Below are 72,089 nucleotides of genomic sequence, written 5' to 3'. Positions count from 1 at the left end.
ATATGAACTCATATTTATTAAAAATTGTGTATTTATTTTTACATACTTAAATTTCAGTTACCTTCAAAGTACTCTCCATTTAATGTGATACACCTATTGAAATGTTTATTGCTCAAAACAGTTTTTGAACTTGTCGATTTTGATGCCTTTTCATGCTTCTGACATTTTTTATTTCATCTCTTCCACATCAGCAAAATGTTTCCAATAGATGATAGATATATAGATAGATAGAAAGATAGGTAGCTGATAGACAGATGTAGGGAAGTGTGTGTGCATGTGTATGCATGCGTGCTTCCTACCTTTTTCTCTTGTGAAAAAGCCCTGCTCTGTTTTTTTAAGATTTATTTATTTATTTATTTATTTATTTAAGAGAGAGCAGGAAAGGGAGGCAGAAAGAGGAGAGAAACAGCAATGTGAGAGAGAACATCAATTGGTTACCTCTCTTACACATCCTTACTGGGGACCAAACCCAAAACGCAGGCATGTGCCTTGACCAGAAATCAAACACTCAACCTTTTGCTTTGAGGAACAACACCCAGCCAACTGAGCCACACCAGTCAGGGCCAAATCCCTGTTCTTTCAAGGCTTATAACAGCTGCTGTACCACATTCATACAACTCAGGGTCATAAATACATCTTTTGGTTATTTCTCATCATCTAATGGAAATATTAGCACCTCATCCATAATATTGTCCTAGTGTCCATGTGCATGATTTATTCAACACCAAGGTCTCAGATCTTGTTCCCCATTTCTTTAGGGGCCTTTTTCATCATTCCACCTCATTGCCCACTCATCATAGTCATTTTTGAGGTATAAATAATGAGTAAATAGTATCACCTCTCAAATTTAGGAATCTTGATCATTCCCCAAATACTCATCTTTTAATTACATTAAAATGTTTTAATCAAAGGAACATAATAAATAGCAGATATTTTAAAATATATAATAATTAAAATTAACATACACTGAGTGCTTATTACATGTCAGGAACAGTTTGGGTCATGTTATTTGTATTCACTTATTTATTATGTCAGATAACCGACCCTGTGAGGACAGTGCTATTTTCCCCAACTTACTGATAAATTAGAGTAAAAATTAAGAAATTTACTCTGGATGACCTAAATTGTAGAATGTGGGTCCAAGCTAGTCATTTTCTTTGTCTGAAACTCATGACCCTAACTACCAATACATGTGTCTTCATGCATTCTACAAGTATTTATTGAGTACTTACCATATGCCCAAAATATAACATTAGACTGTATTAGACAATGAGGTTTACAGTGATGAATACATGTTATTATTATTCATGTTTTTTAAAGTCTAATAGAAGCAACAGTTATTCTAAAAAACTATGCTGACCACAAAATCACAGTTTATGAGAAGTTATCTTGAGATCTTCTGAGTAAAGCAATCTTTAGGCTCTCTCTATACACTTAACCTTATTTTATAATATGATGCCAGTAGCTTATAAATTCTGTTTACACAGGAAAATTATTTTGATTTAATGTAATGACTCTCACTTTGTCTCAGAGGCAATTTTTTATTTACCGTGTCTCTTTTCTGGAACTTACCTTCAACCTTCCATCGTTTCTTTTTGTCCGTCTGTGTAATCTATCTACCATTGTCCATCTTGACTGCATGCTAGCCTAGATTTTTCTCATTGTCTGTCATCCTGAGTTAATTAACCCTGATGCTATCATGGGAAGGCTAGAGGTCTAAGTTCAGGCTTTGCCCTTACCGCTTATAATCTATGTGGTTTGGCAGGCTCCTTAACTTCTGTGAGTTCAGTATCTTCATAGTTACAGCATAGTTCTTACACCTTGAGATGACCAATCCTTTTACATTTTTCTCTGTTCCAATCTGTGCCCAGTAGCCTGTCATCAATAGACTGCATCCATAGCCTCCTGTGCTAGTGTAGTCTATCACAAGACTGTAACAGAAGAAGGAAGATAAGAAAAGAGAGAAACTGTGTTATTTCTTCCCTGTTTTTCCCCTCCTCCTGCATTAGTACGATTAAGTCCAGGCACTGGCTGAATCTCTTAGGACTACAGTTCCTGCATCCTCCTCCATGGCTCCAGCTTTCCTTGGACTCTGATGACACTCCCCTTGACCCTTCTAACTTCCTCAAGTCATAATCATTTGACACTGTTTCTGAGATGCAGGTATCTTGGCAACATTTGTTGGTTCCCTGAACACTGTCCCTACTTTCATTAAAGTCTTTCAGTGGAATTCTATTTTCACCAAGACTCTTACTGATATAAGAGAATTAAAAACAATGAGAGAAAACTGCTTACTGAAGTTCCTTAACACATGGCTGTTACTAAAAGCTATTACAACTAAGCGCTGTTATTTCACCTCTCCAAAGTTCACAAGAGAGCCAAATATTTATCCAGTGGTAGGCTTTGAAACTCATTTTTTTGTCACACATTAGAAATACGCTTGATATCTTAAAAGTATTTAGACACCAACACTAATATTTCATGGTAATCAACAGTTTTTAATACACACTTTTTAAATGAGTGGCCAACTTAATGGAATTATTTATATACATCACTTTAGCCTTGAGCTAAATATTATGTATAAAAGCTTTTAAGATAAGAATAAAGATGAGATATCTCTCTGGAACATAAAAAATTTGAGTTAGTTACGAAGCACATCCTTCTAAATATTTACTGTGGTTCTCCGAAGGTCAAGTGTCTTAAATCACAAAGATTTACAACCTTTAAGAATGTCAGTAGGTATAACAAGCTGCTGCATGACCTCTAATCAATAATAATTCCACATATTAATATAGCGCATCTAATATACAAAACTGAAAATAAGTTTCCATGTATTTTAACTTATGATGACCCATTTTATTTCTTTCTCTCAGTATTCCCCTTACTATGTTCCTCACTCATCCCCAGCACATGTGTATGCATTAGCACACATGCATACTCACATGTACACAGTGACTGTTTAGGAGGGGCTATCCATCATAGAGTAGTGAAAAAATGAGAACCATAAAATCATCGAGTGCAAAAATAGAGCCTTTGTAAGCTATTTATATTAAGTTTAGAATTATACCAAACACTATCTTTTGAATGAATAAATATTTACAAAGTACCTACTGTGTTTTATGCATATTCACTGCCACAGATGCTGTTTTGTTTTAGTTTCACAGAAGTCCTGTGTGGGAGAAGTAGTCTATCTACTTTGCAGATAGAGATTGTCTCAGAGAGGGCAATGCAATAAATGTTTTCTGCCATTAAACTGTTCACCTTCTGCATCTCGTTTGTACAGATGTTTAGGACATTATAGAAGAGCACTTGTGAAAACTGTACTGGCCTAAGAATGAGGGCATGTAGCCAAATCTAAATCTCTCCTGTTGCTGTCATTTCTCTATGTGATACAAAGGTGCTACCTATTGTTCAATAATCACTTTTGAACAAAATCAATTCAAGGTCATGAACTATTAACCACAAGCTATCTCTACTGTGGATTCCTTCACTGCAGGTACCTCTACTGCTGACTTTTTCTAGCTTAATTCATTGTTCCATATCTGTGTTCATATTTCTCTAATTAAATATATTAGTATATATGGGTGTATATATAAAGAAGCTACGTTCTAGGTTAAATTCCAGCTAAAATATTAAAATACTTTCAGCAATATTAATTGTATAATAGCAACCTGACACTTTTTTCTGTTAAAATACCAACTCTATATTAAATCATTTTGAAATCATGGAAACTATAGGTTTTTCAGTAGCCCTCAGAACTGTTTTGATCAAATGTAACTTGGACTCATTCATTCAACAAATATTCATGAACTCGTTTTAAGGTCAATTTTGGATGCCATGGCTACAACAGAACAGGCAAGTTTCTTGCTCTAATGAGACCTAACTTTTAGAGTGGGGAACCAATGAGGAAGAGGCAAACAAACTAATAAGCAAGATGACCAGGATATGCATTCCATGGGCATAAAAAATAAATATCTCATTGCAGCAGAGGTATAAGAATAGAGAACAGTATTTTAGTTGGAGTGATCAAAGAAGGCCTCTTTGAAAAGAGGTAATTAATCAGAGATCTGATTAAGAAAATGAACCAATCATCAGTTAAAAACCTGGGGAAGGGTACACTCAGGAGAGAACCCTTGGCGGCAACAAGCCTGGTTTCTCTGAGGAACAGAAAGAAGATCAGTGCATCTCAACATGACGGCCTGAGGTTAGAGGGTACAGAGACCACATTAGGAAGGCCTTGTTGATGCTTGTTATTATCCTTTCAAAAAGAATTAAAAGTTAATGCCACTTCTTTCATAAATCCTTGTCTGTTAGTAATGACCTTGGATCCACACAAGATAGGGTTCAAATGCACCTCCTGTTTAAATATTAATATTTAAACACAATGGAAATGATTCAACAAATGCTAATATTTCCCCTCCTGTTTAAGTATTAATTGGTTTTTAAAGGACACAGAATTTTTTGGAATTTCTAGTCCTAGTTGTTTTAATTTTTTTTCTGAAATAAATTTAAAACATCTCAATTCCCTTTTATAAATCAGTGGGTAGTTAAGGAATAGCTTACTTACCATGTTTTACTTTTATTACTATAATATGCACCCACATTTTTGTGTGCATTACAGATTATTATGGCCATTATTATGCTCATAGTATGTAATCATTATATCTCATCATATATAATGAATAACCTTATTTTTGCCTTAAAAATTGAGCAAAAAATTGCACATTATACATCGCAAAATATGGTAATTATTCCATCTAGGAAAAAAACAAGCTTACTCCTTCTCAGATAGAAGAGTACCTCTGTTACAGTCCAGATCTTTAAAACCAAAGGTCTATTTATAAATTTGGAGGGATGAAAAAACACATTCTGGTGAGATTTCATTTTTACCTACACATAAAGTTTGATTCACTCATTCCCTCTACTGCTTCAACTTTCTGAAGAGTACACTTTGATTATTTCCAAAAAAGACAGAAATCTTTAATATTTCTCCTGGGGGGGGGGGATTTATCTTTTGTTCTTCAGAGGTGATTTACGCTCTCAAAGGCAATGAGATGGTTACCAGGCATGTCGGTGGTTGGAGCCAAAATGGAGTACCCTAGTTTAAGGTTCTCTAGCAAATATTTACATGCATATACCATATGCTTGGCATTCTTGCAGAAATAGGAAAAGCCAGTATTTTCAAACTCTTCCAGTGGCATTGTAATGAACTGTTCGCTAAGGAAACATTCTCCATTTGCTTCATGATGATTGGAATCTTTGCTTTTTCAGCCGTATATCCCAAGTACCAAAAAGAGTACCTACCACCTACGGGGCACAATAAATATTTGATGAATAAATGAGAGTTGGCCGGGCATGATACTATGATGTTTTATTTGTATTCAAATTAGATTAAACTAGTTATTTTTTTTTGTTTCTCTTAATTTTTAAATTTTTTTATTGATGTTCAAGTACAGCTTTCTCCATTCCCCCCACCCCCCTCTGCCTATCCCATCCCCATCTCCTACCCTCAATCCTACCCCATTGTGACTTTGTCTATGTGCCCCTTATACATGTTTCTTGATCACCCTTCCTCTTTTTCCCCCTTTTTTCCCCTCCCTACCTCCTCTGGTCACTGTCAGTCTGTCCTTTATTTCAATGTCTCTGGTAATATTTTGCTTACTTGTTTGTTCTGTTGATTAAGTTCCACTTATAGGTGAGATCATATGATATTTGTCTTTCACTGCCTGGCTTATTTCACTTAGCATAATGTTCTCCAGAGCCATCCATGCTAACACAAAGGATATGAGCTCCTCCTTTCTTTCTGCTGTGTAGTATTCTATTGTGTAAATGTACCATAGCTTTTTGATCCACTCATTTATTGATGGGCACTTAGGTTGCTTCCAGCAATTGGCTATTATAAATTATGCTGTTATGAACGTTGGATTGCATAGGTTCTTTTGAATTGGTGTTTCAGGATTCTTAGGGTATAATCCCCACAGCAGAATTGCCGGGTCAAAAGGCAGGCCCATTTTTATTTTTTTAAGGAAATTTCGTATTGTTTTCCACAGTGGCTGCATCAGTTAGCATTCTCACCAACACTGCAATAGGGTTCCCTTTTCCCCACAGCCTCATCAGCACTTGTTGTTTGTTGATTTGTTAATGATGGCCATTTTGACTGGTGTGTAGTGGTATCTCATTGTGGTTTTAATTTGCATCTCTCTGATGGCTAGTGATGTTTAACATCCTTTCATATTGTCTCTGGGTCCTCAGTATGTCTTCCTTAGAGAAGTGTCTATTCAGGTCCTTTGCCCATTTTTTAGTTGGGTTCCTGGATTGGAGTCAAGGGAGTTCTTTATATATTTTGAAGATCTTAACCCTTGTCTGGGGTATCATTGACAAATATATTTTCCCACATGGTAGGTTCCCTCTTCATTTTGCTGATGTTTTCTTTAGCCATGCAGAAGCTTCATATTTTGATGAAGTCTCATTTTTGTATCCTTTCCTTTATGTTCTTTGCTCGAGGGGACATATCAGTGAAAATATTGCTGCATGGGATATCTGAGAGTTTCCTGCTTATGTTCTTTTCTAGGGCTTTTATGGTGTCATAACTTATATTTAAGTCTTTTATCCACCTTGAGTTTATTTTTGTGTATGGTGTCAGTTGGTGGTCGAGTTTCATTTTTTTGCATGTAGCTGTCCAGCTCTCTCAACACCATTTGTTGATGACTCTATTTTTACTCCATTTTATGCTTCTGCCCACTTTGTTAAATATTAATTGACCATAGGGACATGGGGTTGTTTCTGGGCCCTCTATTCTGTTCCATTGATCTATGTGTCTGTTCTTGTGCCAGTACCAGACTGTTTTGATTACAGTGGCCTTGTAATAGTTTGATATCTGCTATTATGATCCATCTGACTTTGTTCTTCTCTCTCAAGACTGGGGCCACTATTTGGGGTCATTCATGGTCCCATATAAATTTTTGAAATTTTTGTTCTATATCTGCGAAATATGTCATTGGTATTTTAATAAGGATTGCATCGAATCTATAAATTCCTTTGTGTAGTATAGACATTTTGATGATGTTAATTCTTCCAATCCTTGAGCATAGTATAGGCTTCTATTTATTTGTATCTTCTTTGCTTTCTTTCTTTAATGTGGTGTAGTTTTCTGAGTACAGGTCTTTTACCTCCTTTGTAAGGTTTATTCCTAAGTACTTTATTTTTCTTAGCAAATGGAATTTTTCCCCTTGTTTCTGATTCTGAAATTAGTTATTTGTATCCCAATTAGTTAGACAGAAATCCTCATTCAAGATTTTAATATAAACTTTAAAAATGTTTATGATCGACATATCTCTTTGCCAGGTCTATGCACTGCATTTGAATTGCTAAGTTTTGCTCATCAGTATTGGTATGATAACTCTAAAATGCTTATTGATTCTGAAGGTGCACTAAGGATAGACAGTCATGATGAGTTAGCAGCACTAAAGCAATTTTCAGGAAAAGAAAACTCAGTTTCCCCATATAAATCTATAGAAAGTTGCTGTAAGTGTTGACACTCAAACTTTATACTGCAGTTATTCATGCATAATTAATCACTGAAAAGCAATTTGAAGCTAAACTGGTTTACACCAAATTATTCATCACAGAATTTGCATTATTATCATTTGCTCTTCCTGGGTGTTTTAACACCCACAGGAGTGCAGTTGTTGATTTGTCAATAGTTTATGATTTCACCAACTGCTGAACAGTGCCTTTTAGCCATAGAACCAGTACAATATGGGGGTTACTGGCCTGACCTCTGCATACACACTACCTTCTTACCAGCTGCATAAACTTGTATGAGGCTCTCCATGCCTCAGTTTTCTCATCCCTAAAATGTAAATAATAGTACACACTGCACTTACCTCTTGGGAGTCTGCACTGCAATGTCATTTTCATATATTAGAACCCAATTTACAGAAACCTTTGTGTTTTTAATATTCCCTGACGCAGTCGCAGAAGAGTAATTGTGACTGGAACAACAAAGAAAATGAAATATATAGTGTTATTACAGCCAATTTGACCTGCCAGTCAGACCACTTTCTTTGAGATCCACAGTTTGCATGCTGTTCCAGACCTGGTGCTCTTCTTACTGAAATTCCTTCCCCTTCTCTATCTCCAATAATCTATTTCCTGTATGTGATACTGTAATTTATAATAAGAAATATATGAAAACTGTCTAGAAGGTATCCAGTCATGTCTATACGAAAAATAGAGATTTTTATTTAAGGAGATACAAGATACAAGAATATGTACATTGTACATAGGACAATGATGTCTCAGTCCCCTTCAAAACAGGCACCTTAGGACCTCACAGTTTTCCCAATCACCATCAGATGCTGAATCTCATCAGTTGTTTGAAATATCTTCCCTTTCAAAGGTGATTTTAGTTTTGGGAAAAGCCACAAGTTGTAGGGCACCAAATCTGGGCTGCAGTTGAGCTGAGTCACCTGGGTGATTTGATGTTTTGCCAAAAACTCCATGAGACATAATGCATGAGCTGGTACGTTGTCATGATGAAGTTACCAGTCACCAGTTGCCCATAACCATGGCCTTCTGAATCATCTGAATAGTTCCCATGAAGAAATGTTCAAACTTAATACAGAATATAATGTAGATTTGCTGCTCTACTCACTCAGTCATTTTGAATGTGATAACTTACTCAAGGGCGTCTCCCACCCCCACTGATTAGTACAGTGAAGATGTCATTGTTCACAGGTGCACATTCCAGTCCACTCTCTTTGGCTGCTAGGTTACATTGATGTCGCCAAACTGCTCTTGTTACATTAACAATGGTTGGACTTTTTCTGGACAGACCTCTTATATTTGATTTTTGCCCCCTCCTTGTTTCTGGCACAGAGCTCCTAAATCCCTAGAAATTTCCTAAGTAGTAAGAGATATAGAGGTATTTTTTGTTACGTTTACAAGGTGACTTTTGTATAGCACCTAAGGGTAGGGGCTGGTTGCCAGTGAATTCAACCATGTGATTAGAGGGTTGGAATTTCAATCCTTCCCCCTTGACCTGCAGGGAGGGGAAAGCAGTGTTCAATAATCAATGGCCAATGATTTAATCAATTACTCCTATATAATAAAATCTCCACACAAACCCAAAAGAAAGGTTTTGGAGAGTTTATGCATTAGTGAACACTTGGCAGTTCTGCACCCTTCCCCAAATACATTGCCTTATGCATCTCTTATTATCTGGCTATTCCTGACTTAGAACAAACCAATTATCTAGTTTAAAAAAAATGATACATAGGATCACACAAGAGGTTTGAGGTTTTAGGAGCCAATACTGGAAGGAAATGCATACTTCAGTCTATGTTCCATTGGCCAGAGCTCAGTTTCCACTTTCAACTGTAAGTGGCTAAAAAATTTTATCTTACTCCATTGCCAGGACAAAATGAAATGAATTTAATGAACACATAGAAGTGTACCTTCCATAATCTCCTTCCAGGGCCTCTGCTATCCTGCTATGATGTCATGGTCTATACCTTGATATGATTGTGAAGGAGCCTGGATGGGGAAAATTGCTACCATCACTTTCTAAGTAGCATCTCAAAATATGAAAAGCTCATGTACTCTTGCAACAAAAGAAATAAGGATTGTTTAAAATATGGTAAAAGTGGAAAACAATTGTAGCAAAAATCTTCTTCCAGGTTGACTCTATGTCCTCATTTACTAGGTAGCTGGTTATTAACTTCTTTTAGACTTGGCCTTCTTAACTTATCCAAGAATGAAAGCACCCTACCTATGCTATAGGAATAAATTAAATTATGTTATAAGAATAAATTATAGAGAATTTGAGAAAAAACTACCTAAATGATTTTCCTTCTTCCTCAGCACGTCACTTTCAGTTGAATGGTTCATGTAATTGAAAGAGAAGTGGCTGTATTGGCCTAAATAATCCAAAAATCGTATCAGTTCTCCATTTCACTTGCTTCCTCTGAAAATCACCCATATTTCTTTTAGCCTCTTAGATCTCATATTCAGTTCTTATTATCATGAGTGCCATAAATACCACTTGATGATAATAAAAATTCAAATTGGACTTTTCTCACATCTTCTCTAGAAATATAGTAAATAGTTTCTAGATAGATAGGAAGAATTAAAAATCATTTGGGGATAAATCTTAAAATCTCAGGTTTTGTTGTTGAGTAAAAAGGTGAGTCACTGCCATAGCTGGGTAAACCAAACTAAAATGAAGAAAAATCAGACTGTTCAACAGTATTCCGTGCACATCATTCCATCAATACATGAAGGAAGTTTAAAAATATAAAGAGCTCACCCTTCTGATTATCATATAACTGTAAATACAGTGAAGATCTTCAATGCACTGGAAAGTCCTTCATGCCGACTCTCAGCCGATGAAGTGTTGAGAGGATAAGTTAAAGTCTCATCTTTGTTTAAGTTAATTTCCTGGTTCAGTCATTAGTAGTTTCTGGTCAGCCTACCTTGAGTAACATGCAAATAGGATTTGGAGAAAATGAACTTGAGACTGAATGAAGCTTAGATTTCCAGAACATAGAGGAAGTCTGAGTGTGTGTGTGTGTGTGTGTGTGTGTGTGTGTGGTGGGGGGTGAGGTATCCTCCCGGGAAAAAGAGTCAAAATAAAACCTATATAACTCCACTGTAGCTCCAGGTGGAAAAAACAAATATTAATAATAACAATAGCACTCTCCAAAGACCATCTGTAAAGTATTTCAGGAACAGCATGTGCAGAAGTACTTAGTGTATTCAGGGACCGACAAGGAAGTCGGCCACTGTAATGAAATGTGGGAAAGGGGTAAAGTTAGATCTTGTAGGCCCTTGTGGTCCATTGTCAAGGTTTATAGCAGACGGAGGAGATGAGAAGCCGTTGTCAAACCTTGAGAAGGGGAGAGGTCCAGGCTACAATATGGGGAATATATTATAACGGAATAAAGGTAGAAACGTGGAGAACATTTGTAAGTCTAGTATAATAATCTAGGAAAGACTGATGATAACACAGTGACTAAGACTAGGTTGTTGGTAGAGTCTGAGTTGGTGAGGAATGGTTAAATATGATTTAAGATATTTGTAAAAAAATACTTTAAAATAATTTTAGATTTAAAAAATTCAAAATAATACAGAGCGTTCCCATATATCCTTCACCCAGCTTCCCCTAATGTTAATAACATCTATATGACTTAGGGACACTTGTCAAAAACAATATTAGTGTGTAACTATTATTTAACCTCAGACTTTATTTGGATTTCACTAGTTCTTCCACTGTCGTCATTTTTCTGTTCCAGGATCCAATCCAGGATACTATATTGCACTTAGATTCTTCTGGCCTATGACAATTTCTCAGTCTTTTGTTGTTTTTCATAACTTTGTTAGTTTGAGGAGCAGTGACCAGGTATTTTATAGAAGGTCCTACAATTTCAGTTTGTCTGATGTTTTGCTCATAATTAGACTGGGACTATGGGTAACAGGAATAATACCACAGAGATGAAGCTGAAATGTCCTTGTGATATCATATCAGTGAGTACAAGCTATGAATATGACTTATAACAGGTGATGTTTATCAAGATCATTTGATTAAGGAAGTATCTGCCAAGTTATTATTTTCCCACACTCTGTCGTTTGGAAGGAAGTCATTAAGTCCAGGTCACACTCAGAAAAGAAGGGTGACCTGAATTAAATTCTACCTTGTGGGAAGGAGAATACCTTCATATATTATTTGGAATTATATAAGAAAGATTTGTCTCTTCTCACACATTTATTTATTTCTTCAACCATTTATTTATATCAATATAAGTTCATAAATTTTTATTTTATACTGTGGGTTATAAGCCCAAAAATATAAAAATAATTATGAGAGTATTTATGTTATGCTCAAATTATTTTAGTTTTGACAATTGTGAGCTCTTTCAGATTCTTGTGTCCCTTTATCATGCCCCCAGCTTTTGTTTTCTGAGCACTTTCTTAATTTTTGTCACTATAAGATATTGCAAGTTCATCTTACATTTTCTCTGCCTCAACCCTAGAATAAACCATTTCTCTAAGAAACCCGGGTTACTTTTATTCAGGAATGACACAGAGAAAGCAATATCTGGGCCCTAGATAAATAAGAAAAAAAAAGTGAGTTGTATGCTAATGTTATTTCTCCTACTCTACAGCTTATTTATCCTGTAAAGATGTGCTTTGTTCTTACAATTTTTATTATTAATTGTAAAGCAATTTATTAAATGGTTTTAGGAAACAAGATTTTTTTTCACCTTGTGTCCTGGAACTAGCTAAATAAATCCCACTGTGGAAGATCTTTTGCTAAAGATTTTAAATCAGTAACGCTGTCACTTATCTCTTCAATGCTTCAGTAATGTATTTCTGAAATCAACGTGGTTGATATTTTAGAGACATAGACTATGCTTTTGATGTTTTAAAAATACTAGGGTCCCAGAAAACCTACCATTTACAGAATAGTCAAGTATATTAATAACTAATAAAATGAACCCAATCTTTCAGGTGCATACCTTTTCAATATTTATTGATCATCACAGTTATGCATTATGGAACTCACTAAGTGGAGAATATTCTACTAAATGTTTTAAAAATCAATGTGGAAAATTTTTAAAGTGGAAATGAAGGCAGCAAGAAGTAAATCAGGGGAAAATCTATTTGCAATGTACTTTTTATCTACAAATCATGAGCCTTGTGCCTTGATAAAATAAATAATAATGATTATTTAACAGATTAGGCCAGAGACACTGTTGCCTTTGGGATAAACTCAAGTGGTTTTGAAGAGCATAAATGTTTATTAGATCTTAAATTATGGTTCAGAATCCTGTGTCTACAAAATTAGGGCTGAAGCTACTTCTGATGTGAATTAAATCAATATGGAAATTTATCTAATCATGTACATGGAAGATTCCACAAATCAAACAGTAAACACTTCTTTATATTATGTAAATATTATGTAAAACAGTCCTTGTCACTATATACTTTTTAAAAAGAGAGAGAAACATCAGTTTTTTGTTCCACTTATTTATGCATTCAGTGGCTGATGCTTGTATGTGCCCTGATGCTGGATTGAACCCACAACCTTGGCTTATTGGGGCAACATTCTAACTATCTGAGATACCCAACCAGGGCCTACATACTGTTTTCATTTCCTTTTTTCTTCTTTTGCCAAGATTGCAGTTCAATTTCAAATTAACTATGCAAATGATATGACTCCTCTAAAAAATATTAATAATTATTTTAGTAAAGCTTCCACTTAAAGAGTGGCTTCATCTTCACCAGAATTGCACTGATGCTTCTAGATATATTATTTTATTTTATCCATATAATCATACTGTGAGGCAGGCGTTCTTGATCAGATTACAAATCTGACACTGAGAGAAGTTTATGATCATGTAGCCAGGATTTGTGCAGAGCTCAGTCTGACTCTGAACCTCACTCACTAAGTTAATGTGCCTGTCTATGTAACATGAATACACATGTATGTTATATACACACACATATATAGTGCCCTTGTATTTCTCTCTGAATTGCATAACTTTAATTGGATTTAAGCTGTTCCAGTTCTTACATTCTGAATTGTTGACTAGAAATCTGTTGAAAAGAAAAATTGATGTCCTGGGACTTCAAAGAATAACAATGAGAATCTCTCTCTATATAAAATCTGAATTAAAAAAAAAAACAGCCAGAAGATGAGGCTCATCGATTAAGAGAAAAGATTGATATCAAGCAAAATTCTACCAAAAGTAGCAGTAGGGAGAGGTGATGGAATTAGATAAAGGAATCAAAACGTACAAATTTCCAGTTATAAAATAAATAAGTCATGGGAATGTCAAGTACAGCATGATGACTATAGTTAATAATACTGTACTGCATATTTGAAAATTTAAAAGAGATCTTAAAAATTCTCAAAATAAAAAAATTATAACTATGCTGACAGATGTATACTAGACTTACTGTAGTTATCATTTTATAGTATATACAAATACCTAATCATTATAGTGTGTACCTAAAACTAAAATAATGTTGTATGTCAATTATAATATGATAAAAAAGAGTAATGAGAAAGCCACTGGTTCCATTCATGACACTATCCCTTAGAACACACACCTTTCAGAAGCCTAATTATTGGCTATAGATAGATACTAAAAATATAAAAACCTAATATTTAATGAGGCTTGATTTACTCCAGTCCCGGTTAATCTGTATAATATGGTTTCCATCTAGCTTAGGTCAGTTATTTGGTTTCCTTTCATATTTAGTAAATTTATTTAATCACTATTTCTTAAACTTGTCCTTTTAAAAAAATTATTTTCATTGCAATTTTGCTCAAGCACTTCCTTTTAACTAAAACTTCCTCTTTACATTTCTATCTGTTGAATGGCACAATGGTTGCCTTGAAGTTTTCCACAATGCCCAATTAAGGCTATATTTTCTCCATTATTTCTTTTAACTTTATTTTTATTGTTTACACTATTACAGATGTCCCCATTGCCACCTCCCTTGCCCACCTCCACCTAGCCCCACTCCCCCGCAGGCTATCGCCACACTACTGTCTGCATCCATGGGCCATGCATATATGTCCTTTGGCCAATCCTCTCACGCTCTTCCATCCTATCCCCCTCCTCCATTCTCTATTCTTTGAATGCCTATGGTACTTTATCTTATCATTTTATTGCTTATCTACTATATTTGTCACTCTGGTTATTTATATACGTTTCAAAATATTCTGAAGGAAAAGCTTCTTGCTTCATTTGTCTTTACATTCTCCATAGAACCTAGCTCTCAGTGTCCAGTATATATTTACTAAGTAAATGATCGAGGGGTGCAAATGGAAACAATATATACAGTAATTCTGAACTGAGTAGGGCAAAGAGTATTTTTTACTATTACCGATGGGAACCCAGACAAGTTAAGTGTGTGTTCAAGGTCTCTTGACTAGTTAGTCATGTAGCTGGTGATTCAGAGCTGTCATGACTTCTGACTACTTGCTCAGCATGCTTTCTCTGCTAATCTACTTCCATGAGTCATATCAGTTCCAGAAAGTCATCAACTATGCCAAATTTTCATCGCTTTCCTAGTATAATATGGTTAGGAATATTGCAAAAGACAATCCTTTTTTTTTAAACTATATTTATGGTTCTCCCAAAACAGTTTTATATTCTACTTTTCAATAACTTTCTTACTGAGATGAAAGCACATAGGGTCAAGTTCAGCATTTTCAATTTAGCAAAAGGTATTAACTGGTTCGGGTAATAAAACAATTTTTTACTTGTAAATATGCATATCCATTTTCTTTGTTGTATGAAGAAATTATGACCTGTAACCTTGAAGATTTCTGATTAATTTATTCTGTGAGTGTAGTACTGCATTTGCCATGTATACTGCATACCCTCTTGCCCAAATTTTTGAGGGAAAAATAAAGATGCACATTATCCATGGGTAGTACTAATTCTGTAGCTATATAAATGTTTTTAATTCTTTTATTTATGCCTATGTGTTAAAGTGTAACTCTAGAAAGCAATAACAATATTCATATGTTCAAAAAATGTTAAAATTCCTTTATAGTACAAAAAACAAGTGTCAAAATATAAATAAATAAATAAATAAATAAATAGAACTAAAAAATTAAAACAAAAGATTTTTTTTTCTTGGAATTTTGGGCCAAAAACTTGGGTGCACATCATACATAGAAAAATACAGTATGTGTTCCTTCCTGGTTATCCTGCTTTTCCATGAATATGACTGTTCAGGAGGCAGTACACCATCTTGATTTATTCTCTCAAAGATCAAGAATGCACAGTAGTATTGATAACTCTTGGGATTTTTATTTTATGGCTCTCAGCTCCAGAATTTTTCTTATATAATTAGCGTCTAAGATAATAGCACACAGAAAAAGTCACAAATTGTAGCTAAGAACAACAACAAAACAAAACAAAACAAAACAAACACTATGTTCTGCTTATCCGGAATTGTACTTCCAAATATGATGTTAAGGAATTTTAGTAAGTATACTATGCAAAAATTTTTTGCTCCGGCTAAACCATTTTTTCAGATTATTAAACAAGTTAAATAGTTTTTCTAATGCTACTATAAATTTTGACCAAGGAAAACTTTGTTCAAACAACATCGATTAATAGTTTTTTATATATTTTAGTTTTGAAGACATTAGTATATGAATACAGAAATTCTGAAGGCAAAAAAATACCAAAGTCATAGAGAAAACATGAATATGGCACAAGAGCCCTTCCTAATGTACAAGAAAGTTTCCATGTGTGGAGCTAAGTCATTTCTGTCACTACACCTCCTGCTGGCTGCCCCCCAAGTACTGAACTAATCATTTCTTTGTGATTTTTCTTTAGATAAATTTTTTCATCTATACCAGTAAAAGAAAGTGATACAGATCATTTTAAAAACTGGGATTTGGCAAGACTCTAGTACCACACTTGTATAGCACACTTTGGTAATTAAGAGACTAAAGTCACTGAACATGACCATGATACAAACTAAACTTAGATCTCACTGGAGAGATAGGACTATCTTAGATTTTTGTCTTGTCCTGCCAATCAACACTTTATCAGTGTCATTCTCTTATCAGATTTTTCGGGGGCTTTGTATAGGGTTGGGAAGTGTTAACATAATCCTTTGCAACATTAACATTTAATACTACTGTTAGAAGGCAATAAATGTACAAAGTCTTTTTCTTCAGTTTCATTGTAAAATAGTGGTAACACATGCCTCAAGGGGTTTCCTGAGGTTTAAAAAATGTGTATCACCAGAAATAAACTCACACATGCATGGTTAATTAATCTATAACAAAGGAGGAAAGAATATACAATAGGAAAAGAGCAGCCTCTTGAATAAAAGCTTTTGGGAAAACTGAACAGCCACATGCAAATTAATGAAAATAGACCACTGTCTTACACAATACACAAAAATTAATGCAAAACAGATTAAAGTCTTATTGAAATAAAGAACAAACTGATGGTAACCAAAGGGGAAGGGAGAGGGGGTGAGTGGGAGAAAGAAGGGGAAGGGTCATCAAGGAGCATGTATAAAGGACACATGAACAGAGCAACAGGGGAGCAGGACCGAGGCTGAGAGGTGGGGATAGGTGGAGGAGGGTAGTGGTAAGGGGAAAACGGAGACAACTGTACTTGAACAACAATTAAAAATAAAAATGTAATTATCTGAATGAATAGAATTATTTAAAGAAAAAAAATAAAGTCTTGAATGTAAGACTTGAAACCATAAAACTCCAAGAAGAAAACATAGGCACTAAGTTCGCTGACACCGGTCTTATCAGTGATGTTTTGGATATGATTTGAAAAGCAGAGGCAATGGAAACTAAAATAAACAAGTGGGACCACATCAACTTGAAAAGCTTCTGCACAGCAAAGGAAATCATCAACAGAATGAAAAGATAACCTACTGAATGATATAAATTATTTGGAAATCATATATCCAATAAGGAGTTAATATCCAAAATACATAAGAAACTCATACAGCTCAATAGCCAAAAAACAAACTGATTTAAAAATGAGCAAAGGACCTGAATAGACATTTTTGTAAAGAAGACCTACAGATGGCCAATAGGCACATGAAAAGATGCTCAACATCACTCATCATAAGGGTAATGTAAATTAAAACCATAATGAGATATTACCTCATACCTGTTAGAATGGCTATCATCAAAAAGACAAGAAATACCAAGTGTTGGTAAGGATGTGGACAAAAGGAAACTATTGTGCACTGTTGGTGCGACTGTAAGTTAGTGCAGCTACTATGATAAACAGTATGGTGTTTCCTCAAAAAAAAATTTTTTTAAAGAAAAAATAAAAATAAATGATCCAGCAATTCCACTTCAGCTATTTATGTAAAGAAATGAAAATAGTAATTGAAAAAGATACATGCACCCACATGTTAATTGCAGCATTATTTACAATAGCCAAGATCTAGAAACAACCTAAGTGTCTATAGATAGGTGAATAAATAAAGTTGCGGAATATAATGGGATGTTACTCAACCATAAAAAATGGAATCTTTCCATTTGCAACAACATGAATGAACATTGAGGACATTATGTTAATTGAAATAAGACAGAAAAACAAATACACTATGATTTTACTTAATGTGTAAAATCTAAAACAAACAAACAAAAGCAAAACAAAAAAAAAAGCCAAACTCATAAATATAGAAAAGAGATTGGTGGTTGTCAGAGGTGGGGGCAGGGGCATGAAATTGGTGAAGGGAATCAAAGGGCATAAAAATTCCAGTAATAAAATAAAATAGATAAGTCGCCATGGCCAATGTGGCTCAGTTGGTTGGATCATTGTCCAATAGATGTAAGGGTCAAAGTTCAATTCCTGGTCAGGGCACATACTCGGGTTTTGGGTTTGATTCCTGGTTGGGATGCATAGGAGAAGGCAGCCAATAAACGTTTCTTTCTCACATCAGTGTTTCTCTCTCTCGCTCTCTCCCCCTCCCTCTCCTCCTTCCCTTCTCTTTGAAAGCAATGAAAAAATGTCCTTGATTGAGAATAAAAATTTTTTTAATAAATAAATAAAATAGATAAGTTAAGAGATGTAATGTACAGCACAGCAGTTGTAGTTAACAACATGGTACTATTGTTTGAAAAATAACATTTGAATGTTACTAAGAGAGTAAACCTTAAAAATTCCCATAATAAGAAAAAATTTGTAATTGCATATGGCGAAAAAAATGTAACTAGATAGACTGTGGAGATCATCTTGCAGTATATACAAATATTGAGTCATGATGTACATCTGAAACTAATATAACGCTTTATGTCAATTAACCCTCTAATTAATTAATTTAATTAATTAAAATTTAAGGATTAAAATTTATGTAGTTAACAAAGATGCAGAGAAAGGATGTAGCTTTACAAAAATACATTTTTCTTTTTCGTCCTTCACATTTTCCTCAGTGGAAGTCTATTAAATTTGGGGCAATTAGAAAAATAAAAATAAGACTACTTACCCCCACCACTGCCCCCAAAAAAGAAATGAGTATCAAGCATGATGACTGGAATAAAGTATACTCAAAAATGTATTTTTTACCCTATGCCCTATACACACACACATTTCCCCTTTCCTAGCTGGCTTTTTGCGACTGGTATAGAAGTACACAAGCATTAGTACTGTCAAGTGATTTTATAAAATTTCTTAAAGCCAATTATCAACTAGAAATAAATATTTCTCTTAAAAAATGTATATCCTTTCTGAATGTTTGTTTATTAAATATATTTACAATGCAGATATTTCTGAAAAATAAAACAAATTAATGAGTAGTATATGGTATAGATATACTAAAAATAAAATCCTCTGAGCACTTTAACATTAGACAAATGGAATTCTTAATAATGCTTCCAATGCTTCTGTTCTGTAAATCAAATAATTCATATGGCTTTTTAATTCTACCACCATATTTTTTTTTAAATTTTTTATGACAACAGTATAGTCTAAGCTTCAGAAAGTGGTTTTAATCCTTTCTCTGGGCATTTAAGCTAACAGCTCCTCCAAGCTATAGATTTTGTATATTTGAAATGACACACTAATATAATGGAATAATAATATCAAATAAAGACAAATTAGATCATTGATAAGCTTATGGATCTAAAATTCCAAGCAAGAGCATTGATTTTCACAACTTGATAAAGAGACCTACTAATGGTCAAATCCAGTTAGTCTCAGGGTGCAAGCGCAGTTATTGACAACCCTGATGATGATAGAAGGAGAATCAGAAATCTCAGAGAAGACCCCTGGCTGATGTGGCTCAATGGATTGAGCACCAGCCTGCAAACCAAAGGGTCACTGGTTCAATTCCCAGTTTAGGGCACATACCTGGGTTGCTGGTCAGGTCCCCAGTAGGGGGGCGCATGAGAGGCAAGCACATATTGATGTTTTCCTCCCTCTCTTTCTCCCTCCCTTCCCCTCTTTCTAAAAATAAATAAATAAAATCTTTCTAAAAAACTTTAAAAAAAAAAAGAAATCTCAGGGAAGGGAGTATGGTTTATAGGCTGCTCAGTCTCATCAGAAATGATCCATTACAGACAAGACAATGAAGAGCTTTGTTTACCACGCTAGGTAGTTTGGACCTGAATTTGAAGACAATGAAGAATGGAAATAAATCAAAAGCAAGTAGGTAAAATATTTATAATTATTTTTAAGAAGAAAACTCCACATTCAATGTGAATGGTAAAAGTGGTTATCTTTTGAACAAACTGGTGGGGAAAAAAACAGCTAAGCAGCTATAGACCAGGTAAAACATGATGACACTTCACCTGCAGTCACAACTGCAAAGAAGAGCAAAATTAAGAAGCATATATATTGGGACTCAACACCCATTCACCATCTCAACATCAGAACAAAGAATGACTTGTATCCACAAACAGGTGTATCAGGCAAGTGGAAGTTGAACCATAGCTGGTTGTTTTTTTTTCTCAGCTAGTATTAATAGTTACAAATTTAACAATGACTATTTTACCTACTTGCAAAATTTACTCAATTAAAATTAAAATGTTGAATTTCAGGGGATGATAATAATCTTGTAAACAATTACTGGTAATGCTTAAGAGAGTTGAATTCCAAGAGCAATGTTGTAATGTAATGGTAGGTCATCTTCCATTCTTGAAATATGCAAATATTTTTCTTCTAAAGCTAGAGATATTAAAATCATTTTTCCCTTTTTCCCCATCACGCTTACTCCCCGCAAATCAGGATTCTGAAAAGTTCCTGAAGGCACATACAGGTGAATGACAGCAATTCCAGCCCACAGGCTAAGGGGCTGATGTTGTTCATTAGGTTGGAATGAATTGCTGTCACCATTCTGGGCTGAATCACAAGCCATGATAAGTTCTCCATGATAAAGGCAAATGCGCCCAAAATACATTTATATTTTGCTTGAACACAGACTACAGTGGGGTTAAATAAACGCAGCACCACTAACTGGCTTATTTCACTTAGCATAATATTCTCCAGGTCCAGCCACACTGTTACAAAAGGCAAAAGTTCCTTCTTTTTTACTGCATAGTATTCTATTATGTAATGTATCACAGCTTTTTTAACCCACTCATCTACTGATGGACACTTCGGCTGTTTCCAGATCTTAGCTATTGTAAATAGCACTGCTATGAACATCGGGGGATATATTTATATATAAATATATATATTTGTATTGGTGATTCAGGGTTCTTAAAATGTATTCCCAGATTTGGTATATCTGGGTCCAAAGTTCCATTCTTTATTTTCTTAGAGGATAGTCCATATTGTTTTCCATAGTGACTGCACCAGTCTGCATTCCCACCAACATTGCATTATACCACATGATCTCATTTATATGTGGAATCCAATGAACACAATAAACTAATAAACAAAATAGAAACAAGAGCATAGATACGTGGAACAGACTGACAGCTGCCAGAGGATAGGCGGGGCGGGGAGGGGGATTGATGAAACATGATAAAAGTATTAACCAAAGATCATTTATGCGTGACCTGTGGACACAAACAACTATACGGGGATGGGCTGAGAGAAGGGAGGGTGTGGGGTTGGGTGGAGGTGAGCAGAGGGTGAGAAAGCTGGACAACTGTCACAGCATAAACAATTTTTAAAAAACAGATTGAAGACCAAAAAAATAACAAAATAAATACAGCACCACAGCACCAGGAAACTAATTTTCACAGGCACGGAGGATGGGTTAGCTGTTCAGGGAAACATCCTGAGACGCTAATATCATTAGAGACAAAAGCCAGTTGTTATTCCACTTTATTATAGAACAAAACCACAACCACCACATAACTCCAAGCTCCTTTCCTTCAAGCCCTTGGCACATGGAGTTCTTGAAAAACCCTCCTCAATCATCACAAGTTTCTGATTATTGAAATTAATAAGGGCTGGGAGGTATGCACTACAAATCAAAAAGAGGATAAGATCCACAGACGCTACAGATAGATATGGAGAAGTCTATCTCATGGAAAATGCTATTATTTCCTAAAGCATCACTAAAACATCACTAATGGACAATTTTAATATTTGCATAACCACAATTTGGAAAGCAGATCCCCGTGTAGTATGTCTAATTTTAGATCCTTTAATTCTTGGTATATTTTTGAACTGTTTTGCATTTCTCTTTGACACTCGCTCTGAGAAAATCTTTAATCTTATAAAACCAAAATCATAAAGTAATGACAAATTGTCACAATCTTCAAGAGACTATGTCCTGTTGCTGTTTTCAACTCTTCTAATAATCCAAGTTTTACAAATTAGTATATTTTACAGTGAGGTTTCAAAATGATATAAAGAGACTGCTTAAAACAATTTTGTCTTTGTTTATGTTTGCCTTTCTTAGTCTCCCAGTAACCAAAGATATATGACTCTTAAAAGGGAGAAGAACTTTCTCCTGGGTAGAATTGTATTTTTAAAAAGCACAGCCTGGCCTTTTACTTCTGTAGTTTTTCTTCCCTTTACCTTATAAATACCATTTATTTGTACTCATATAAAAGACTTTATACAATATTTTTTTTAATGCCTGTAGAATGAGATTTTGTATGCAAGTGTTTTTATTTAGTTGTGGCCTACTTATTCTCCACTTTCATTCTAATTGTTTTTACTTAACCACACTGATAATTTACTTGCTTTAAAAGTATTAGTATTTTATGTGAAAACTGAAAAAGTTTTGGTACCCCTCTGGAAATCAAACAAGTCATTAAAGATTTATTTTATTAGAGAAGAAGATTGTTTTAACACCAACTGGAATCAAACAAAAGTGCAAAATGCAACATCAAAGAAAATTATAAACATTGGAAGTATAGAAAGTAAAATCTAGAGTTTATCCAAATAGCACTGTACTTTTTCTTTTAAAAAAAGGAAGAGAGCTTTTGATTAGAACTATAAAATGTAAGCAATAGTTTCAGACTACAGTCGGAATTTTGCCTGCCTACATGATAGCAAAAACCCTTTGGACACCAGTAAAAGATTTGCAACTAGCTAAATCATGGCCTCATTTATGTCTTCTGTGTCTTTTCATAAATGATTTTCACTATAAATCTGTATCACCCCATGTTTGGCCCCTTTCTGCATAACTCTTACATTTTTCAGGATCATTTTGTTTGGGGTTGGAAGAAAAAAAAAACATATTTTGGAAAGAAATTAAGTTGTCAGTACTAAAATAACAGTACAATTTTGTACTGTCAAAAAGCTTGATGGTTCTTTGTATGTTTCATACCATACCATCGGTGGCTGGTTGGCCTAGCTAAATAGCCCAGTGGTCCTCAAAGCCTGTCTCCCAGACCAGCATTACCTGAGACCTTCCCCTGGGACCTCATTAGAAATGTAAATTCTGTGGGCCTACCCAAGAGTTACTGAATGAGTCACTGGGTCAGGGCCCAGCAATCTAATTTAGCAAGCCCTGCATGTGAAAGTGATGCATGCTAATGTTTGAGAACCCTGGATGACAAACCTGAATAGCCTCAATCTTTGAGCAGACCTGTTCTGTAACTTTACCTTAATGACACCAGCTGTCCTCTTGTTAGGAGCTAAACTGTGTCCACCCAAAATGTCCATATTTAAGTCCTAACCCCCAGTTTCTCAGAGTGTGACTGAATTTAAAGATAGAATCGTTAAAGAGGTAATTGAGGTAAAATAAGGTCGCTATTAGAATGGCTCTAATCCAATATGACTAGTGTCCTTATCAAAAAAGGAAATTAGACCCGGACAAAGAAACCATAAAGGGGAAAGGTAGCCATCTGTAAGACAAGGAGATAAGACTCAGAAGAAAAATCAACCCTCCTGGCACCTTGATCTCAGACTTCTAACCTCCAGAATTATGGAGAAATAAATTTCTGTTGTTTAAACCACCCAAACTGTAATCCTTTGCTATAGCAGCCCTAGAAAGCTAATACACCTCCTAATTAACCCACTTAACCATCTAGAAATTGTTGTTGGTCACAGAAGACATTTATCAAAAGAGAGAAAATAGCATTACGTAACAGTATGTTCTTTACTAGAAAAACAACTCAAAGGTCATGTCTTAATGGTGAAGGTCTTAGAGTTATTGTTGAATAGTAAGAGTGATGTTGTTACTGAACAAAAGTGGAGTTCTGCTGCCTGTCACCACCTACAGGAAAATTCCAGAGGCACAGGTTGGTGGGGAAGGAAAAAGGTTTTTATTAAAATGTTGCACTATTTGGAAGGTAACATCTCCAGGCTCATCTCGACCACAAAACATAAAATCCAGCTGTTTCCAAAAAGACCAACCCCCCCCCCCCAAAAAAAATACTCTAAATTTCCACTCCCTCCTTTGTCCTTTGGAGTCCAAGGCTGCCATGCAGGTTCCGTTCTGCCTCAGGCCCCCTCCTGAAGTCTGCGTGTGTTGTCAGAGCTGCCATCCACCACCCCGCTTCCAGGACCAGCCAACCCGCAAACACCATCTGCCGGGTGGATCCAAGAGAAAGAGGGCACGTTTCTCCCTTCCTTCTCTTTAAATCTGCTACCCGCATGGGCCAGCTCGGTCCTCAGACTTCCGCACACTCTAGGAAAGTCTGTAGCCCAACCCTCAGCCAATCCCATCTTTTTCCCAGGCTAGACTGACAGGACAGCACCTCCTTCTTCCTCCATGTTGACTTCTACCATCACATGCGGCTATGGCCTCTGGTCGCATGCCCACCTAGAGACCAGAAGGGAGTAGGAGAGCGTTTAGCTTTATGCACGCTCAGCATAATGACTTCCTCCAGCCACATCTTTGCCCTGGGAGTAAGGAATCTGTCCTCAAGCACAGTACTAACCTCCTGTGGCCCCTCCCCTCTGCTCCTGTTTGCACTCGTGGCGCCAGTCAGGCTACTGGTATCAACATTACTTTTATTACTGTGTGGTCCAGATTAGTGTTTTCCAACGTGAGTTAATTATAGAAGCCAAGCAAGCTAAGTTCAGTATTTCAAAAAGCTTTATGAAAATTTACCCAAAGGTTTTTAAGAATATAACTAAAAAATTGTTTTTTAAAATTTTAATCATGTCAAAGGGTCTGTTGGTTATACATCTGGGTTAAAAAGAAAAATTAGATCCTCATAGGAAACAAAAACAAACTATGAAAAGTGCAAAATTCAAAGTTAAAAAACAAAACTCTTTACAGAATGATAAAAGAGGATATACTTATTATCTTTGAGGACAAGAAGTCTTTCTAAACAAGAAACAAACAATTCATAAAAGATTAAGTCTGTGTCTAAGTGCAAATGTAAAAATCTTATATAGTGAAAGACAATTTCAATGCAAAAGAAAATGGTAGCCTGGGGGAAAAGTACTGTCATACTTCGGTACTCGTTGGCTTCAGAATTCATCATACCCTGTACTCATTGCATTTCAACAAGAAAAAAAGTTTCAGCACTCAGCACTAGCATGGGATTCATTGCACTTGTATGAGTCTCGAGGCCACCCCGAAAGATAAAATGTTTCAGTACACGTCAGGCTTGGCACTCATCACGAGTTCCAGAACAAATTAATGACGAGTACCAAGGTACCGCTGTGTTTATTACATATATTAAAAATAAAGTGTAAATATTTGCTTTAGACTAAATTGTGTATCCCCCAAATTTGTATTCTTAAGGTACAAGGGTGTTCATATACTGCTCAGTGTGATGGTATTTGGAGATTGAGAATTTGGGAGGTAATTAGGTTTAGATAAGGTCATGAGGACAGGGTCTTCTTGATGGGATCAGTGCCCTTACAAGATGAGAACACTCTCTCTCTCACTCCCTACCATATAAAAAGACAGCAAGATGGCTAAGAAGAGAGCTCTCACCAAGTACCTAATCTTAGACTTAGTCTCTAGAAATGTAAGAAATAAAGTTCTCTTGTTTAAGCCACTAGTCGATGGTACTTCGTTAGAGTAGCCCAAGCTTAATGTAATATTGTGATTTAAAAGACATACATATTGCATCATTCAGATAACCGAAATACATTTCTCATATATATTTGGTATTCCTTCACAATTCCTGACTCACAGTTTCCAAATTCCTTGGAATTTCTTAAGCGTTGAGATTGATAAAGATGTCTTTTGCTAATAGAACCAAACACGTAGTTAGACTTTCAGTCCCAACCCCACAGCTCCAGGATGGGGAGAAGGGCTGGAGATGGAGTTCAATTACCTGTGAGCGATGAGTTAATCAGTCCTGCCTAGGTGATGAGGCATCCATAAAAACCTAAAAAGATGGGGTTCAGAGAGCTTCTGGGTTGGGAATCATATGGAGGTACTTAAGAGTGGGATGCCCAGAAAGAGAAGAGAAGGGAACCTCCATACCCCTTCCCAAACACCTGGCCTTTTGTATCTCTTCCATCTGGTGGTTCCTGAGTTATATCCTTTCACAATAAACTGGAAATCTAGGAATGTGTTTCTCTGAGTTCTAGCAAATTAATATAAGGAGGCCGTTGTGGGGACCTCTGATTAATAGCCAGTTGGTTAGAAGTACAGGTAACAACCTAGACTTGCAATTGGCATTCTGAATTAGGGGATCATTGGAACCTCCAATCTGTAGTCAGTTGATCAGTACAGATATGAGCCTGGGTTTGCAGCTGGCATATGAAAGGCAGGGGGGGAGGGAGAAGGAATAGTCTTAGAAACTGAACACTTAACCTGTGGGATCTGATGCTATCTCTTGGTAGATATTGTTAGAACTGAGTTGAATTTTTGGACACCAGCAGGGTATCCAAGAATTGTTTATTGGTGTAGTGGAACCTCACCCCAACACACACACACACACACACACACACACACACACACACACACACACTGAAATTGGGTCCAGGAACCCAAAAAACTAAGATAATATCCTTAATAAACAGTCTTCCAAAAAGTCAGTAAAAAATTTAATGCATTAAAAATGGATAAAGATCAGGAACAGGAAATATACAGAAGAAGGGCAAATGGCTAACAAAAATATAAAAAGAAGTTCAACTTCATTAGCAGAGCATGACATAGATATGATTTATTTTTGGCAATCAGATCAGTAACAATAAAAGGATCACTGAAATACACAGCGGGTGATGTCAGGAATAAGGTGTTTTCTCTTAGAAGAGAATGGGAGCACACATTGCACAATTTAGCAGTACATATCAACAATGAAAATGAGCATGCCTTAACCCACCAATTCCATAAAACATACACAAAGAAGGGTATGAAGATATTCATACTGAAATGGCATTATTTGAAAAAAATAACATTACATGAAGAGGGATGTAACTGGAAACAAAAACAGTTCTCCTTTAATAGGAAATTGTTAAAATATTGTAGTTTTATATGATCTAATACTACTTAGCTGTTGAGAATATCCTGTGAATTGACATGAACTAAAAAAAGTGCAGAACAGAAGAGCACATCTAGTATGATCTCATTTTTTTTTTAATAAAATTATGTCGGTGTATGAGGGGGGATCAAAACACATGGAATTTATTTATAAAAATTTGTGTATTTATTCTTGCATGTTTAAAGGTCAGTCACCCTCAAAGTACTACTCTCTATTTGATGCAATATACACCTATTGAGACATTTTTTTCCACTGCTCAAAACAGTTTTTGAACTCGTCCATTTTGATGCCTTTTAGTGCTTATGCCATTTTTTGTTTTATCTCTTCCACATCAGCAAAATGTTTCCCTTTGAGGACTTTTTTTCATTCAGCAAAACAAAAAAGTCACTTAGGGCAAGATAAGGTGAATAGGGAGGATGGGACATGGGGGGGTCATGTCATTTTAGGTCAGAAACTGCTGAACACTCCGCATTGTGTGGGCAACCGTGCTTGTAAATCACCCATCATGAAATGGGCAAACCTGCTGAAGTGTCTTCAAAAAAAATTCACTGAAGCCTCTCACAACAATATAGCTGTTACACTGATACAGATGGGTTCCTAGAACTCTCACCTAGTTGGAGAAGCCTGTAATACAAGTTCAGTAGATAATTCCAGGTTTCTTTGGGTCTTCCTTGTATAATAATGTGTAGGACTGCCTCGTTTAATATGGGGAAGTTAGTATGACAACAACAGAGTGTATTTTTTTTAATATTTATTGATTTTGGGTAACACTTAGGATATTTTCTTAATTTAGATTTTACCAAACACTGAAATTAACTCAATATAAATTAAATACAAAACACAAGACTGAATTTATATCCTTTTATAAGTAGAAATGTAAAATGTACTCCAAATCCAAAATACATTTCTTTCAGATTTCAATAATTTTGCCTTCATTTTATTAATAAGATGTATATAAAATGGTCTTTCCATTATTCTTTCATAAACTACCTAACTAAAAATATACTTTAGCAAGTACGAGGTTTTGATAATGTAAAAACCTTCAAACTATTTCTCATAATTGCATGTCAAACCTTTATCATATTACTTGCAGTTAATAGTTTTGCAGGGCAGAAAGACAGCACCCTATGGAAACTTTAAGCAGAACACTTGATGTATAAACTTACATCTCCAGATTACTAAAATTTAATTTTAAACAGGATTCCGATTTACTTCCTCTATTGCCATGATTGGGTTCAAAATGAAGGGGTTGTTCTCACTTGGAGAAAAAGAGAAAAAAGTGTAGTTTAAACTTGTTCCAGTACTATTGTATTACCTCAGGTTTTCTGACAGTTTAATTCAATTCAGTAGCATGGAGTATATCAAAGTACACATATTCTATTACAAAGAATACTGAAAGTGTAAAGACAAAAATGTATTTGAAACATCTTAGAAAAGCAACGATTTTAGATAATCCTTCAACTTGGCAATGCATGGGCATTATACAGCAATGTCTCACTTGTATTTTTAAGAACCAAGTTTTTCAATATTTCATAGTGGTTTTTATCATCTAAATTTCTCTTAATTGGAAACAGCATATGTGGCATTTATTCTGCCTATTCCTTATAGACTGCAAGATATTTAAATGAACGAGTCCTAAATGTTTTCATCCCATGATATCCCCAAATAATAAATTTTTTTTAAAAAAACAAACGTTTCCTGTTTGAATTATATTAGGAAGGCAAGAATGAAAGAAATTTTTACCTAATGTGGAAATCATTCATGCTATCCACCAATATTTTCAGTTCTTCTCCTGGGCATGTCATAGTATTGCCCTTTCCTGCCCCCCTAGATGTTGGTAGGGCCATACCACTTTCTTTGACTAGAGAGGTTTGAGCAAAAAAAATATGTACCACCTCCAGGTCAAAGCTCCATGATCCAGTGCGCAATTCACCACATTGCTTTTCCCCTGTAGCATGGCAAACAGTAACATACAAAGTGGTAGCTGCTTTGTCACCTATGGTCTCTGAGTGATTATAATGAGCAGAGTTCCCCCTCTGAGTGGACTGGAGCCATAGGTGAGATACAAATCTTTGTGGACTATGACACTGAGATCTGGGGGCTGTTACCATAAATATAACTCAGCTATCCTGACTAACTCATCTAGGTCACTGTGTTGTGGAAATGATCAGATTCCCATCATAATTACAACCTACCTAGGTAAGGCGTGGCAGAAAAAAGAAAGCATATATCACAGAAGAATGGGCAGAAAATGGATAGCAAAAGGTAATAATGGAAAACAAGTTGAATTTCTTCCCATCTCACAGCACAGTGATTTTCAGCCTGTAGGCCCCAGCGTACTGATGCGCCACAAGAATCTTTAAAACACGCAGTACCTGACTGTTTAGTCAAGGGGCACTGACCTCTTTCCCCTTAGACTGTCAAATAAAAAACAACACCAAACACAACAATGGCTATTCGGTGTGAATGAATCAAAAGTATATCTATATTTTTTTGTCAGATCAGCAAAAAATATATATTTTTGATGTGTCACATAATTTTAGTAATTAGTTTATGTGTGCCACGAGATGAAAAAGGTTGAAAATCACTTTCATAGCAGGTTAAAATGGGAGTTTAAGTTCAAGAGTTCCAACTTTTGTATGACTTTCCTAAAAAATGACCACTCTTGATGAACACTAGTCCAAGTTTATTATAAAATCATTTGTCTGAAGTTTTAAACTAGTCAAATCACAAAAATTACAAATTGAATACCAATGCAAGCAACAAAATATACATATCACTATTTACTCTCTTATACAATCCAATAAGTATGAAGAGCACAAAATACATTTATTCACATATGACATTCATCTACTGCTAGTAGATGTGTCAGTAACAAGTTATGTCAGTAACACATTAAAGTTCAACATTACTTACTAGGTGGTAAAATATTCTGACACCCAGATGAAGAAGTAAGAAAATGTATGTTTCTGGCCTATATATTCTGAGCTTAGTTTATTAATTTGGAGTAATAACGGCAATACAGGTGACTAGTTTCACAAAAAATTCATTCTATGTACTTAACGAGTATCCTTACTTGGGTTTTAAGATTAGGCACACAACTAAAGCAAATTTTTATTTTTAAACCTGAAAATGAGTAAACAAGACCATTTGTTATATAAGACAGGTTGTGTGTATGTGTGCGTGCGAGCGTGCGTGCGCGCGCATGCATTTAGGTATCTTCCACTTGAGCAATACAAAGTAGAAGCAAGTTTCTGCTTTCAGAAAAAACGTCTGAAAGAGCATATTTCTGTCACTAATTAAATCCATCAGTAAAAAGTCTGATGTTTGGGGACATATTCACAGTCATCATTATGAGTCATCATTATCTGTCTTGGCATTTATAATCATAAAAACCCATTTGCTGTTGGATTTTCTTTTTTTTTTTTTGTCATTTTAAAAAAAATTCATTAACATCAAGAAAAGCCTGGCATTTTCAAGTCATTTGCCCACAATAATATAATTACCCAGAAATAAGATGGCAAATAATATGAGAAGTTGCTTACTACTTTACCCAGTGACAAGGGACTTTCAGTTACTGTGGTCTAATTGTGAATTTTAAAATAGAGCTTGAAACTGCAAAATCAGTGAACCTGTTGAACACTATCTGTACTATTTATTTCCAGTAATCTGTACAAATATACTTCTACTTCAAAAATTTATATGAAAGTTGTTGGTGAATGCTCCATTATATTATTCTTGATAGAATAAATTGCCTAACAACACTGAAATATGTATAATAACATGAATAAAATTCCAAAGTCAGATAGGCACATGGTTGTATTCTCTTTGTTTCATTTTCCTTGGGTAAAAGCCTTAAACAATGTAAACACACACTCTTTTACTAAACTTTTTTTCAATTTTTGGTGTCTACTTTCTGTGTTTAACATCATCATAAACCAAATATAGCTGTCCTAGACCTGTGCTCCGATGATATAGAGAATTCTTGCAGGATATGTGCTGAGTGAGGCCCCTGTCTCTCCCCAAAACCTTGCAGGCTCATGTACTGCCACACATGGTCATGTCCCAATATTTTCTCCATACAGATACACATGGCCAGGGTGATGTCACAGCAACAGAGCAACAATGCTGCCAATCGATTAGAAAAGCGTCAAGGAGAAGAGGACTGGAGCTCTGAACAAGTTTCTCCCCTGCACTTCAACAGAGTCACGATACAAGAAAGTGTTCTCTGCAGCATCCTACCAGCATAAGGAAAATAGAGGTTTGGTTCCCTGTGCCTCAATTCACAGGACACCAATTTTTTTAAGCAGCTGTGACAAACAGATATCACCTCTGAACCATCTACAAGTTCTTCTTGGCTTTGAGTTCTCTTAAAACACAAGAGAATATTTAGGCAATATAACAGCAATCATAAACTGCGATGGCTTTTTTAAGCATATACACTATATATATATGTACATATATACACATTTATACATATACAAATATATGTGCATATATACATATACACAAATATATATGCATATATATCTCACAATTACCATATGTAATTGTCAATTTAAATTTAAAATGTACAAAATCTTTGCACTTCCATACTCATTTCATATTAAGAAATTCTTGTGATTCAATTTGGCAAGTATTTATCAACCATCTACTATGTGCTCTATAAATGAGAATAACCTAAATTTATGTGATTAATCATTTACTGGTCTTAAATTAAGAGTATCACATACCAGTGTGTATATGTGAGTTTCCCTTCTTTAAATTCACTGAATAAAATGGTTGCCACTAAATCTTCATTGAGGCTATTTGCTTAATCTTTTTTAAATTATTCGTAAGAATTTTCAAAAATTCACAAAAGTAGACAAAAACTTCCAATGTACATTACCAGTCAAAAGCAAAAAATCTGTGAATATGACTTACGTCTAGTTGAAAGGCCTAAATTTCATGGAGAATCTGAAACTGGTCTCACAGGAAAGAGTAATTCTAAAATGAGCCCCAGTTAATAATGGCAATGGACTCTTCTACAGAAATGCATTTTACTGTCATAAAGCAGAACTACCTACCCTATGTCCTGATGGACCCAGGACATTTTGAATGATTACTAAAACTCCATGGGCTGAATTATACAAACAAGCAAAGGAAAAGTCTCAAGTATGAATGGGAAATTTGGGGAAAGATTATTACCCCTTGACTAACCTCTTGGTTAGCCACTATTATGATCTCCAAATACCTAGCTACTTGTCAATTCTTCCCTTAAGCTGGTAGCACAGGCTTTAGGAGACGCCATCTTACAGATTTAATGAAGCTGCTTTCAACAGAAATTTTTGATGTCCTGGGGGGGTGGGGGGGTGGATGTGTGTGTGTGTGTGTGTGTGTGTGTGTGTGTGTGTGTAAGTGGAAAGCAGAAACGTACTACATGCAGATAGAAACACACTATCTGCAGATAGTCTTTATAAATTTATATATAGATTGTGTTTCTTTTTTTCTCTGACACAAAAATGATTACTCAAAGTAAAGTGCCTTTGTCAGTGTTCTTTGCACCTACCACTCACTGTATTTAAGTTCTCTCTGCTTATCCATGGCAGAGCTTCTTAGGAACTGCTATAATGCAAATCACTTTTACATGTGCTAAGATAGAGCCTTTGTTTCTCTAAAAATTACTTCTGTGCACTAGAATTTTCAAAGGAAAAGGGGATTATTTGAAAACTATGTAAATCTATGACTTACAAAGAAAACCTTCAAACAACAATTGACCTTCATACCAATCAATGTAAGCAGTCATATTTGTCAAATGTGACAAGAACAGGCTCATTCTAAATAGGCTCACAAGACCAGGCAACCTGACAGCCACACCTGGTATATATGGAGGTCATTACAATAAGCCACAGTGAATCCCATGTGACATAATCATACATATATTAACTGAGGTTACATAATGAAGGGTAAAACAGGCCAGATCAAAATATGAGGGTGCTCTATTTCATTGAGCCTAGTCTATAAGAAACAGCTACAGAGCAGTAGCCCCCAATAGCTACTTCACAATGCAGGTAGTTCAAAGACTTTCTTTGGCAAATAAACCAAGTAAATGGTTTAGGGTTCAATAGAGTCACCCATTCCAAAAGCAGAAATAACACAGATAAGCCCAAAATTGTTTTCAATTTGACTTCCACGGCATTATTTCATCATGTGTACCTGCAGTTGACGAAACAAAGTGAAAATGTGCAATTATACAGTTAATTTTATAAATTTCAAATCCGCATCTGACAAAAGTGCTCCTGAAACTCTTCACTGACACTTAAATTTTCCAGTTAGGCTTTATATACTTACACAATTAAATAAAACATTGCCAAACTTTTCTTAATTTTGTCCTAGGCCTACACTGAATTGCTGTCCTATTAAACTAGGTGATTGCCGATTTATTTTCTCTGCAACAGGTGACTCAGAAATTGCAGAAACCTTTAAGGAATTTTTAATGGAGCTAAGCTCCCAAACATGTAAACTGATGACATGCACTCCACAACAGCGTCTGGCAACCTTGTAGAGATTCTTAAGGACAGCCTTCCTTAGAAGAATATACACCCAGGGATCTAAGATTTGATTCCATGTTGCCATTCGGAGAGCAAAAAGTGTTGTTTCACAGGTCTCCATAGAATGATTTCCATTTATTCCAATGTTGGCCATTGTCAGCTGCAAAACGAACAACAAGGGAAATCAGTTTACAAACATTTTCTTAGTCCTACAGTTTTTGGGTTTTTTTTAACTTAACTACCCACGCCACGTGGTATTCATTTCACCTTCCACATTGTGATGTTATTTGGCAAAATACTGACAAAAAGAAAAGAATAGCAGAAACATTGAGGCATACATCTGAACTCTTTGAATTGAAATTGACATCAAAACTACAAAAATGATAACTTACATGTTAAGTCAAGTGTATGTAAATAGAAAGACCCAAGAGAACAAACACTGACACTAGTAACTTTTTTTTTTACTTCTGAGAATAGTAAGCTCAAAGCCAACACATATTTGTATATTTCAATAAAATGTATTTGTGTAAATAAAATATAGTTAAGCTAAATTATAGATAACCTACCTATAGATAAGTGTTTTTAAAAATAAATTTAGAGGATCTGATATTAATTTGCACATGGTATATGATATTTTTCTGAAATTTTATTTTTAGAGTTTTCTTCTTGGAAACTACAATGATACCAATGTCTTCTATTTCATTTTCCCTTTCCTGCATCTCTCATAGCTTTAACTTAGCTGAAACATTCCAAAATCACAATGGGATTTTCTAAGGACTTTGAGGAAATGTGTTCCCCTCTGATCTACCATTGAGATTTAATATAGATTTGGGTCTCATTTGTCCATTTTCTGACCACCCATGATGTAAGAGACCATTTTGTGGGATGAGTTCCATTAATGGTCCCAGCTATATTATAACTGGTCTAATCAATGAACCCAGCTTTGGACCCCAAATAAACAGCTTCAGAATACAAAACTGTTGAAAAGAGTATGGCTATCAAAACAAATAAGAAATAAATGGCCCTGACTGGTGTGGCTCTATTGGTTGGGTATTGTCCTACAATGCAAAAAGTTGCCAGTTTGACTCCCAGTCAGGGCAAGTGCCTGGGTTGTAGGTTTGGCCTCCAGTCAAGGCACATGGAAAAGGCAACCAATCAAGGTTTCTCTCTCATATCAGTGTTTCTTTCTCTCTCTTTCTCTTTCCCTTCCCCTCTCTCTGAAAATAAATAAATGAATAAATAAATAAATAATAAACAAGAGGTGAAACAAAAATTAACAAAGGCTTAGACCATTATGCCTCCATGATTAAGAGTGGATATAACAAAGCCTGAAATGCAAATGAGAAGAAAATTAAATCTTCTTGGTCTTCTTAATGGACCGTTATCAGAAAGAAATGTTTTAATTTGGCCCGATGATATTAATGGTTGAAGGATAAATGTCCTTTATCAACACTTTCATTATTTACAAAACAAAGTACAAACTCCTCAGCTGGCACCACGACTATGCACCTGAAGTGCACCTCTACAATCCCATCTCTGTGCAAATACCCTATACTCCAACTACTGTGTAGGCTTCACTTGTCCCAAATGCACATATTTCTGAGCACTGGCTTGCGTGACTCTTTGTTTTGAACTGCCTATCCCCCTTTTCTTTGGCTGACATATTCTCCTTATTTTGAACCCCATTGAAAAATAAGCTACTTCCATGAAACATTCCCCAACTTCACGGAGATGAATTAGCAAGTAACTCCCTCCTTTGTGCTTTCTCAGCAGCCTGTACATACCCAGTTATACCACTTACAACATTGCAAGATAATTTTATCTATTTATCTGTATATCTATGAGCATCTCTTCTTCTATATTCATTTCTAATATCCAGAATGTTTCTTTTAGTTTCTTTTAGAAAAAAGCAGAGCTAAGACCCAAGTGGTAGTTGGATTGAAATAATACTACTAATTTTTTTTAACTCATCAAATATTTATTGATTATCTGCTATGTGCTAGGCAATGTGCCAGGCACTCAAGATACAATGGCGGAACAGGTAGACATGTGCCTGCCCTCATGGAACTTACATTCTACTTGCCAGGTTTGGTGGTTAGGGTTAGGGGGTTGGTTCAAGAATGAATGAATGAATAAATATTTCTTGCCTCACAAATATTAAATGAATGCACTTCCTCTTAATGACTAGGTGTGTTTCTGAAGATCTCTGAGCCCAGTCAAGATACTGTTCTGCGTAGATGGAAAAAAGATACTATAAATCGCATGAAAGAGCTGGGCCTGGTTTAGAAATTAGCAAATTTTAAATGCTTGAGCATGCACTTTTTTAAGTCTCCTCTCTCCTCTGCAAACAGCAGTGTCACCAGCACTGTGAAAAGGCATTGAGTCTTCTGCTGAGAGAAGCCAGTGCCCACGCTTCTCTCCAGAATGCCAGACAGTACCCTGGCCTTCGCCCTCACCCTCTCCCCATCCACCCACTACCTGCCCAGCCTGGAAGAGAGGTTGCTCCAGAGTCTGGCTGGGAGAAGCACCAATCACTTAGCCACCAACAAAGATGTGGGTGGAGTATTTACGTAAAAGACTGATCATTAGTACATTATTGATAATAGTGTGTCATTGATTATTTGGGATCACTTATATATCAAAAAATAAAACTATGATTTCATGTAATGGAAAACTATGCAAACATTAATGTTTATGATTCAGTATTAACATTTTAAAAAGCAAGTTACCAAATTGTATTGACTGTGTGATCCCAATTTTGCAAATTTTATATATATATACATATATATAAACACACACACACATATATAATACATATATATAATTTGGTGCATGCAGGGGAAAAAGACTGTGATCTATATCAGCATTTTCATTTAAAAAGCAAGTTACTAAATTGTATTGACTGTGTGATCCCAATTTTGCAAATTTTATATATATATACAAACACACACATATATATACACACACACACATATAAAATATATATGTAATTTGGTGCATGCAAATTTTATATATATATAAACACACACATATACACACATACACACACACACATAATATATATATGTAATTTGGTGCATGCATAGGAAAAAAACTGTGATATATATCAGCGTTTTCATTGATAAACCCTAGATAGTAGAGTGACAGAGAATTTTTATTTTCTCCTTTGGTTTGTCTTTAATTTACTAATATTTTTTAGATAAGTCATGTATTCCTTTCGTAATTTATGCTTTTTCTGAGTAATTTATGGAAATATACTATTGTACTAAAGAATCAGAACTAATGAGCATTATTTATGCATGTCTATGTGTAAGTGAGCAAGGTGCACAGACTTGCCTGAAAAATTCAATCCCTGTTAAGACTGGCAGAAGTAAGGAAGTGGGGGCAAGAATGAGGAAAGTCTGCCACTCTTCATGGGCTCTGTCAAGAGCCATTGCACAAGCCTTGAAAGTGTTCTTCTCTGGCCAGCACATGTGCCCCTGTATTCCAGAAGGTCATGTACACAGTCTCATCATACACATAGCCTTTCATCTAGTTCCTGAGAGCTACCTGGCACATTCAATCATTATGTGTTATTCTCTAAAATATCTTTCTTTGGATTTTGACATGTTACAATTTTTCATCATTGTTATAGCGATGATTAGAATTCTAACTGAGAAGTGGACAGGGCCAAGTATTCAGATACCCTATGGAAAAATCAATTAATTAATATGATACCTCTGAGACACTCAAAACTAAGATAAGAAAGAAATACCAAAGTCAATGAAATGTATTGGAAGAAAAGTTTATGTTCATTACCAGGTGCAAAGAATGAAATAATTAACACTTGCAATAAAATCTCCATTAATTTAGGCCACATAATACAATTATGTCAGTCATTGAGATGACCAGTTGAGATGACAGGCTACTTTACTCACAGATAACAGAGCTCATGTTCGCTAAAGTTATATTCTGGAAGTTATTCCATTATCCCCTACCCTACAAATTTCCTCTGTATCTCTGTTAGTCAATGTCAGGACTCCAGTGCCTGTTCTCATTAAAAGCAATGGTAAATGCAAGAACTACGCTTCTTTTTTCTTTGCATAACCATTAAAGTAAACCAATATAGCAGTGAGTAGTTTCTGATTGTCTACTGCGTCTATGTATTGTGCTAGATGCCAGTGATGCAGAGATAAATATTTAGAAGAATCCTATCTAACATGATATATTTTGCTTATTTATTTAGTTTTTATTTCTCGCTCTCTCACACTAAAAGATACTCTTGAAAGCATTTTTTTGTCTGATTCTTTCTCTGTAGTATTCCTAGCAAATGGCAGACAGTAAGGAAGTTGATATTTTTTAAAATGAAGTCCTTATGAGGAAAGACTGACAAGAGCAAAATTATGATGTTGTAATTGATATAACAAAAACATGTAAAACATGTCACAGGCAGGGCTATTTACTGGTATATGGCCCCAGATGTGGTCATTAAAAAGTGTACTTTTTTGCAATTTTTCTAGTATGCCCAAACTTCAGTTATTCAGACTGACTAAAGACTAATTTTGAACTTATGGTGATTCCACTGTAGTTGGTCTGAATTTCTCCTTGGCACTATTTTTTATGGAAATTTAAATGAATATTTAATTAAAACCATTTCTGGTAGAATGTCCAAATCTTTAGGTACAAAACCATTTTAGAATATTATAAACATCTATTTTCATATGAACAATGTCTATCACAATTACACATGGTCTCATCTAGTCTCTGAAATGGCTATTTTCTTATTCCAAGAAGTAGACCATTCCTTTCCCTCTTTCTGTCATCAGAGAAAACTAACTCAGGGACAGTCCTTTGGGGAATGAAAGAGTACACAGAAGTATAATTCATTAATTTAAAAGTTATTGTCCCTTATAACATTATCATCCAAAGACGGATCTTCAGGTTTGGTACTTGACTAATCACAGCGATAGGGGCTAGTTGTCATTATGTGATTACAGTCCAGCCTTACCAGAATATGAAGAGTCCATCTGGAAGCTTTGCCAAGGGACCATTCATTCTATGGCATCTCCACGTGAGAAGTTTAATCTATGTGTTAGTTTGGATACTACTGTCTAAAGAACTGTGTATAAATGGTTGATTTTTTAAATGTCACAGCACCTGTGAGTATTAGCAAATGAGAAATTTAATTTTAATTTAACTTCAATGGCAGTTTTGGAAAAGGCACATTATACAAATCACCAAATCCGTATCAATTCAACAGATGACTTTTAGAGTTAAATATATTTTTGGTGATTTAACTTAATAGTGTTTATTCTTTAAATTGATTATTTCACTGCAACAGTGAGCACAAGAATCTTCAGGAAAAAAAAAAAGCTTACTCTTGTGCAACTCCAGAACATGAGGCGTAAAAAGAAAGTCAGCAGATTGCCATGTAGGGGCTCTGACGGGATGTACCTTTCCAACTATGAGCTTCATCCATACCCAAATTTTATAAATTTCTACATTTCTGAACACAGAAGGTAATTATATTTCAATCATTTTCCATTTATTGAATACTCATTAAAACTAACGCAGTATTTTGCACATATGAGTGATTCAGAGATAACGCAGAAATATTACAATAGGAAGGAATAAAAGGCCCAAAGGTATGGTAATTCTTGTATACCAGCTTTTCAAGAGCTGTGAAAAGTTGCCCACCCCAAAGTGTACCTCAGTGTCTGTGAAATAAATAGTTGTGTGGGTGAACCACTTTTTGCTTGATCTGTTGGTAGAGAATTAACCAAGGGCCAAAATGACACCACACTCCTGTCTCTGCCTAAAGACTTTGAAAATTGCAAAGAAATGAGAAGACAGAACATGTTATATACAAACTGCTTCCTTCAAAATGGGACAATCCCAAATCATAATATTTTATATGCATCTTCACTCTTTCATGCCAGCTGAGGAGAGAATGTGTAAAATAAAATATTTTAAGCTGAACAGTACATAGGGGAAAAATAAATACTTGAAAAACCAAAAAGTTAATCTTTCTAGAGAAGGTTTGTGTGTAAAATCCATGTGTTTTCAGACCTTTTCTTTTCTTTTCTTTTTTCAGATACTTTTCTTTAGTCTGTTTAGTGGGAATCTTTATGCCAGAGCACCAAGGAATAATTGTCCACAGTTCCCTGCTGCTAGTCCTTACAAAATAATGTTGTAATTTCCTTTTATGACACTTTTGAGGGAATAAAATACGGCCATTTAACGTGGAATACCAAAATAATAAACATTAAAAATAAATAAAATTTATATATGTTGCATGTGGTTATTTAAGGGAAAAAATAGGAAATGTAAAATGAATACAATCATAAAATATGTTCTACACATCAAACAGAGATTGTACTGAATTACAATGAAAGTAAATTAGTTATAACGGAATGAGAACAACTGCAGACTCTATCACAGAAATGACTAGCAGTTATGGCATCCTGAATCACGGGGAAGGCAGAGTCTCCTGGGAACCAGAGCACCATGCTATACCACCTAGGAGTGACAGATTCAGTCATGAATAATAACAACAAAAACTAGAATTGAGTATTTCCCTATGCTGGGAAGGTTCTTTTTCTATTAGATCAATTAATCCTCATTACAACCCTATGACATACGTTTAAAAAAAAGAACAAAAATTTGTGTAAATGTGTGTTTTAAGGAATGCCTCAGACTTTTTGAGACTATTAATTTCTAGTCCACCCAAAAGTGCTTATTTACTTAAGGTTAAAGGAAAGTGGTACAATTAAATGAGTTTTATATTTTTAATTGTTTTAATGTGGTATGTCAAACATCTCCCCAGAAGCCTTTACTATCCTTCGGTAAGGGTCGTAGTCTCTGGCCAAAACTGGGAATAACTGGGGAGGGTGAAAAGGAGAGACGGATGCAGGGATTCCCTCCTGGTCAGATCTCAGATGGGTTTGGGAGCTTGGAAATGGCAGGAGTGGAGGTGGGGAGGGTATATTCAATGTGCTGCAACGGATTTCTCTGTCTTCGAGGCCTTTATCATGGCTATCCCTAAATCTTCTCCATAGTAAGTTGTTAGATGCAACCACGGTTAAACTTGTTGGCTAATCAATTAGCTTAATTTAACTTTAGAGAAGCTTTGGTCCATGTACTGCAGGCCATGGAATATTCCTCTCAGTAGCTGACTCCTCCCGCCACAGCGGTGGTGCAGAAGACCCGGTCCACTGGGGTGGGTTAGGCACAGTAGGAACAATGGAGTTCTTTACCCCACTGTGTTTTCAAGGAAGGCAGGGTAAGGGAACAGAAAAGTCATATTGGCACTTTATATATATATACACATTAACCCATTTCATCTTGACTAAATGCCCAGTGTAGTTATTGCTTTTCCTCTACTGCAGATAAGAAAACTAAATCATAAAGATGTTAACTTACCCAGTTCACAATGCTGGTATGTGGCAGAGGCAGGATTTAAGCCCAAGTCTATCTGGTTTCAAAGCCTGTGACCTTTCACTACATCACTCCCAGTAATGAGACCAGTAGTGCTATGCTACATTTATGAACAAGGTGATAAAAAGAAAATAATAGCTAACATCTACTGAGTACCTACTATGCTCCAGGCATGGTTTTAATACTTTATATTTATTATCCTATTCAATCCCATTAACAACTCTTTAAGGAAAGCAGTATTTTCCCTACATTATGACAAAGGAGCTAAGGCACAGAGAAGTTAAATAGCTCAAGGTCACTCAACTAAAATAAGGTGCAGTCAGGCTTTAAAGAGCAGGAGATGGAGAAATACAAAGGATTGTAAGAAATTACTACAAAAAACTATATGTCAAGAAATCTGAAAACGTGGGTGAAATGGACACATTTCTAGAAAAATATAACCTTCTAAAACTAAGTCAAGAAGAAGCAGAAAGCCTGAACAGAATGATAACAGCTGGTGAAACTGAAGCAGTAATCAGAAAGCTCCCAGTACACAAAAGCCCTGGACCAGACAATTTCACAGGAGAACTTTACAAAACACTTAAGAACGAGTTAACCCCTATACTTCTCAGACTATTCCAAAAAGTCCAAGAAGAGGGAAGCTTCCCAAACTCTTTTATGAGGTCAGCATCATCCTAATCCCAACACCAGATAAAGACATAACAAAGAAAGAAAACTATAGATGAATATCGCTGATGAACATAGACACTAAAATCCTCAACAAAATCTTTGCAAACCAGATCCAGCAATACATTAAAAGGTCATACACCATGATCAAATTGGAGTCATCCCAAGGATGCAAGGATGGTATAATATTCACAAATCGATAAACAACACATCATATAAAGGAAACACAAAAATCACATGATTATATCAATAGATATGGAAAAGGCATCTAATAAGGTACATCACCCATTTATGATAAAAAACACTCAGCAAAGTGGGAGTAGAAGGAGCACACCTCAACATATAAAGGCCGTATATGAGAAAACTACAGCCAACACCATACTCAACGGGCAAAAACTGAAAGCTTGCCCCTTAACATTAGGAACAAGATAAGGGTGTCCGCTTTCACCACTTCTATTCAACATAGTATTGGAAGTCCTAGCCACAATGATCAGACAAGAAAAAGAAATAAAAGGCATCTAAATTGGAAAGGAGGAAGTAAAACTGTTGTTTGCAGATGACATGATAGTGTACATAGAATACCTTACAAACTTCATCAGAAAACTACTCGACCTAATAAGTGACTTTGGCAAAACAGCAGATACAAGTCAATATTGAGAAATCTAAGGCATTTTTGTACAAGAACAATGAAATATCAGAAACAGGAATTAAATCCCATATGCTATAGCAACAAGAAAGATAAAGTACCTAGGAACAAACCTTGCCAAGCAGGTGAAAGACCTGCACTCAGAAAACTACACAACACTGAAGAAAGAAACTAAAGGAAGACACAAAGAAATAGAAGCATACACCATATTCATGGATTGGAAGTATTAACATCATCAAAATGTCCATACTACATGAAACAATTTATAGATTCAACACAATGTCTATTAAAATACCAATGACATATTTCACAGATATAGAACAAACATTTCAAAAATTTTATATGGACCCATAAATGACACTGAATAGCCACAGCAATCATGTGAAAGAAGAACAAAGTAGAAGGGATCACAATACCTGACATCAAACTATATTACGAGGTCAATGTAATAAAAAAATTTGGTTACTTGTACTGGCATAAGAACAAACACATAGATCAATGGAACAGAATAGAAAGCCCAGAAACAAACCCGTGTCTCTATGGTCAATTAATATTTGACAAAGGGGGCAGAAGCATAAAATGGAATAAAGATAGCCTCTTCAACAAATGGTGTTGGGAGATCTGGAAAGCTACATGCAAAAAAATGAAATTTGGCCACCAACTTACACCATACACAAAAATAAACTCAAGATAGATAAAAGACAAATATAAGTCACAACACCATAAAAGTCCAAGAGGAGAACACAGGCAGGAAACTCTCAGACATTCTACACAGCAATATTTTCACCAATAGGTACCCTAGGGCAAGGGACATAAAGGAAAGAATAAACAAAGGGGACTTCATAAAAATAAGAAGATTCTGCACAGCTAATGAAAATGTCAACAAAATGAAAAGGGAACCAACAATATGGGAAAATATATTTGTCAATGATACCTCAGACAAGGGTTAGATCTTTAAAATATATAAAGAACTCACATGACTCCACTCCAGGAAGACAAACAATCCAATTAAAAAATGGGCAAAGGACCTGAGCGGACACTTCACCAAGGAGGACATACTGAGGGCCCAGAGACATGAGAGGATGCTCAGCATCACTAACTTTCAGAGAAATGCAAGTTAACACCACAATGAGATACCACTACACAACAGTCAGAATGGCCATCATCAACAAATCAACAAACAATAAGTGCTGGTGAGGCTGTGGAGAAAAGGAAACCCTAATACACTGTTGGTAGGAATGCAGACTGCGGAAAACCGTGTGGAATTTCCTCAAAAAGCTAAAAATGGAACTGCCTTTTGACCTGGCAATTCCACTGTGGGGATTATACCTAAGAATCATGAAACACCAATTCAAAAGAACCTATGCACCCCAATGTTCACAGCAGCACAATTTACAATAGCCAAGCACTAGGAGCAACCTAAGTGCCCATCAATAAATGAATGGATCAAAAAACTACGGTATATTTACACAATGGAATACTACACAGCAGAAAGAAAGAAGGAGCTCCTACCCTTCACAACAGCATGGATAGAACTGGAGAGCATTTTGCTGAGTGAAATAAGCCACGTGGTGAAAGACAAATACCATGTGATCTCACCTATAAGTGGAACCTAATCAACAAAACAAACAAGTCAGCAAAATATAACTAGAGACATCGAAATAAAGGACAAACTGACAGTAACCAGAGGAGAGGGGAGTGGGTATAATAGGGAAAAGAAAGGGAAGGGTCATCAAGGAACATGTATAAAGGACCCATGGACAAAACCAAAGGGCGCTAGGATTGAGGGTGGGAGATGTGGGTGAGTAGGGGGGGGAGAGTGGAGAAAACTGTGCTTGAAAAACAATTAAAAAAAGAAAGAAAAGGGACAATAAAGGAAACAAGTTTCATAAATATGTGTCAAATATATGTATCAGTAATGTACAGCAAAAATACTGATAGTGATAAATGTCTACTTATAATAATATAAGTATCTCCTAATACATTTGCTGTGGCTCCATTAAAGAGTTCAGAATACACTGCTAGCTGGTTTCTGTGTACTTTAGTAACAACTATAACTTTAACAAGTATAATTAATTCAAGACAATTATAGATGCAGAGAACAAACGGATAGTTGCCAGAAAGGAGGTTGGGGCACTGAGTGAAAAAGCTGAAGGGAGTGAGAAATACAGATTGGTAGTCACAAAACAGTCATGGGGATGTTAAGTACAGCACAAAAATATAGTCAATAATATTGTAATAACTACGTATGGTTTCAGATGGGTACTGTATATAGCAGGGGGAACAATTTGTAAAGTATATGATTGTCTAACCACTATGCTGTACACTGAAATTCATACAAAATAATATTGAATGTAAACTGTAATTGAAAAAAATTTATTAAAAAAAATTTGTATACAATATTGAAAGAGAAAGAGGTTAGTTGGTATGAACCAGAAGAAAACCAACTGGTTTAAGACTATAGATTATCTGTTTGTAGACACATCTCTATAGAATCAGCATTATTTATAAATAGAAATATGCCCATGAGTATACACACAACATGTAGTATATTTTCTGTGCAACACTCACATATGTATGGTATACTGTGCAGCAGTAAATGATTAGGCAATCTGAAAAATGCAAAACATTGCATGTGATAAACATTACCTATTAAATAATTAAATAATTTTGCTTTATATAACAAAAAAAACACTTCAGAGTACAAATTGAGGATAATTTTATTGTTGGAAAATTATAGTTAAATGTCTTGTCGATTGCTTGATATGCATCTACAATAAAAAGCTGGATAAGGCACGCCTGTACATACAAAGCCTTAAAACATAACTGCTTCTGATTTAGTAAATTACTCCTCAGCCATCACTACAATTAATTCTCCCTTATTTTATGGAAGGTCTTGTGATAAAATAACAGGTGAAATGGTATGTAAAAATGGAATGAAGACTAATAAAACAAACTTTTTCTCCCCACACTCCCCGAAAAAGAGCAGGAGATGGTAAGGATTCATGTATTAGCCTCCCAGGCATTAGTAGGCCTTAATTTTAACTCTCTAGGTTTCTATTTCTGTTTGCCTATGTCTAGTGCTCTTCTAGCTGATTCTAGCACTCTCTTGCTCAGTATTTCTATTAAAATACTCCCACTAATATAAATCAGAAACATATGCTAATAAATGTATTGCTCCAAATCTCTTATGCCTATAACACTGTAACAGATGTACGCTGGCAGGTAAGTCAGAGGAATTGAGTAGCACACATCTGAGGTGTCCCTCAGAAAGACAGGGGAGGTAAGGGAGGAGGACAGCTATCTGTCTCAGAATGTAAAGGCCTTTTTCTTTTTTTTTTAGGTATAAACTAATAGATGTAAAGTACTAGACTAAGACAAAGCTCAGCATTTTTTTTCTTCATATCTACCCTATAAAAAATGACATTGTTTTCATTTTCGCAGTCTCTTTCTTATTCTTTTGACTTTCAACTGACCTTCAGATGTCCTTTTAGTTCTTGTTTTTTAATTTTTTTTAACACAAACTTCTAATTGTTATCCTTACTCCACCATTTCAGCTCTTTGGCAATGATGAAAATAAGGAATCAGTAGGCAAAGTTTTTAGGCCTTAGAAGAGGAAAACATGTGTATGAAAATATGTATGTTTGCTTTTATGTCCTGCCTTGTTATAACAGATATTCAAGGCATTTTACTTTGAGCTGTTCTTTTAACAGCACTATATACTCTGGTTCTTTCTAGCCATAATTACCTATTTCAAACCAAAGTTAGTCTAACAAAATATTGGTTATGCTCTAAACACAGGCAATGAAAGATGCACTTTCACCCTAATCAAGAAATGTTTATCTAAAGTGTGACAATTAAAGTATTTATTAGTAATTCATCTATGAAACAAAGAGAAAGCAACTAAATAGAAGTCAGTTGAAGTATTGGAGGCAGACTGTTTTAGGAACAAAAGACTGCTTTAACCAGTGGCAAGACTGTTAATAGCAAAAAGAGATTGTTGCAGTAAGGTGTTTCAGTAAAACCTCCACTCTGAAATACATTATGTTTTGCCAAAGAGAAATTTCCAGTTGCAAAGCTGGTTTACTACTACAGAAGTTTGTAATATTATTGTCGGTAACATTAGAGGTAAGTTTTATATCTTCTTTACAATGAACAAATTGAGACACACAACACAACTAAAAAGGGCCTTGGCCAAGATTATAACCAATGTCTAATTAACTTCAAAGTTTAATATGAGTATAGATCAAAATAAAATCAACATACACATCTGGTCAGGCAAAAAAATCAGACCTTGCAGATTACACAGTCAATTTAATCAAAAATAATTCCATTTCATGGTGACGCTTCAGTCAATCTGGTAGTTTGGTCACAAAGATAAAAGACAGCTTCTTGCTCATTAAGATTTTTTTTTCCTGAACTTATTTCTCTGGAAGAATATAGTTACACTTCTAATTTTTCTTTCGGGCATCTGAATAGCAAACTAAAGTTTATCTTCCTTACTATAACTCAATGTATGCTCTAACATTCACTTGAGAACATCCCTGATCAAATTTACCCTCTGCCATATAATTCCCAGCACTTCAGATACATACCTTACCTTGATTTAGTTCCCTGTGCAGAGAGCACAGTTGAACCCACCCAGGCTTCTGACCTGCACAACTGGGAGTAATAAAGTGGGCACTGTTTCACACTTCTAACTTAGTGGGGATTTGTTACGTAGCAATAGAAAACTAATACAGTACTTATGAGGGAATTAAATTAGGAAACCATGAAGTCTACATACAAAATCTACAACAGTCATTACACTTAATGGAAAAAATATAGGTGCATTTTAAGATCTGAAACAAGACAAGTACACCCATTATACTATCACTGCTTAACATAGTATTATAATTCCTGGTTAACACTTTAAGAAAAAAACGAGGTATATAAGAATTTGAAGAAAAGAGATGAACGTTTGTTATCTGATAGTGATTAGTACCAACACATGATAGAAGCCAATAAAGGAGTTAAACAAGTTGTTAAATACATGACCAACTTAGAATATCAAAAACATTTCCCTATACTAACATTACAAACTATAAACTATAATAAAAATACCATGTAAAATAGCATAAAAATTATGAGTATTTATGTCCTGGCTGATGTGGCTCAGTGGATTGGGTGCCAGCCTGCAAACCAAAAGGTCACCCTGTTCGATTCCCAGTCAGGGCACAAGCCTAGGTTGTGGGCCAGGTCCCCAGTGGGCAGTGCTCAGGAGGCAACCACACACTGGTGTTTCTTTCCCTCTCTTTCTCCCTCCCTTCTCCTCTCTAAAAATAAATAAATAATTTTTTGGAAATTATGAGTATTTAGGAATTTATTAAAGAAATAAACAAGGTTTTAAAAAGGACTTACTTTTTTAATTTCTTTTCTGCATTTTTCAAATTTTATACAATGAAAATATATTATTTCACTTATAAAAATATACCATATCAATGGTAATACCTAACATATTAGAACATTTGGCACCAATCAGAACAGCATAGGCAATAAATAAGTAGTTCTTCCACAAAGGCATGTGCCTGGTGGGGGAAAAAAAAAAGCCTTGTACCTTAATAATTAATTGATTATTTAATTTAATATAATTAAGTGATTATTATATGTCTCTCCCAGACTTGACTGGGAAGGACAAACTTTAGTCTTCCACTTTGAAGAATTTCTCTCAATATTTTTCCTGTACTCACGAAAAAGAGACTAGGATACATTTAGATAAATAAGGCAAGATGGCTTATCTAAAAGATTGCAGGGATCAAAATGCAGAGCTGGCATAGAAGGGAGAGGGAGGTGTCTACAGAGCTGGAGAATGGGAATGTAAGAAAGCAGAACTATCACGTGGCCTACACTTAACCAGCAGACTACCCATCCTATCCAGACTGAGGGGACAGAGTAAAGAAGTGTAACTCAGATTGTATCTCCCTGCATGAGCTCAGTGGTTCCAAGGATGTGAATGTTGCCGACCTTGACATTACCTGTCTTCAAATTGTGAAATAAGGTTAAATATCACTCATGGAGCCTGATTTTCAACCCGCAGAATAATCCAAAGATAGTAATGAAAGCACATCCACAACTTTAAGTACTTTTACAAACACCACCAGAGTAATAAGTAAATTTAACATAAAAAGTAGCTTAAGAGGTCAAATTGTTTTCACTTTATAAACACATTTAAGACTAGGCTACTGAGACACCCTCTGTACAGTTTAACTATGATTGATCCTAAACTGAAGGCAAACTGTCACCAAATTGCACTAATGATTCACACATATCACTACCAAAGGTCTAAGTAATCTAACAAGTAGGTCTGAAAACGATCACCACAGGTACCGAGGTGGTTCTCTCTCCCTTGGGGAATTGTCACCAAACCTCAGAAAACTTCTTCCTTGTACTTCTGTGAAACTGTGGCTACAATTCCAACTCCCTTCTTTCCATTGTATAAATTCTCTGCAATTTTTTCCATCAAGCTACCAAGTTTTGTGGTATTATTTGCAATACCAGAAATCCAAGCCTTTCTTCTGTGGTTATATAGAAGACATTGTATTCTTAAGAGGTTTTGCAAATAACACCACAAAAATGGCCTCACTTAAAAGAACATGACTTTTCCCAGAATAAACAAGATGAGATAAATATAGGTAATCCACAAGAAATTGGGCTTTGTATTCAGGTGAATGATTTGCTAAAGAAGATTGTCTGAACTAGCCTTCAGATTTCACTGTAGGGTTAAGAAGAAAAAAATACAAGATCCCAAACCCTTCTAATTTCCAATTGCAAAGGCTTCAAATCCCAAAAGGTAACATTGTCTCTGGTTGGTATCTTAGCAAAAAATTGACCTTATTAAACACATTCAAACTAAGAAGCACATCATGGAAAAAAAAAAAAAGTGGTATTACGCTAAAATGGCATTTGCTACAAGTTTATGGAAAAGAAATCAGTGTGAAAAAAAAAGATGAGGCAATTTAAAACAAGAATGAAAAAAGGAAGTTTATAAATCAATGATTAAATCAAAAGATAAGAATTGCATTTCTAGAAGAGAACTCACTACTTCACTAAACTCAAAGACCACCAGAGACCACAATGAACCTAAACTCAAGAAATCTTTGATCGAGAACTCTCTACCCTTAGTCATTAGACGTAGGCTAAACACAGACAGTTTCTCATCAGAGCTGCTCCTTGGAACGCCATGGGCACTTGCTCACAGGGTTCTTTTGTAATAGAGCAGTTCTGCTCACGCCTCCCCAAATAAACTATAAATTCCTTTGAAGTTAGGATCCCATTTTAGTCGTGTTTATACACCCATGTAGCACTTGTGCAAACGTCCATGGTAGTCACTCAGTGAATGTTTTTCAAATTACCGCCGAGTTTAGTAAAATTCAGTACCAAATGGAATAACTGTTATAATTGTATTAACAACAATCACACAGCACCTTTCACTGGATACTTACCAGGTAGGTATCATGTGAATACTCACATGTTACTTGATCAAATCAGTGATATAATCAGTATTATTGTCCATATCTTTTTTTAGAAAAATTAAAATTGAAGCTCACAAAGATCCTTAATAATTTGCCAAAGAACATGTGACCAGTATGTCCAAACTCACATAGTCATATATTTCTATACCCTACAATAATAGGCTTTAGGAGCTCACCTAATTAGAAGGAAATTCAAGTATAAGTTTAGGCGATTCAGTATAGTCACATGTTGTAGAGTCAGCACTGATAAAGTTGTTCATTGGTACAGACAATATAAATTAAGATATCTTTGCATATAGTACATGCCTGCGAAATATTTAGTAAGTGAATGCAGAACTGAAGTGGGAAGCTCAATTACTTTTTCAAGTCAGGAGCTCAGAGAGGCCTAATTCGGGAATGAGTACCACCGATCCTCTTTCCAATAACACAAGCTAGAGAATAGTTAAGCATCTCAACTAGGAAAGCACAGTCTCTTCTTTACTCAGAATTTGCTGAGGATCGTTAGGTGGAGACATTTCTCTCTCTCTCTGCCCAGGAAGATTCACTCCTATGGGACATTCAAATTTTAAAATGTTTTAAGGCCCTATAGAAAAGTTCTGCAAAATAAAATGAGCTGCTTTGTTCATGTTTTACATAGTTTAGACAGTAAGAACTGGGATATTAAAATCAACAGTATTTTTTTTTAATTCCAGAGTCAAAGCCTAAATAAACTCGAAACAAGAAAAATGTAAACTCCAGGCCCATGGCCCATCTGATACACAAGGTGTGCTCTCCTACCAGTGTATGTATGTGAGTGTCATTCATAATAAAATCACAAATGCAGTAATGGCTGAAATTTTCTCTTTTGTAAATAATTATTAGGGTATTTCTCTAGGGTCAAGAAACAGAGAGCAATTTATGACTAAAACATGGAATTTTCTAATTTGTGTGTGTGTGTATGCACGTGATTAAAAGAGAGCCAAATAACTTCATCTCAAAAGCAAAACACAACTGGATAATTTCATACTCTTAACTAAATGAATACTCATTGAGATGCCCTTTTTACTAAACCAGCAGAGAAGATATATGGAGGACATTAACCCAGTAAAATAAGGTATAACTAAATATGTTTCTTTGAAAATTTTTGCCACAAACTATAATTTTATTTCACTCCTGGTGGGGAATAATTTTGAAAGTATTTCCTCTGCTACTCACAAGCTAATCTTTAGTTAACAGTGATTTATTATTTGCCATACTCCCCAATATAAGTTCTAGCAAATTTATTCATTACTGATGTTATCAAACGAAATTTCAAGCAAACAACTTTTCTGCTGCATTGCTGCTCCAGCATAACCCATTCTCTGTCCAGCAGCTAAAGTGCTCTTTTAAAACAATGTATCAGATCATATCATTCCCTTGTTAAGAAACCCTTGAATGGTTTTCAAACCAATTTTAACCCAACCTCACCATGAACTACAAAGTCCCTTTTTCTCTATCCTCAAATCCTACACCTTCATCCTGTGCTCCCCTTGCTCCAGTTAATGGCCTTCCTTTTGTCACACACTACAAAGTCATTTCCCCCACTAGGTTTTGTGCTGATTGTTCCTTCTGCCCAACCATCCTGCCCACATATCTTCCCAGGGCTGGCTCTTTTTCCGCATCCAGGGCTATTCTCATGAGACCTTCCTTAACCATCCAACCTAAAAGAGTCCATCTCCACCCTCACTAACAGCACCTAGCATTATTTGACAATGTCCTGCTATTTATTTACTTATGATCTCTCTCTCTCCAAAGAGCCCCAACCCCTGGCAACCACCAGCCCCCCCCCCCCTCACCCCCCGGAAGAATGTAACCTCCTTGTTAGAAGGGATCTGGCCAGTCTCATCCATCTCCATTGCTTTAGCACTTAGAACAGTGTCTGACACATGAAGGGCACTAAGAAAAATATTTAATGAATAAATGAATGAGCATTTTTAAACATATTATATTTATGGATAATTTCTAATTGCTTTTTTGTAGTGAATTCCCACTAAGGTCATATCTCTGGCTCTCTTTAAAGTCAAGGACGTTGGCATCCTCCAGCTGCAGACAAGCCTGAGTATGACTGCAAACAGTACTGTCTTGATGGCAAAACTATCAGGTTTTGCAAACATTTGAAATAATCATGCTGCTCAGTGAGAGATGAACACATTTTCAAAATAAGTTTGTTTTGTTGTAATCGAAATTCTGAGACTGGTTCCTCTTTGGTTTTAATCAAAGCCCTCACTGGCCCCACAAAACATTCAGCAAGGACTTTCCTCCCCTAGAAAGGGTTTAATCTTTCAGTGACAAAAGATAAAAACATGTCTCAAAGGGTAAAAATATTCTGCACAAAATCCAGGTTATTTGTAATACTCAAAAGCAACTAACGAAACTGTCATATTTTTTAAAATTTAGAATTTTTTAATTTATCCGGATAAATTAAGACCCATTCAGGTTGGGGACAGAGGAAGGCAGACAACCAAGGGCACTCTCAGTGCTCTGGAAAGAAATGAAATTTAAAAATTTATTGAAGGTGGCCTTTTTGGCAAATTTGTTCAAAAATTTACTTTTAATCAGGCCTATGTCAGTATAGCAATAAGTATAAAATTATCCTTCTAATAATGTTTATCTTTCTCCACAAATTACAGCCAGTTCAATGTCTTTGAGTGGCCTCATGTCAGAGCTCTTCCCTGTGAATCTTGACTTAAACCTGAAGTCATTTTAATTTTCACCAAAGTCTCCGTTATAACACATTGGCCAATGATGCTGTGCAACTGCTCATGATGCTGAATGCAAATAAACCCAAACCCTATATGATTGTATCTTTTGGCTAAACCTTCTAAACATAGACAGTTATAAATATTTTCCAGGTCTGAGGAAATATACAACTGAAAATGTAATAAGGATTCAATGGGTTAACATCTATAAAGTGCTGATGCTGGCATATAGTAGGAGCTATAGATGAGGATTTTTAATTAATTGATTGATTCTTACATTACAAAATTTTAAGCAAGAACTTTACATTTAAAACGATCGCCGTGATTAGGAGAATCAAGATGACAGAGGAGTGACTGGAAGTCACACTGACCTCCTCCCAGGACCAACCTGGAATTAAAACTCAATTGTGGAGAAAGCTCCTGGAACAAACAACTGAACAGTGAAAGAGGAGCCTTATAACCTCCGACAGAAGAATCAGCTTTAGCGCAATCTAACTGGTGAGGAGCGCGGTACAGACCTGAGAAGGCAGACGGGGCGCCGATGGGCAGCAGCACCAGAAGGATATTGAAACAGCCAGCTGGATCCCCCTGAGAAGGGCAGGGTCTAAACCAAAAACAGGGATCTCTGGCCCACAGCACCAGAGCCCAAAAAATACACAGAAAAGAGCCAGCTGCAAAAAGCGGCAGGGTTGCTCTCAGCCAGAGACAGGTGGCTGGAGATGCAAAGAACTGTTTAAAGGGCCAACGCATAAATTTTTATTTGCAGCCACTTACCCTGGTCTCCGGCAAAGATGGGGGCATAGTGGGCTAGAGATGCCTGAGGAGACACTGGGGAAGGAGGCTTTGGGGAAAGAACTGAGAGAGTAGCCGGGCGTCCCGCAGCAGCCATCTTGCTAGGCAGAGCCAGCCGGGGCCTGTGTGCCTGCTGGTGAGGGGCCCTGGGGGGAGAGGGAGGGGAGGGGTGGAGGCTTTGGGGAGAGAACTGAGAGAGTAGCTGGCGGGATCCCAGTGTGGACTCCTTCCCCATAGAGAAGCAGCAAGAGAGGAGCCAATACCCCGCCCCCAGGAGGGACTCTGCCCCACGTTGAGTTGCTTAAGGCAGCCTGCTGAGTGCAGTGACTAGATTAACAGCTGAAGGAGACAGTCACAAAGAGTAGATTACTGGAAGTCTTGAACATAATGCCTAAGGTCAGACAGGGACAACATCTGAAATCATCAGAGGCAGATCCAGAAAGTAAAAACAGTGGTTTCCAACCAGAGAAGTTCACACCACAAAGTCAGGAGATCAAGACAGATCAACTTAAGAATCAGAAGCAAAAGAGAAGAGTCTCACAAATAATGGGAAGACAAAGAAATACGCCCCACTCAAAGGGAAACAAGCAATCCCTAGAAAGAGAACTAAATGAAATAGAGGCAAGTAAACTGTCAGATATTGAGTTTCAAACAACAGTTCTAGCTCAGTGAGCTCAGAGAGAATTACAAATATCTACAGAGAAACTACAAGGAACTTACTGCAAACTATATCAGCATGAAAAAGGACATAGAAACTATCAATAAGAGACAAGAGGAAATGAAGAATACCATTTCTGAATTGAAGAACACAGTAGAAGGAATCAAAAGCAGGCTCAATGAAGCAGAGGATCAAATCAGCGAGCTGGAGGACAAGGTAGAAAACAGCTCCCAGAAAGAGCAAGAAAATAAAAAAAGACTCAAAAAGAATGAAGAAGCATTTAGGGAAATGCAGGACAACCTGAAAAGTAATATCTGTATAATAGGGATACCAGAAGGAGAAGAGGATGAAGAAGGGATAAAGGACCTGTTTAAAAAAGTAATGATGGAAAACGTCCCTCATTGGAAGAGAGAAAAAGTCACACAATTCCAGGAAGCACAGAGGGTCCTATCCAAGAGGAACCCAATGAGGCCCACTCCAAGACACATCATCATAAAAATGGCAAATATCAAAGACAAACAGAGAATCCTAAAGCAAGCAAGGGAAAAAGAGGTAGTAACATATAAGGGAGCCCCAATGTGGCTAGCAGATAACTTCTAAACAGAAACCCTGCAAGCCAGAAGGGAGTGGCAAGAAATATTTCAAGTAATGAAAAGCAAAAGTCTGCAACCTAGACTGCTCTACCCAGCAAGGGTCTCAATTAAAATGGAAGGCAAAATAAGGAGTTTCCCAGACAAAAGAAAGCTAAAGGACTATACCTCCACCAAACCAGCACTGCAAAAGATGCTAAAGGGACTGCTTTAAGATGAAGAAAAGGTTTCTATGAATACCCAGTTCCTTTCAGAGTTGCCAATACTTGATATTACCAATATTTTTAATACGCATTAATCTGATAGTGACAATATTATTTTAATTGTCCCTTTACTATTTGTTGAAACTAAACCTGTTTTAGTATATTTCTTGCCTATTTCTATTGTTTTTTTAAAAAAGCTCTAAATGACTTTTTGGTATTCTTTATCCATTTATTGATTTAAGGTTTGTAGAACTTTTTTCCCTAAAAAAAAAAAACCAACCAAACAATAAAAAATACCTACTAACCATGTTTTAGATGTGTTGCAAATACTCTTCTATTCTGTTCCTTGTTTTAACTTTTCTTATATGTACATTACTATAAAGTTAGATGTTTAATATAGTCATATTGTCAATATTTACTTTATAACTTCTGAGTTTGAATATTTTACTTCAGGTCATGAAAATTATTAGTTCTATTTTCTTCTAAAATTCCTTAGATTCTACATATTGATTTTTTAACTTACCTGAATACTTCTTCTATAATGTGTGGAAATAGGGCTCTATATTTGTTTTATTTCAAGTAATAGTGATCCATGCACCTTATTCGTTGAATAAGTCTTATTTTACCCATTCATTTGAAATATCAACTTAATCATATATTATATTGTTAGATATATACATTTGTCTCTAGAATGTTCATTATATTTCACTGATCTACTTGATTATTTCTGTGCTGATGTCATGTTGGTTTAATTGCTGAGACTTTATCATGGTTTTAAATTTTATAAATATTTTATAATGAACTTTGACATCTAAAAAAATAAATAAAATCAATCTGCATTTAAGAAAGAAAGAGAGAGAGAGAGAGATGGAACTCCTACCTTTTGCAACAACGTGGATGGAAGTGGAGAATATTAAGCTAAGTGAAATAAGCCAGCTGATAAGACAAATACCATATGATCTCACCTATAAGTGGACTCTATTCAACAAAATAAACGAGCAAAATAAACCACAGGCATGGAAACATGGAGCAGACTGAGAGTGACCAGAGGGGATGGGGAAAGAGGATGATGGTGGAAAGAAGGGGAAGGGACTAGACAAAGAACATGTGTGAATGACCCATGGACATGGACAACAGAGTGGGAACTGACTGTGGGAGTGGGGGGTGGGGGCAGGATGGGTGGAGGGGGGTACAGGGGTAAAAATTGAGACAACTGTAATAGAGTAAACATGATTTATAAATTAAAAAAATAAAAGATGGCTCTTAAAAAAATGATTGCCACAGTTACAGTTTGATAGTTATATTTCAAAGATTTTACTCTTTCTTTCAGATATAACATTTAAAAATTAAAATCGTTGTATGATATCATATGCATTTAATAACCATAACTATATGAATGTTGTTTAATTCACTGATTTCACTTGTGATTAAAGAATTCTAACAAATGAGTGGCATATTCCTTGAACCTTCCAGGTAGTGGATCAGGCACTGCAGGAAATATAATAGAAAAATGTGACGTTTGTACTCACTAAGGAGCTCACAATCCATTTAAGAGACTGGACAGTCAGAAAGAATATAAATTTGATGATTATATAAAATGTGATGTTCGATTTTCTCCATAGAAAGGGAGATGAGAATGTGCACTAAAATAACCAGAGTAGGTTTCCTGGAGAAAATTATTACAAGTTAAATAAAAACAAATCAAGCTTTTAGAACTAATAAAATGAAAGTCAGGTTTGAATCAGTGTCATGTGCTCTAGTAACATCTTCTTTGAGACATGGATTTTTAGCCACCAGTTGCAAATACATTTGATTATAATTCATGTTAAACCATATAATATCAGCATTATGTTTATGAAACATTGGACTTTCTTCTAGCAAGTTTGGAAGAAAAAATACCTGGTATTCTAACCAGCATTCATATATGAGCATTCTGTTTTACTAATTTTAATTATAAAAGCATTATTTAATGAATTATTTTTCCATGTTCTTAAAGTCATGAGAGAACATTCATCCTTCCCTCCCCTCTTCAGGCTGGGTGGTAGGTCTGTCACTGAGTAGGGAGGGCTAAAGCCAAGTCTCTCCCTCTGTCCACCACAAAGAAGGATCCTGTTTCCCACAGATCCAAGTGGCCTTCCAAAACACCGATGTCTATCCTTAAGGCTGGAACATTTTTGAGTTTTTTGGCCTTATAGTGGGGGTAGTGCGGAGACAGAGGTAACAGAGAAATACCGCAGGACTCATTGATTTCTAAGCTTTGCTCAGTGCCTGAATACAGTGCATCATTCAGAAATTGCTCTGAAGCGTGATGTTTAACTGATAGTTTGCTTGTCTCTTTATACTGTTTACCAGATAAATAATATCTAGGTGAGTTGAATTGATTTAAACTTGAGTGTTAGGCAACCATGTAAAACAAACCAAGAAATCCAAGAGAAAGGTGCATGAATGCTGAAGTTACATATTAATGTCAATTCATATTCAAGGGAGGTATTAGAAACAAGAGCACCGGTATAGGTAAAACAGGTTATTCAATTCATCTTTATAACCAAATATAAAATGGCTTGCTAAATAGACCATGTGGAAATCCACATCAATTTAAAACTATCTAAATAAGCAGGCTGGCTTTTATAGAACTACTTTTGCCTTAGACAGACAAAACTTAAGTGGGCAATTAGGAGAGGGTAAAAAGCGTGCACTGCTGTCTTTTCCACCATCCAGGAAAGCTCTTAGCAAATTGGCTTCAGCTTCTGTATCCATAGGTCAGCCTGCTATGAGCTTACAGAGATGAAAGAAAAAGCAAAGATCTCCTCTAAGCACTATGCATTTAGAACTGCTTGGTATATTTTTGTTGACTGAAAACAGCAATTCTTTATATTCCCTTGAAATAAGATAGAGTCTGCCTTAGCTCTTTAGACTTTCAGTGGAGAAGAGAATCACCACACATTCTATATAGCTTTAATACAACCTTGTGCTATCAAAGTTTATAAAGACTGTAGAATTTTTTGGTATGTCAGGAATTTTTGTTGTTGTTCAGAAATAATATATGAGAGAAATATTGACATTGTCCATCACAAAATGTCATTGGTGAAAAATGTAAAGATAAAACTATAGCCATGGCTGGTGTGGCTCACTGGATTGAGTGCTGGCCTGCGAACCAAAGGATCACCAGTTTGATTCCCAGTCAGAGCACATGCCTAGGTTGCAGGCCAGGTCCGCGGTAGGGAGAAACCACACATTGATGTTTCTCTCCCTCTCTTCTTCCCTTCCCCTCTCTCTAAAAATAAATAAATAAAATCTGTTTTAAAAAAAGGTTAAACTATATCTGAAACTAATTCTCTGTTCACTTCAATAAACACAGGAATATTGATAGAGATATCTCTTGCTATTTTCATGTTGCAATTTGGAAAAAGCTTTGTATTAGGAAATAAGGAGTAAGAAGGAAATCACAGTTTCTTTCTATATGCATCAGTACAGTTTTCCCCCCAAAAATGCATTTCTAATAAGCAGATCAAAGGAAATGCTAGGTTGGAGGAATGTTCTCAGAAGTTCCTTCCTAGCCTTGGACAATTCCAAACTAACACTTTGAGCAGAACTGGGTAAGAAGCGATTCAAGTACAGGTGCTGAGGTCCACTGCTGCCTGCAGTAGAATTTTCCTGGGTCTAAGCAGGACTGATCATGCTCTTCAATTCATAGACTCCCTTCTGGTTTAACTTCATGCTTCCTAAATGAGCACAACTAAAGCAGCTTCCAGAATATAGACAGCAGAATATAAGAAAAAATTTACTCCCCACATTGCATTTTTTTCCCACTATCAGAATTCGGGAGCCTAACCAAGAGAAACTAGGGTCACAATAGAGGGAGGGAAAGCTCTACTTGTTCTGCTTGAATATTATGATGATGTTGTATTGCATTAATAAGAAAAGCATTAAAAGTTTCTTAGATAATACCAATAATAGTAAATGCTCAAGAAAATCCAAAATGCTCAAAGAGTCCATTGCCATTATGTCAATAATTATACTTACCTTCGGTATGAGATAAAGGAGAACTCAAGGCAAAATGTTTAAAAGTGGAGAGCAGAGGTTACTTTATATTTATAAACTGAGTAATTCACAACAAAGATAGAACAGACATGACTTTGTAAGCCCTAATGACACTAAAGTCTAAATCATCAAAATCCATTGAAGACTATTAGAAATATATATATATAAACTAACAAAACAAAAATGTAATGAAATTCTAAGTTCTCATACACATTATTTGACAGAACAGTTAAAAATAAGGAAATTGGATCCTATAAAAATATCTCGATTTAATAGCTATGTGTTGAACTCTGTAACTTAAAAAAAAAGAGTGTACTTTTTAAAAGGCCATAAAATATTTACAAAATCTGATAAGAAGTCAACTAATTTGAAAGCAGTAAAATTTGTAAGTTTGTATAAAAAATTGTTAAACTATTAAACTAGACAACCCTCTGAAAAGGATAATTTAAGAAAGAAAAAATTTAAAATGCTATACAAATGTTAGTGGAGAGTGGGAAATGGGGAATAGACTGCTTAATGAGTACGGGATTTTCTTTTGGGAGATAAAAATATTCTGGCCAAGATAGTGATGATGGGCACACAACATTGTAGCTATACTAAATGTTACTGAATTATACCCTTTAAAATGACTAAAATAGTAAAATTTTTGTTAGGTGACTTTTGTCACAATAAAAATAAATCAAAAATAAATGTGTCAAGATCAGTGCTTTCTTACATACTATTATGAAGAAACTACAAAATTATTATTTAAAATATACTTTGATAATAGGACAGCATGATAATGATAATGAATGGAAACACTAAAAATCACAATTGATAAATTGAATACAAGTCTCAATAAAATATGATGAAGCTGGTAGTTGTACATAAAGTTATAGACAACTCAATAGGATGTAATAAAGGGTTCAGAAAGACCCAAACACATTTAACAATTTCAGAAATAATAAAGGCAGAAATTTAAAACAATTGCAGAAGGATCATTCAAAAGATAAAAGATGAGTTTGGGGTAACTAGCCTTTCATTCAAAAGAAAGTTCATATTATTAACTTGCAAACTAAACCAAAATACACTATAAATGTATTAAAATATAAATATAAAAAATGAAAAAGCAAAAGTGCTATAAAGGAGATAAATATTGATATCATCTTAGCCTGAGAAAAGTATTTCTTAGCATGAAACAGAAAGCAATAACCACAACAGAAATTATTGGTTAATTCACTACTTTTATAAATTAAAATACTAACTTAAAATGTTAACCATGAACTTGGAAAAACTATTGCCTTTATATTAATTTTTATATGTAATCATTATCTGTTCTTTGTTACCCAAAGAGTTCTTGAAAATCATTTACAAATTCCACACATTCACAAAAGAAAGAATACCCAATAATATAAGAAAAAGAAAGTTTAACTACTGTTTTACTCAAAGAAATTAAACCAATGTATTTTCCGTAACTGTAGGAGGAAAAGGATGCACCCAGAATGGTAACACTGGTTATCTGTTGCAGGTGTGATTTGAAAGATTTTTCTATTTTAATTTATTATTTACTGTATTTTATTTTTACAATAAAATTTTATAGTTGAAGAAAACATTGTATTTTTAAAAGTAGTTTGAGTAAATATAACACATAAAATGTAATATTCCCCTATAAAAGAGAGTATGTCCGTGGAAATAAAGGGAGGTCTTTTCTTCCTAATGGAGTTCCTAAAACATGCACATGCCTCTCTTCACCTTTCCACCTATATATGCCCAGCTTTCTGCTACCTTCATTGCCTGGACTTGCTCCTCTCCCCTCTCCTGCATTCTCTTTCTCTGTCATTCATGTGGTTTTTATTTTCCTTGTTTTCTGGTCTTTCGCCATGAACATAAATGTAAGAAGCAAAATAAGGGAATATCTATTCGGAGTAATAATAAAAACTACTGTTGCTGCTGCTGCTGCTACGTTATTATTTAATACTCATCGATGTACCTTTGTGCCCAAACATTCCTCCACTATTATTACAGCAACTAATCCACTGCCTGCTCCCACGCAAGGCCAGAAAAATACAAATAGTTGTATTTGATTCCATATTAAAAGTGGAAAGAAAGAAAAAGAATGATATACATGAGAGTTAAAGGGAGAAAAGAGTTCAAAGATCATGGATAAAATAAAGGAGCTAGAAAGTATTATTCTCAGAATTTGCCCCAGATTATTTTCCCAGGTCAGGTTTCTGTCTCTGTGATTTACTCTCCACCTGGAGAGACACCCAGCCTTTCATCCAGCAAAATCCTGCTAAAAGGATAAATCAGTGAGCAAGCTAACAAATAAATTAAAGCATTAATGACTTTTAAAAATTTTATTCATTTATATTACTAATGTTCACAGCCATTTGTTTTTCCTTATTTTTAGTTTTCATTAACACTTTGTTAACCTAAATTCTTAGAAAGAGTTGGTGATTTTTGTAATGTTTTGTTTCACCATTTATTTCTTTCCTAATCTGAAGTCACTTTCCTTATCAAAAGGCTGTATAAAATACTAATTTAAATGATTAATTTTTTATTATCTGATTTAATGAAACTCATGTTTCATTCCTCATGTGTTTATTTCATTAAAAAAATGTTCTAGCTTTTAATATTAATTTATTACAACCTGCTGTATTTTAATCTTGTTCAAGCCTGGCCCAAATACTAAAGAATTTCTTATATGTAATTTTTTTTACCTCTAAGAATTGTATACATTATCTCTTTCCACCCAGTTGTAAATTGGTATTTACAATTTACATTATTTAACTTAGGATCACATTTATTTCCAGTAAATTTTCCTTCTAAATGATATACTATAGAAATTTTCTCTTTTAAAAGTAATCAGAAACAATCTCATTCATATACATGTACAACAGAATACCTGCTATTCTAACAGAAAATATAATTGAATATCTTCATGTTTCAATTTCCTACATGCCCTCTCTTTTCACTTTCTGTAAGCATTATTGCTTAAAACCATAGATATTATTAACAGTTAAATAACAGAACACTGGCTGGCACATGGTTGGCGCTCAACAAATATTTGTCAAATAAATCAACATAGTGTGGACCACCAAATTGGAAGTGACAGTTCTCTACTACAGCACCCATTATTCATTTAATAACTAATCTAAAAGTGCTTTTGAACATCTTATTGACAAAATTACTGGCTGACAGCAGTAAATTTAATATCAACAGCAACAATAATGATAATAGCATAACAACTGAAACATATGGTACTTCTATGTCAGGCACTATTCAACTTACATGCACTGGTTCATTTAGTCCTTGCAACAACCTAATAAGACAGGGGCTATGACTATACCTACTTTACATATGAGGAGACTGAGGCACAGAGTGGTTATAGTCACATAGCCAGGAAGTGGAAGAAATAGGACTTGAACGCAGAATCATAACTGGTACATTATACTGCCTCTCCAAGAACTAATATCTTAACTCTTGTCTTAAAAGACAGGATACGTCTTTTATTCTAACTAAACTGTAAGCTCTCTAAGGAGAGAGCTTTATCTTTTAACCCCTGAAATATGAGTCCAAAAGTACTGTCTTATATGTAATGGTCTTAATAATTTTTTTGTTCATTTTAACTTGATCCCAATAATGTATAAATTAATACCTTATAAATTATTATAACTATAAATTATTAGAATATTTAAATTTGAATGACATGTAAAAGATTAACAGACAACATCCTCACTTCCGATGAGAGTGAAGTAACTTCAAGTGGAAATGTCCCTGAAAGTTTTCTGAAGCTATGAGCTCCCTCTGTTCCTTTCCATGACAACCAAACCTTCCTAATGGAGGAGAAACCAGAAAACATCTAAACTAAACACAGATGATTATTTCTAAGTGAAATGGTGGGTGGCAACAGTAGCATAGACTTTTTGAGGGTATTTTGGTTTTGTTGAGTATTTATTATGTGCCAATGGCTGTGTTATGAGATTGCAGGAAGGTCAGATCATTTTTTCAGTCAGTACTTTTAAGTATTTCTATTGTAATAAATTCACAGGTGTGCAAAACCGGTTTAAAGTGACTCCAGATTACAGCTAAGAGGTAGTGGGGCTGGGACCCTGTCCTTGGCCTGTACTCAAAAATAGCTTCAGTATTCTAATGGGAAGGCTTAATTGGAGACTGTGCACAAAAAGCTAAAATAAATCCTTTTACATAATCTGAATGTGTCTGTCTCATTCACCATCATAAGACAGCCACACTTCATTCTGGCATTCCACAGTCTGGATTTTATTTGGGGATTCAGTAATTTAGGAGTGAGGAAAAAACACCACCACCCTCTCTGTATAAAGCCACAATTGTATCCATTTCTCTGTGGCACCCTCCTTTTGCCCAGGAGAGAGGACAGACAGACTGACAAATTTACACAAGCTTAGCAAGATAATATTTGCACATATAATAGACAAATTTCTCCTATTAGATAAAGTCCTTTCTAAATATAGATAACTGGCATTGATATACCAGGTAAAATTCTGTATGGTTATAAATGCCTTCCAAAGCAAATATAGATGAAATGCATTTTACATACCTCCTGTAAGGATAAAACTAAGCAGATAAAGTTAAGATTGGTAATGCAGGGAGATTTTAGAAAAATCAATATCTTGAATTGTTCTTCAAATGTTTGGGGACTTAAAAAAAAACCCAAAACACATTTAGTTAGAAGATTTTTATATCCATGAGGGTATAAATTTAATCCATGTTTCTGATTTGTTTACACTTGAATCATTCAAGTAATGTTTTGTAAGTGCTATCTCAATGTCTATAATATCTTTGGGCATTTTTGTAAATCTTTCTCCTTAAAAACAGGAAATCATGCTTTGCCAAGAGTAAATGAACTTAAAATACCAAAGTATTACCGACCTCCATGCATATCTCAAGCAACAGACTTTTGTGTAAATTCTCAACCTACAACTGTCTTTTCTTAATGATTGGTCTTTGCTCGGCCACTTTTACACCATACACTTCCATGGAGGGGGGAAATACACATAGCTCAATACATTTATCAAGTCACACTATAAACCTATGTGTAATAAAGTAGTCTATACTTTATATTTAAACAATGTATGAACAAATGGACTTCTGGAAGATTGTCCTAAGTCAGGCTCTGCAGCAAACAGACTTTGAGACAGAGATATCGTGGAGAAAGTGTTCTGGGGCGTGTGAGGCAGTAAAGGGAGACAGGATTTAGCAGACAGAAGCAAAACTGCCATGCAAGTGCAAGAAAGGCCTCAGCAAGCTCTACGATGTCCCAGACGAGGCAAGGGGTTAAGTTCTCTGTGTCTCCGTATCCACCTGGCACTGCACACAGAAGGACCAGAGACAGGTGCACAACCATGGGTAAGCAGCTCCCTTTGGGACAGGGTAACTTCTCCAAGAGCAAGACTCACCCAAAAGGCTAGCTGGTTGGGGCACCACAGTGCCCACTAAATAGGTCTGTTGGAGTTGTCTGAGAATTAATTCTCTGCAAATATAAGACCTACCCAATCATTTAGTTTGATTAACAATAAAAAAAAAAAAGAGCCATATATTCACTCAATCAGCTGGTAGAGACTTGAGGTAAGCAGACTTGTTTTATAGAAAAATTTCAACACTTATTATAGAGATTTTATTTATGACGATGAATGACCAATATCTATAGGTCTTTACTCAAAGAAATTTTCTCCTTTTGTCTCCTGACAGGATCCCCTCAAAGATAAAACACCAGTGAAAAATAAAGGCATTGGGGGAGGGGGTATGTGTATGTACAGAGAAAGGCAGTGCTAAAGATAATGGGACAAAAAATAACTTTGAATAAGTAATATCACCTGATTTAGTACTTCCCATTCAATACTCAGTTCCTAGTTTATTCATTCAATAAACATTGGTTTATGGCCTACTGTTTGTAACAACTAAAACACAAACCAGTAATGTAGAACCTAGCCACCAAGGCCCAACACTAACAGGATATTTGCATGTAAACAAATAATTGCAATATCATCATAATAGAATACTAGGATCATAGTTTATCCGTAGGTTATCCTGTGGGTGCTGATGAAAGTCCTAAATTCTAGCACCAAATTCATACTGTACAATGTTCAGGATTCTCCAGGACTGCACTGTCCACTGATACTCTTGGGAAATCTCTGAACACATCTGCTCCTCTCAGACCTCTCCATTGCAAATTCCATTTGGAAAAAGGAGACATATCCCAGAAGCTGACCAAAAGAGCCCTGACCTCCTCGGCAGAATGGTTCCCAAGTGGAGAAGCAAACTGTCACTGAGTGAGACCTCCTTTCCCCGAAATTCAATTAGTGAATTATTATCCACCCAGTGAAACAAGGTTCCTTTTTTCAAGGAGCTTCTATGCTAGAGGCAGAAGCCAAAAAACACTAGAGAAACAAAGGAATCCTGTGTTATTGGATACTGCTAATATGTGCCATGAGAGAAATTAAGCAGAGGAAGGGAAGAGAGGAGAGAAAGGGCACTTATTAAGATAGCACAGATAGAGGAGGTGATATTTAAGAGAAGAGTAAGGGCAACAACACCAAGGCTCAGGAACAAGAATGTGCTCCCAAATATCCTGGAGCCAGTCCTCAGCCAGCGTCTGTCGTTGACCTCATGCCACTTACTCCATGCCCACCCAATCACAAAGGCAGCCTGAAGTCCCATAATGTAAACTGCATTAATGTAGCTCTAAAATATACTTTTTCTTCTTGATATTAATTTTGACTTATAAGCATCTGAATTGTTTAACCATTTTGTAGACTAGAATCCAAGTGTTATCACCAGTCTTATCCAGACAACATTTGCTGCTTCCAAATCCCAAACATGGGAGCATATCTTTCTTCACAAAGGAAACCGGCTAAAACAATTTTTGACAATATTACCTCTAAAATAAGCAGCAATCCAAGAATAAAACAAGGAGAGCTACTTCCAAGGTCTCACACAAAACTTTTTTGAAAGAGAGTTGGCTTTAGCTCAAGCGGTTACTTCATCATGGCAGTTACCACAAAACTTTTCTGAAAGAGTCCATTTTGTTTTTAATTTTAGAATGCAACCCATTAGAAGCCCTTTCATTTGGTACAACTAGATCCAATGGTGGATTGGTCAATTAATTTTCTTAACTTGGTAAATAATTTACACATGCACACATTAAGTAGGTACATGTTTATACATTTTCCACATTTCCTTTTTACTTAAATGTGTACATCCATTTGCCATCTTTTTTGGTGTAGTGGCAAATGCCCAAGATACTACACAGGTTTCCATGACACAGTTCTTAAATTTGAAAGTGAAGGCCCACCTTTCAAAGAAGAGTCTTCACTTACAGTCAAGATCTGCTATGATATTGCTTTGCTCCATCATTTGCCATTAGCCAATACCTTTAGTAATTCAGTCAAAGTTCAATTAACCACCCAAGTCTTCGGTTTATATCTGGCAAACATCTTAGTGACCAAATGTTTAACTACATTGACTAGAAATACTAACATAAGAGTAGCAATCTTACAAAAGTCCAATTCAAATTCTACATATGCAGGAGGACACATTTCTTAGGTAAACTCACCTATGTAAGAAATCATTTTGTTCCTCATATATGTTATTCTTCTTTTTCCAATTCAAAATGATCTTCTATCCCCAAAGAGAAGGTAAATAGATCACTGAAGTTTAATAGTGTCAGAAGTCTACAGTTGTTAACTTAGGGAACAGATGAAAAATTACCATTTGGTTTCAGTATTTGCTTAATTAACTCTTAACCAACAAAACTCAGAATCCACATTCTGGTCAATCATTTGCAATCTCTTGACATTCGTACTACTTATGTTACAGTCAACCAGTCAACAAGTATTTATTGCTCTGCCAAACTGGTGAAATAAGCATAGCAATAATAATAAGTTCTGTTTACAGTTACGTATTCTAGAAACAAGACTTTTAAAAGAATCGTTACCTGTATAAAGACAGAAACAAAGAATATTAATAAAATGTTTTTTGATAGTGCTAGTAAATGTCTCTTTCCCTCTCACTCAAGAAACACTGAAAGAATATCTTCAATACTCATTTATTAAGGAAAGTGGTTCACGTACTATGCACAGACGACAATTTTAAAATTGTCATTTGACTCTCAAAGATCTTTATATTAATTTATTGCTAAATGGAATTATCAGCTAATGCCTATTGTCCTTTCTTATATTTTTCAGTTGGAATTATTGTTAAGTTAATTTATATATATTAACCATGTTTAAAATTATAAAATCCAGATATTGTAAAATTTGTAAAGTCATTAAAAGTTATATTTTAAACTAACATTGTTTTTGTACTACATTTTTAGATCTCAATTCCTGACAACACACACACAAACACATTTTCCCCTTAGGAAAAGTGACACATTAAATTTAAAAGAAAAACACCACAGGGGATTTTTAGGGCAATGAAATTATTCTGCATGACACTGTAATGGTAGAAACATTTGTCAAAAACCACACAATGTAAACCACCAAGAGAAAACCCTAATATAAACTAGAGACTTTATTCAATAACAATGTATCATTATTGGCTCATCAATTGTAACAAATGTATGACACCAGTGCAAGATGTTAATAATAAAGATGACTGGGGTGTAGTGGGAGACATGAGGGAGTAGATGTGAATTCTGTGCTTTCCACTCATTTTACTGTACACCTAAAACTAATCAAGGAAAATAAAGTCTATTAACAATGGAGAGAAAGAGAATTCAAACATCATGATCATCTCACCTTTCTATTTAAACTCAAACATCAAAAGTAATAAAGCATTGCCTTTGTCATCAACTACAAATTTAAGTCATTTTAGAAATTATGTTACTATGGATAAGTTTTGATGCAATAAATCCTGTCAAGCACAAACTCCATCGTCTGAATTTTCTCCTTTTAGTGTATGCACCTGTATCTTTGTTCCAGTTTCCAGCTTGAAAATGACAGTGAACACAGGTCAAAGAGTGTGTACAGAAGTTCATTCAAATTACAAATCCAACAATTCCTACTTAGCAATTAAGTGAAAGAGCACATGTTACAAATTAGAGTATTGACCTGGAAGATGTCCCGAGTACAGTATACCTGTGGAAATCTCGAAGCCTGGTTTCACAGGTGTTTTTAAAACTAAGGAGCTATTAAAATACAGGGTGGAGAATAATGGCTCAGTCATTAACACCTATGTAATTCTTCTTATGCATTTAAGGAAAAAGAAGAAATGTTTCAACTGAGATATTCATGTGGGATGTTATTTTAGCATTCCCAGGCCTGAGTTTTTGACTAGGGTTCCATGAGGGCTGTCTGAATGGTCTCAGCCTACTGCGCAGGGCCCTGTGTCCAGGCCGGCAGAGGCATCAGGCCTCCAGCAAGAACCCGCCAAGGAGACCCAAGCCTCCACAAGAAATGCCAGGAATGCAAAGAATGCTTGAAATAAAATAGCAATCCACCAAGGAATACCTGTGGGATACCTACTAGGCATGTAATGCAGAAATAATTTTCATACTAAATAAAAGTATTGATCCACTGGGATAATAGGTATATCAATAATTCATAGTTAAATACAATGTTGATCTCAGAAAACGTTCCTTGAAGATAGAATTGTTTCCACCAGGAAATATGTTGAAAATATGAATTAAATTGTAATATCCATTTTAACCGGGAAAGAAATCAAAAACTTAGGAAATACATAAATTCACTATCTACAGTAAAACTGAAATTTGTTTTATAAATAAGTAAATAAATACCATTTACAGTCCAAAAAAAAACCCCTGAAACTTGCTATCTTCCATGGTCTTATAGTAGTTAACCTATCACCACAATTTCTCAAAGTCAAAGCCAGAACTAAGCAAAACTTTAATGATGACTCAGACCAAAACACCAATGACAACCTCAGTGCTCCAGGTTACCTGTCTCACTGAGTTCACTATGTCATGTGTTTCAGGTTTTCTCCAGAATATCACCTTCATTTAAAGAATGTCTTTAAATATTCTAACTCCTTCTTTTCTCACCTTCTTTGTATTCCCTTTACAACCCCCAAATTAATTTGAATTCTACTCAGACACTTTTATTTTGAAAAGCAACTCTACTTCAAAGTTTAAGGAAAAAAAAAGAAGCATTATTCTAAGGAAATTTCCTTTGTCAAGTGGAACAAATTAAACTCTTAAGAATGAACACTGGACTGATTCCAAGTATTGATAGAACTGTCCTCTGCTTCCAAGATCCAGATAACTATACCATGAGCACAGATAAGACCCCTGCCTGGGTTCACCTAAGGCCTCCTAAACTGACAACAAGCAGGCCTCAAAATGTTACCTTGTCACTTCTAGACCCAGCTTAGCCTTCCCTTGGTTGGGTTCTTAGAAACAACTCAGGAATATCATGAAAAAAAATGTTTAAATGACTCAACTATTTGAGAAGCTAAATTCCAATTATGAGGAAATAATATGAAGAGAAATAAAGAAATATTCAAAAAGTCCAAATCCTTTTGTAAAATAAAATTATCTATCATAGGATCTTTCTGTGGCAGCAGCTCTCACAAACTTTCCTGGGCATCAGGATTGTTTATTAAAACTCCACTGACAACACTTCTTGGACAATAGGCTTGTTTGGGGCTTAGGAAAACTGTATGAGTAACAAGCATCTTCACACTACCGTGCAAGGGATGACCAAGACCTTTGTCTCATCCCATTGCCTCACCTCTGCCTGTGTATCACCTGTATCGCTATCTCTGGATACCAGCCTCTGTCCCCACTGGTACAGAAAAATGAATGAAAACAATCTTTGCTGCCATTAGTAGCTATGGACAGGACTTTTTTTTCTCTTTCATGGCATGATGGCACTCTTTCCATCCTAAAGGAAAATGTTAAAGGGAGATAAGGTCATATTTATTGATCATAAGTATTTTTTCTTCTTCTGGAAAATTATATAAGTGACTTATATTGTTGTCCATCCCTTAACCTTAGCCTTCATTTCCAAATAAAAATATCAAATTGTCAAATTTAGATTTTGGGTAAATAATTTTTTTTTAAAAAAAAGGAATGAATGATAAGGGAAGAATCTCTGGCTCTCCTGCCAATCACACCTCTCCCTACACTATTGGCATTGTTCCTGGGTTTGTGAACTAGTAATTTCTTCACCTGATCTAGGCATATAATTCACCTGAACTATCCATCTATCTCAACTCATCACCACCCTTTGCAAGACCTGGTCAGTGTGTGTTTAGAAAATCCAGTAGCTAATAAGCCATTCCTATAAAACAAAAGTCTATGTGACTATCTACTAAGACTTACTGGAGTCCATTCCAATAGTGTATTATAGTTGATCATTTTTTCACATTTAGAAACTAATGATATTCAGTATATTAGAGCTATGTTTCTTCTGTAAAATTACTTTATACTGCACTGCAAAGTATTGTTTAGCAAGACATTCTTATCAGTTCAGGATTTGTAGGGAAATAACCATGTATTTCATAAATAGCTTATTTCAAAGCCAGAGCTGAGTGCTGAAATAAGTTTCAAGTAGGTGTAAACCCCAGCATTTAAAAGATTGAATAGTGTTACCCACCAAGACTAAAAGTTTTGAAAAAGACAACAAATCTTGTATTGAACATGGAAAAACAGAAGAAAGCAAAAATTGTTAAAATGTTAGACTCTTACCAGAAATGGACTCCAGCAAATGCAAGAGACACACATTATAGCCAGGAGCTGGATGACTGTTTCAAAATGATGAGACCTGCCTTGTCTGTGGTGCTGACTTTTAAATTTAACTCTTAAGAGTGTAATTCCTGTGATGGCATTGCACAAGAATGAAACACCAAGGGCTAAGAGCCCCAGAAAAGAGAAAAGTAAAAGATAAAACCTATCTTCCCAGTCTTGGATATGTTCTGTTTTGTAGAAACACCAGGTCCTTGATGCTTGGATTTTATAGTCTCGATGCCCAAAGATGGGCAGCAAAGCTATGAAAATAGCAAATAAGCACACACCGCTCAACATTACTTTCACATGCTTGGATGTAATTTTTGTAGAATGAAATATTGGTTTGGTGACTCCAATACATCTCTCAATGGCCATCACACTGCCTAGAAAGAGTGGGCACAGACCAGAAAATACCATGGAGATACCAAAAATACTGCAAAGGATGTTAGATTGGTCAAAGCGGATCCAGTCTTTATCAGAAGCATATACAAATACTGCTATAGTTCCATTGATGAGGTGGCCAAAGAAGTCTGTGATTACCAGGCCACTAGCCAAGAGCAAAAACGATGCCTTGGACTTCTGTCTGAATCTCTGATATGCCTTCATGAGTATAGCAATGGCAAGGCTGTTTGATAAGATTCCCGCAGTCATGAAGATTATTGAAAAAAAGACTGAAAGCCGGTTTTCCGTCTGGCAAGTTGTATTTGAAAGGAGCCCAGCTGCAGGAGACACTGGTTCTTTGGAATTGTTCATGGACATTGTTGTGGAGAGAAAAAGAAAAGCCAGCTGCTCAAGTCATCTCCCTCTCAGAATAGTGCAAGCTTGTAGTCCAGGCATCTGCAGCATAAAGACAGAAGAATTAGGAGCACTGCATAACTGCTCATCTACCAGTTAAGACAGAAGGGCCCCAGTACCTGTGGTAGGACTCAGATTTATCTGACCTATCAGAAGCAGGTTGCATCATCCCAAAAGCTGCACACATCTGCCTCCTCTCCCACAGTTTATTTTCAAGGTAAAGAAGCTGCCCAAATTGAGCTCCCTGCATTAAACTCTTCACAGGTTTACAACATCGCTACCAAGATTAGCTTTAAGCCCAATCATGTTTTTTAAAAGTATAAGAGTCTATTTAAATAGCTAGATGACCTTTTAAAGTTTCTGCTTTTTTGTCAAGTGGGCTTTGTCTCCAAACTGCAGATTATTCCGTAGGCGAACTACCTGTCAGGTAGAGAAAACAATCTTCTCCAGACCTTGAGGGGGGAGCGGCAAGTTCACTCTGGAGTTTTCCTGAGTAAG

The 72,089-nt window shown here is 35.5% G+C and overlaps 1 protein-coding gene across 1 annotated transcript; it reads right to left on the bottom strand.

Annotated features, from left to right (window-relative positions):
• Nucleotides 1–33,608: 33,608 nt before the first annotated feature.
• PTGFR (prostaglandin F receptor) lies at nucleotides 33,609–71,667 on the bottom strand. The gene is made up of 2 exons (XM_054566826.1): nucleotides 70,758–71,667; nucleotides 33,609–34,009 (listed from the first exon to the last, which is right to left on the bottom strand). The coding sequence occupies exons 1-2, from the start codon at nucleotides 71,553–71,555 to the stop codon at nucleotides 33,680–33,682; spliced, it is 1,128 nt and encodes a 375-aa protein (XP_054422801.1). The 5' UTR covers nucleotides 71,556–71,667; the 3' UTR covers nucleotides 33,609–33,679.
• Between the last annotated feature and the right edge of the window lie 422 nt (nucleotides 71,668–72,089).

The sequence above is a fragment of the Pteronotus mesoamericanus genome, unplaced genomic scaffold (genome assembly GCF_021234165.1).
Source record: "Pteronotus mesoamericanus isolate MK-2021 breed Mesoamerican mustached bat unplaced genomic scaffold, CSHL_Meso_final contig_181, whole genome shotgun sequence".
Lineage (NCBI taxonomy): Eukaryota > Metazoa > Chordata > Mammalia > Chiroptera > Mormoopidae > Pteronotus > Pteronotus mesoamericanus.
Note: the sequence above shows the minus strand (reverse complement) of the source record. Positions and strands in the feature narration are given on the sequence as shown.

What these genes read in the sequence shown, in the direction of transcription:
- PTGFR (XM_054566826.1), bottom strand. Translation starts at nt 71,555, where the DNA reads ATGTCCATGAACAATTCCAAAGAACCAGTGTCTCCTGCAGCTGGGCTC. An exon ending in TTTGCTGGAGTCCATTTCTG is followed by an intron (nt 34,010 to 70,757) that starts GTAAGAGTCTAA and finishes TTCGTTTTGCAG; the next exon opens with CTGACAATGGCCAACATTGG.